The sequence below is a fragment of the Accipiter gentilis genome, chromosome 13 (assembly GCF_929443795.1).
Source record: "Accipiter gentilis chromosome 13, bAccGen1.1, whole genome shotgun sequence".
NCBI lineage: Eukaryota > Metazoa > Chordata > Aves > Accipitriformes > Accipitridae > Astur > Astur gentilis.
Window position 1 is genome coordinate 11,761,875 of NC_064892.1, and position 72,089 is coordinate 11,833,963.

The window sequence follows — 72,089 nt, forward strand, 5'->3', positions numbered from 1 at the left end:
CGGCTGTAATTACCTCTTACACGAACTATCTGTTGTTGAAAGAATTTCACTTCAATCCACTCTATACAGATCCCAACATTTGAGGTGCCCTGTGGTTTTTTGTTGTTTGGTTGGGTTTTTTTTAATTATTTTTTTATTATTATTATTTTTTACTCTTTAGCATTTTCATTTCCCATTGCCTTTAGTTGCTATTAAAGGAAAGATGTTTGGACATGGGGTAATTGCTCAGTACTACAGCCATAATAGATTATATAGCAACAAAATTTTGCCTCTTAAGATAACTTAATATAGAAAATAGAGTGAAGAGCCTTTATGCATTGAAATCTTTCAGTATTCAGAAGCTTTGGTGATTTTTACATTGAATCTTTATGTACTGTTGTCCTTGGAAAGATGGTAATGCACTACATAGACTTTTGTACATAAAGATTACAATGAAATCTTTCTGGATTCAGTAGCTACTTTGTTGACAGCAGTTGTGTCAGATGAGACATTAGTTTCACTCAGGTTTAAGTTAGAAGTCATCCAGTTAGAATTGATAGAATTACTCTAGCATAAAATAGAGAAAGATGAGAGTCCCAGAGATAGTGAGCAAAAGGATCACCTACCAATGCAAGTAAAAATAGAGGACAAAGTGAAGTTTTTGGAGGCAGTTGCCTAAATAGCATAAAGTTTTTCTTGGCCCTTCATTATACCTAACCTAGAAAGGCCCCAAGACTCAGTCAGCAGACTGGAAGACTGGATCCTTGTGATCCTGAAGGACAGTAAGCAAAACATGGTGAGATGTAGGTAAAAACCTGCACATGCTTTCTTTGTTCCTCTGTTACTGAGCAGAGATTGGGAGTGCCACTGATGCCAGATCTGGACATCCATATTTCTCCTAGGTCACTGATGATTCTATGGGCAACCAGAGTCATGTAGACAAGGAAGTCTTTTTTGTTATTAATTTTGTGCCATTCAGCCATTAGACTTAAATTCTATTCCCATTTGGTTTTACGCATTTTCAAAATAAGCATGAGAACTCCTTCATGAATTTGAGAAATTTCTTCTGGGGAACACCTAATTTATTGCAGTTGGTTTTTCTAAACAAGCATGTCAGATTCTCTAGGACCTCTCAGACTATGCAAGACATCTGTTATTTGGCAACTTTATGGAGCACGTGGCATTCATTGCCTTTAATAGTAGCTTATATATCTAGGCAGGTACGCATCTAAACTCATGAGTCTTTCATCTGAAGATGAATCTTATCCTAAGATTTGTCTGAAACTTCTCTCCACTGTTCCTTCAATGTCTTTTGAGTGACACCAACTCCTTTTGCCTAATATAATGATGTGGCATGGTTCTAGGAACAGTTCACTTGATGCATTGGTCCCAAACAGATGTATACACAAGCACCAGACTTTCTTTTCTCTGCCAGCCCAGTTATCTTGCATCTTATCATTGTACTTTGAAATGGCAGCATCCTCACACAGACATATATCACACTTCAAAACATACAACATATGCTCTCCATTTCAAGCAGTAGAACACTACTCTGAATGCTATCACAAAGCCCTCATATTATTTCAGATACCTTTAACTTAGGAAAAAAATCTTTTTAAAAAATAAACATTCACATTAAAAATGTTAATTAAAGCTTGATTCCCCCACTAGATGAGAAACAAGCCCAAGAACCATGTAATGTGGACAGCTAGTTTGTGCCAGGGGGAGATAGCGCTGTGTATTATAGATGTAAACCACCTGGCTTAAAAATCTGTCCCTCTATTATTTAGTGGTATACACAAAGTCAGATGGCTTATTATGTCTTACTGGTTAATAAACAATAACCAATAACAAGTTTCTAAAACTTTAATTCCCTTCACCTATTTTAAAATGTAGATGTTCATTATTAAGTGATACTAGAAAAAATATTTTTACTCTCCCAATCTACAGGCAAGGTATGAGGATACTTAATCTCTACAGTAACCCAAAATACTGATTGATGTTCCTCACAAAAGGTTTTAATTCCATTCTTAACAGATTGGAGTAAGTGTAATTAGCATGATTAATCCTTCATTCTATTACTTGTTGGTTCTTTCACATCTAGTCAATTAAGTCATGGACAACCTTCTTGCAGGGAAAGAGAACCACAATGCCCATTCTAGTCCAAACCTGTGAAACTCCACTCACAACACTTTGGTATACTCTGGTATACAGAGAAAAGTTGATTAACAGTCTTTATTGACTTCTGATGAGAAATGTCAGTGATCCTGGGGGTGCGAGAGGCAAGGGAAGGCAAACAAAGGCAAGGCAAGGCAAAGAAAGGCAAGGTGAGGCAAGGAAAAGAAAAGGAAAGGAGAGGAAAAAGGAAAGGAGAGATTCTGTTGCTCACATTGAGAAAGAAAACAACAGAGTTTAATAATATTTTGCTGACTGGAAGATCTGAATCAAAAGTAAAATATTTTTGTGGTGTGCCGTACTTTGGGATTTATACAATTCATCTGGTATCATAGTATTTCTAGTATTTATACTGTGTGATCAACACTTAAAGAAGAGGAGGTTTTAAAGTTACTTTCAACACTCTTTCAAGTAGATGTCATTGCCAAAGGAATGCATACTTCATGCACTTTGTCTTCGATTTTCTCAAAAATAAGGTTTGATTGTGACTTGATTTAGCTTTTCATACATCTGACTGATTTATTTCCCACTGATAGCTAGTGATCATTATCAAAAACATAAACAAATTTATAAATATATATATATGTATATGGGAGTGTGTTTTCAGGAAAGTTATCCATTTCTCAGCACTGAGTTGGAGCTAGTGATTGATTTGATAAAAACTGACGTAGGGATTCTGTGTTGTTACATTCATGTCATTTCACTACTCACAGAAGTATTTTTTTACAATTACTAACTGCATTTAGCTGTCAAAAACCTTCACAACTTTTTTAAGAGTGGAAGGTATGTTTATTTGTTAGTCCATAAATACGCAAAACCTGAAAGATACTGTGATCTAGTAAACCTAGAAGTATAGAGAGAACTGAAACACTAAATTATTTATTCAAAAGAAACTGTTTTCTTTAGGAAGCCAAATTAAAGAACATTATTTTATAAATCCTTGCTTAGAAGGAAAATGACTACTTAAACCTCTTTTTTTCAAGGTTAACAAGAAAGACAAGAACTAACCAACACAGACCTCCAACTATTCATTGTCCCATTAACTACCAGAGTGAGAATAGATTACTTTTCTTTGGCATAAAGTTGATCAATACAATTTTAGGTAAAAACATGCAGACAAACAAATAGAAAACAAACAAAATGGACTGAAACTAGGTCAAGATGAACATTTTAGAAGCAAAACTAAGCTTTTTCTGAGCTCCATATCTGATCAAATGTTTCTTATAGTCTTATAGTGTCAGCATTTTACAAGAAATTCAGGACAAATCCATACTCAGACAAGCTCATATTAATCACTGTCTAAGCAAAATAGCAAATGCTAGTATTTCATTTCAGAAAATTTTAATGAATTATTCACTGATATATTTTTGTCCTTCTTAAGAGCTATCAGTTTAACTTTCTTCTTTCTTATTCATGCATATAAGTGTATAGACCAGCAGCTTCTGTTATGAGAAAAATACAAAATATTTTCATAATATGGCAGAGGAAAACTATTCTTTCAGTTCACTTATACAACTTCAGCAAAAGTTGTACATCCATGTCTTGGTCTCAGCTGGGATGGATTTAATTGTCTCCCTAGTAGCTGGTACAGTGCTATGTTTTGAGTTCAGTATGCAAAGAATGTTGATAACACTGATGTTTACAGCTGTTGCTAAGTAGTGTTTAGTCTAAAGTCAAGGATTTTTTCAGCTTCTGATGCCCAGCCAGCAAGAAAGCTGGAGGGGAACAAGAAGTTGGGATGGGACACAGCCTGGGCAGCTGACCCAAGCTGGCCAAAGGGGTATTCTATACCCTGTGACATCACATCTAGTATATAAACTGGGGGGAGCAGGGGTGGGACGATCACTGCCTGGGGACTAACAGGGTGTCAATCGACAGGTAGTGAGCAATTGCATTGTGCATCATTTGTATATTCCAATCCTTTTATTATTACTGTTGTCATTTTATTAGTGTTATCTTTATCATTATTAATTTCTTCTTTTCTGTTCTATTAAAACGTTCTTATCTCAACCCATAAGTTTTACTTCTTTTCCCTCATTTTCTCCCCCATCCCACTGGGTGGGTGGGGGGAAGTAAGTGAGTGGCTGTGTGGTGCTTAACTGCTGGCTGGGTTTAAACCACAACAATTCACTAGCAAGACCAATAGATAAATTTTGTAACTAAATCAGTCCCTTGTTCAGCAGTTGGAACTTTTGTTCCAAGTAGGGCCTTCCTCATTCTGGAGAAATGAAGTCATCATCTCTAGACAGAGAGGGAGATAAAGAACACCGCTGCAAAGAGGAACATGACCATTCAAAGAAGTCTTAAGGACATTTAAGAAAAGGTTTAAACAAACAAACAAAAACCTAAACCCCAAACCTAATACTATTGTGATTGCTTTTTAGCTGTTTTACCTACCAAACTGTCTGTGACTTCAAGTGATAGCAAGGCATGGAGATGTAGAATTGGATTATTAGGGGCCTTTGTCAGTGCCTGGAGAAACAGATGGTAGCCTTCTGCTCTCTAGTTACCTACTTTGTGTGTTGATAATGCTGCTGTCATTTCTATTTGCCTATGACAGGTTGCATACACCTGCAGGGTTGCATAAATAATGATTAGGATATTGTAGGTTACCAAGTTTCATGTATTGCTTTTGTCAGAGTGACAGTCATTTTCTGCTTTACTACTTTTGTTGCCATTAGCATCTAATGTCTTTCCAGGCTTCTCCATAGTGAGCTTAATATAAAAGGAGTCTTTGAAACAGTTTAAAATTTGCACATCTCACACAAGAAGGTAGGGGAGGTCATATTTAGAAAACTACTTTGTAGCAGGGCTATGTACTGAAAATGTAGAAGTCAGGCAAATGAAATGCATGAAATCTTAAAATAACAAGCTCTGTAGATATATGGTAACTTCATTCTTAATCCCCTAGAGAGACTTAAGTAATGTTCCAGCTGTAACATTTATTTCCTTTTCTGAAATTCTCCTCTCTTTGTGACACAGTAGAAAGATAAATACATAAATATAAAAAGAAGTCAGATGCCTCCAAGGTAAACTTCTGAAAGCTTACTGCCAAGAAAGTAACACAATGTGGAAGCTAGAAAAGATATCTCTAGATCCTTTTTTTTGTTTTGCCGAAGTGCATTTTTCCATTCCATCTCTTGGAAGAGTTTCTTCATCTTTCATGCTTAGAATTCAAAGATAATTGCCGTAGGAGAAGAAAATATTTATTTATTTATTTAGGGTATTACCTGGTATCCAGTGATAGGACAAGTGGGAATGATTCAAAGTTGCATCAGGGGAGGTTTAGAGTTGATATTAGGAAGCATTTCTTTACTGAGAGGGTGCTCAAACGTTGGAACAGGCTTCCTACAGAGGTGGTTGATGCCCCAAGCCTGTCAGTGTTTAAGAGGCATTGCAACAATGCCCTTAATAACATGCTTTAACTTCTGGTCAGCCCTGAAGTGGTCAGGCAGTTGGGCTAGATGATTGTTATGGGTCACTTCCAACTGAAATATTATTCTATTCTATTCTATTCTATTCTATTCTATTCTATTCTATTCATTTCACTAAATCACTCTTAATATTGTTATTGCTGTTTCCTTAATTGTCAATATCTCCTGGGGTGTGTCGTCATAGTATTTAATTGGGTCTGGCAGTTTGAAATGGTGCATAAAAAAGTACAGTGAATTATGATAAATTGCTCTGTTCAATACACTGGAAGCTATTTGTTTCTCTGCAAGTACCTATTCCCACTCATCTAAGCCACAAACTGTTCTGCTGTAATTTCATAACGCCATTATAATTGCAGAGTGGGAGAAAAATATGCCATATAAGGTAATTTGATGCTAGAGGTTATGGTAGGTTAATGTACCTTGATTAAAGCAATGAAACATCCTAACAGAAGAATAAGGGAGGATCATCCTCCTGAAATTATATATCACAAGATTTGCAAACCATTTATTCTGATTTGCAACATTAGAACAACCAACTTATATTTATGAACAGCTTATTGTGGTCTTCATACTGTTCTTTTTGTATGAAATATTATTTTAAACAGTGAATGCATTTGTGTGACACACATACGTACAGATGAACAAACATGCAAGAATGGAAAACCATTCCTCATATTAGAATAAGAGCACACAACAAAGTCTCCTTTCCTATACCCTGGAACAACATGGTCCGAGTAGAAGCATGCAATTACTGAAGTCTATTGTAAAATCTATATTCATTTCATTGTGGCAAAAATTTCATTCCACTGTATGTATTCTTTATTTTACCATTCCTCCTGATGTACCTTTCTGTAAAATTTCTAGATTTAATTTTGTCCTCACCTACTTTATTCTATTTTAGTTACTTTTCCCTTATGCTTCCATCTGATAATCATTTTTACATGAATCTAGGCACTGAAACTAGGTTATTAAGGGTAGCTTGAAATCTAGTAATAGTATGTCCAATCATTTGTTAAGACATCAGCAGGGACACCAAGAAAAGCTTAGTAAAACCTTGTACTCCAGTGTCGTGTGACAGTCTTGTGCCTGTTAAGATGTCCTCTCCACACAAATCACCCTGTCATGCACAGTGAATTCTCAGTGCAACTGTCCCAGCTACTGATAAGATTCAGGATGTGGATTTTTTTCCACTATGTGCACCTCCAGGAGAAAACTATGAGAGTGCTGTAGCCCGTTTTTTTGGGCTGGTGTTCTGCACTGACCTGAAGGAGACAGCATGGAGGACTGTGACAACACTAAAAGCTAACTCTATACTAGTCACATGAACATGCTTGGGACTGTTCTCCAGCACTGATACCAACTGCCATGGGGTTGCATCCATCTGAAACAGTGTGACCAGTGTAAATTACCTACTGGAATGGTCTTTATCTCATGGTAACTCTGAGCCATACCTGGGAATTGTTTGGAAGAACACCACTTTGTTCAGGACAAAATGATGTTAGGAACCTTGCTAACAGTAAAATAGTGCAAATACTTTCTGTGTACATTAACTGCCAGTGTTTTTCGTATACCAAGCTTAAATTAATTTAAATGAATAAAAGCTGTCACTACAGTAGTGAATCTAAGTAGGACATGCCAATTCTTGGGGGTTTTGATGAGGATTTCAAATGGAACAAGAAAACAGCTTTCAGAATCAGTTATGTTCTTATTGATATATTATTTTGAAATTCACTAAAATCTCTGAAGCAGAAGTTACTGGATACGGGATCTTCACCCAGTAGCCTTTAAATTTTGAGGTTTGTTTTCTTGTCTCTGACATGCTGAAAATAAATGCATTTCTGGTTTTTCTCCATGGTTTTATTATGGTAACAGTACAAATCAAATGTTGAGTTAAAAAAAAAAAGCCATGTATCTCTGAAAACAACTTTATCATTGGTAGTGTGGTAGAATATTATAAAAACACAGGATGCATTTCAGTCTGCAAGTAAGTGAGAATAATCAGACATAGAAAGATTCATGTTTGGTCAATAAGCACTTTTTGCAGTGGACTCACACAGCAGTTGCACATGCCATTACTCCAACAGTCTTTTTCTAATGACAATGTTTCTATGGACAGGGACAGTTTTTTCTATATGGCAAGCATTAGTCAATATATACTTGTGCCGAAAGGAAATGTTTTCTGGTTTCAAAGCAACGTGTTTATTTTTAAGAAAAAAGAATAGATTTAACTCACAGATATCCACCAGAAATGCATTAGAGTCTCCTGAATTTGGTGGGCCAGAGGGTGTTCCTCCTTTCCCAGCCCAGCAGATGTGAGGCTGCTGTGGTTCCCTGTTCTCAGCTCCAGCCAGTGAGCCAGACAATGAGCATCGTGATAGATGCGTGCACACACAATGCACAAATGACCAGCCACAGAGACGAGAACACGACACCTACACAAATGTACAGCACTCACATGAGGTCAGCAGCCCATTCGACCTGATCCTCTTCTTCCCCTCCAACTGATGAACACTGAAGGTGGTTAGTCTTTACCTTCATATAGCATAGACATTCAAGCTGTCCGGGTGTTGGCCCCAGGCCTTGCCCTCTTCCAGTTGTTGGCTTCTGGACCTACAAGCCCCTCAGGATCGCAGTCCCACTTCAGTTGCTGGTACTTGGACCTCTAATCCTGTTTGCTGACTAGTCTGGCTTGAAATTTTCACCACTCAGAACAGGGAGTGCACCCACAGAGAAGATAGAAATAGGATTTAATAAGAATATAGCACAGACTGCAGTGGTCAAGCACAGTGCTCAGTGAGACAAGCTTACGGACCAGCAATCCATTTATACTTAGCTGGCCACTCGTTCCTCCTTGATGCACCTCAATCCCTCCCTTTCCCTGCCTTTGCCCTTCCCCAAAACACCCCAAAATAAGCCTTACATATTTCTACAATCCCCTTAAAACATCCCATAAGAAGATTTACACAGTGCCTAAGTGGTTTTCCCTAGCACCCCAAGGAAGTGGGATGTCGCATACCCCTTTAGGCAATAACCCCGTCAGTCTGGAAGGTGATCTGTGGAGAGAGACTCTCCTGTCAATGGCTCTAGGGGTGAGACCAGGGCCTGACCATCCTCCTGAGGAGGACTGCGTTTATTGGTAAGGCATTTCAATGCTTGTGAATCCAGGTCAGATTGGTTTTTAAATCCTGGATCTGAATTAATCTCACCTAATTTTTTGCACTTTAAGGACACTTATAAATTACAAACATGGATGGTTTTAGGGCCAGCCAAGTTGGAGTGCTCTGTTTGACCTGGAAGATTTTGCTAGGGTTCTTTGGCCCAGCATCGTTCCTCTGATTTTCACAGATCTTTGTGTTTAGTGTGATTAGCTTTCAGTTGTGTAGCCTAAAAAACTGCAGTTCTTCTCATAACTTCACACATCTCTCTCAAAGATTTATATTCTTGTGTGCCACAGGTAGTCCTGAAGATTTTTACTTAAAATGGAACACAAAACCTCTTTTCATACAACAACAAATATAGCGCAGATTATGCCTCAGTATTATGTATTTTATTTCTGGACATTTAGTCACTACTTCGAAAAAAATGTTATATTTAAAGAATAGAAAGAATGACTTGACATAATATGCTTGATTTTCATATTAAACATTCAACATACAATTAATTAGATCATTATATTTCACTCACATAGTCGTACATTATTCATCCCTCTCTTAATAGTGTAACTGAAACATTTCTACTTCTACTTAGACTTTACAGTACCCACTTTTACAACAGGTTTCTCTTATACAGACTTTATATCATCCAGATTTATATAACAATTCTATTTATTTTAATTTACTTCACTGAAAGTCAGTGCCTGCTGAAGTTTTTCTTCAGAAGCTGAACAATTTGCAATATAGGGGAAAAATATATTAAAAAATGTGCATGTATTAGTACATATCTAAATATAACCCAAGTATAGCATTTTATTATATCAAAAATAAGATTGAAAGCATGTATCAGCTCTCATGGTTGTAAAAATAAAAATTATAAGGATACTGTATTTTTCTTGAATCAATATATCGCAAATACAGGAAATTCAGCATTAAGTTTACCCACAAAGGCAGTACAAACAGGTGAGCTTAGCAAAGCAATCAACCTACCCAATTCTACTTCGGTACTGTAGGACTGTGTTTATTGGTAATGCACTTTAATGCATGTCAACCCAGGTCAGATTGAACTGTGTTTTTAAAAACCTGGACCTGACTTCATCTCAGCTAATTTTTGCACTTCAGTGACTCTCTTAAATTAGGAACCAGTTTGTCCATGGCTACCTTCAGGCAGAGAATTCACTAAGAGAAGTTTGTCCTCACTTTTCCTTCCATTTGTGGACACTGTCTGGTGTGTCTTGTCATCTGGTGCCATCTGATACAGATAAAATCTAATGATCTCACAGGTCTCTCCTTCACTTAATGCTGGGGTAGCATCTGCAGTCCTTTCTAGTGAGTGGACACATACTGCCACAGAAAAAATCAGATTTTAAGGGGGCTGAATAATTCCCTCAAGAAACCTCTTTCAGTAAGAGGAGCATATAGTGCTTTTTGTATCCTGTCTCAAACACCTGAACTGTGCATAAATTTAGATAGGATTATCCAAGTGGCATGATATATAACATCTAACAAGGAATAAGGTCATTGATCCTTTTAAAACCCGTGACATTTGAGCCAGATAATGAAATTCTGAGTGCTTTTGACCTTTATCTAATCTCTCTTATATCTTAACCATTATAATAAACTGTTGCGTGCAGGTAAGCTGTAAAAGAATGATGAGTTTCATGAGTTGTCTGGTATAGCAGTGGTTTTCTTTTTATTGTTGGAAGCCTAGCATTAGCCTCTGTAATTATAAACATTAGATGTCATTATCAATACTTACAGCAATGATAATCTTTTCTTCCCCAACTGTGCTTTTTATACAGCATACCAATTAATTTTAACTGTATAGTGCTTTCAGTATTCATAGTGTTCTTCCATGTAGATTGACAAAGAATACACTAAAAATAGTGATAAAATGAAGTATATAAATTAATTTTATAGTTTAAAACCTTTATAATACAGACACTACTGTAATAAAAAGTAATCTAAATGCTTCTTATGGTTATCTTCTTCTCTTCTTTCAACTGTTCCTTCATCATTCTTCTCCTTTCTCCATCTTCTTTCCCCTACAGATAACTATCTGTGGAAATTTAGTGTCACAGAATCTGGTAAACCAGATATTTGACTCTGATAGAGCATCTGCACTACTATATATAAAGAAGACTGGGGGTGTGCACAACTAAGAATGTTCAAGAACTCAATTATTTGAAATACTTTATTCTTAGATCACTTCCCAGTTAGCTCACCTCCTTTTTGGCCTGCTGAACAGTAACTAGATAGCTGGCTTTTTTTGTTGTTTTTTTTTTTTTTTTTTTTTAATGTCAGAACTGTTGCTTAAAGAAAAAAAAAAAAAAAACAAACCAACAATTAATTTATTGTGCTTTTATATATAAGTTATTAAGCATTGTTCCTATCTCTCCTTTTCCTCTGAAATGACCCCATAATGAATGGGATCACTGTTCAAACACCACCGCCTAGAGTGACCAAAGCAAAAGAGTGACCTTGGTTGTTGCTTTTTTTCTAGTGCTGGATTGAGTGGTAGGGTGATTCAGATCTCTGCAGATATTCCCAGGTGAATCTATATTGGGGCCCATCTCTGCTGACCACCCCCCAGCCCCCCCCCCCCCCGAGTATCTGGGGCCATGGCTCTCCCTGCAGAGCTATAGGAATGAGTTTTCCACTGCAGCAGCATGGAATAATTTGCCAGTGAACAGTTGTTAGGGCACTCAGAATTGTTCATACTGTATAGCAATTATTTATCCACTTAAGAGGTAAATAGTTTTGTTCTAGCCCTGGACGTTATTCTTCCCTTACTCTTAGATGGGATTTTCTGATGCAGAGATATATTCCTTGAGATCCTGAGTAGCTTGCTTTCAAAAAAAATCTGAGGTATATGATAATGTCCTTAAACAGACATAATAGTGAAAAAGCACCATCATTATCCAGAAAAGTTATCTCCAGACAGCTCTGGAAGCCGAACTCTATTGTCTTTACTTATAACTGTTCTTACCTCTTTTCAACTCCCATCATTCAGTACTGCTATCATCACTGAGCAGCTAAGCTTTTATAACATTTTATTTTGTCTATCAGCTCAGTATTGAGAGATCAGGACATAGAGACATCTCAAAGAAACTTTAATCATATGGTTGCGTAATGATCATGACCATGCTTTCAGATTATAGAAGACAATATTTCCCTACAAACCCAGAAATAATATATTCTTATACTCCTGAGAAACACAAAAAGTGTAATTAACAATTATTTTCTATTTTGAGGGACAAAGTATTCTAAAGAGGCTGAATGTGAGAGGCATGCAGTCTTTAAATACAGAATAGGACTTCTTGTTTATTTTCACTGTACTAAAATGGGATAACTGCCAATAAAAATTATATTCATACAGAATTAGAGTGTTTTGAAAACATTATTTAAAATAAACTAGCCAAAGACAGTCAATGAAAGACAGAAAGTACAAGGTCAAATTGTTTTCTTTCTGTACTAAGAAAAAATCTTGGTTAACTTTGAACAGATCTAGGCTTATGCAGAAAAAAAAGACGGTGAAGTTTCAGAGAAATGGCAAAAATTTTTTTTCACTTTAGTAAATTTAACATATAATAAAAATTTTTAGATGTCACTGCCAAAAGTATTGTGTCAAATTCTAAAGGACAGCTCTAAGTATTTGCAAAGATATGGGGCAGAAAAATCATGAAAGATGTGATGGTAATTTTCTGATCCTGTTGTCTGCATAGCTGATATTTATGTAACCAGAGATCTTTACACTGTCCAGATAGAGTTCATGATGCCATGTCATTTTTTTACTGAAACAATGCAAAACTATAGGGATTCTGAGAAGACTATCAGTCTATCTTCAGGCAAAAGACAAAAACTTTTCTAACATCCACAAATTGGAAAGATTAGTCAGTCTGGGAGAAAAAATTTGTGGTGAGTTGACCTTGGCTGGTTGTTGGACCTCCACCCAGTTGCTTTCCTGCTCCTCTTCCTCAACAAAGCAAGGGGAGAAAATAAGATGAAAAAAGCTCATGGGTTGAGATAGAAACAGGGAGATCACTTATCATTTATTGTCTTCAGTAGAATAGACTTGACTGAGGGAGAATTAATTTAATTTATTGCCAAATAAAAATAGAGTGGGATGGTGAGAAACAAAGACAAAAAGTAAAGCATCTTCCTCCACTTCAACCCAGGCTCAACTTCACTCCTCCACTCCTGACTCTTCTACCTCCTCCTCACCCCAAGGGATTTAGGTGTTGGGTAATGGGGGTTGTGGCCAGTCCGTAATAGTTTGTCTCTGCCACTCCTTCCTGCTCACACTTTTATCCTGCTCCAGCATGGGTCCTTCTATGGGCTGCAGTCTTTCAGGGTATATCCACCTTCTCCAGCATGGGCGGCAGTGTGGTTATCTGCTCTGATGTGCTTCTCTCCACAGGCTGCAATGTGGATACCTGCTCCACCATCATCATCTTTGTCATCTTCCATGGGTTGCAGGGGAATCTCTGCTCTGACACCTGGAGCACCTCTTCCCCCTCTTTCTTCTCTGACCCTGGTGTTCACAGGGCTTTTTCTCACACTTTTTTTTCTTTACTCTTTGCTGCTCTGCAGCAATTTGCCCTTTCTTAAATGTTTTCTGAGGTGCCACCAGCTTGGCTGATGGGCTCAGCTGTGCCCTGCAGTGGGTCCGTTGGAGCCAGCTGTGTCCAGCATGGGGGAGCCCCAACCCCTTCTCTCAGGGGCCACCCCTTCATCCCCCCCCGGCCCCACTACCAAAACCTCACCACAAAAACCCAACCCATAACACTTTCATGATTAATGTAATAGGCAAGACTATTGGTTGGTGAAATTTTATTCAATGCATAAACAGTCCAGCACTTGCACCCACATTTTTCAACTCTTGTTGCTAACGGGATAGCTTAAAAGAGCCGTTTTCATGAAGGATTTAAGCAGCAAACTATTTTAATTGGGGACTTAATCAGAACTGGGGGTATTTGATTAGATTCTTTAAGAAGAATCCATCTCTTGAGGAAAAACTGTGTTTTGGCTATTTAGAAGATTGAATAATAAGAAATGATGAATGCATACTTCATCCTTTGGAGTGTTTGCAGAATGAGAGAACAAGTGGAAATGAGATCTAATTTACCTAACCTAGCAACCTAATTTACTCATACATTTTATGTGCTTAGATTATACATATATATTCTAGGTAACAGAGGCCAGAGATTTATCCTGAGTCTGAAGCCAGGTATCAGACTGGCTCAAACTCACGGTTCTTATGCCTAGGTCATTCATTACAAATTTTCATGGACACAGCTTGCTAGAGTGGTTAAAAACAGAGTCAGGTAATGAGCTAACAAGAAATGAGATGATTAGGAGTTTACTACTGAGCTCACACCCTGTTCATAATTAATTTACCACCATAGAAATAGCCAGATGTGACTTCTATGTTGAAAGTAAAAAATGATCCTGCACATGATCTCAAGCAGTGGTTTACACTTGCCTATATTGTTTAATTGTTATAACTTTTCTTGTCATGCTTTTTGCTCCTTCTAACTAATATTCTCTTGAAAAATATTTGTTCACAGTTCAAAGGGATAGCATTGGCAATGAGGGAAGGAGGGAGCTTAACCGTAGAAAAATTGTCATTAAATACCAGTTGGCCTCTGAGCCAGAGAACATCCTCTGAGGATCTTTGTTTCATAGTACAAATGAGTTTATAATGGCAAAACTTGCCTAAATTTTCCATGTCAACTACCTTAATGAACTCATGTGATATCACGTGGCTGAAGTTCATTGAAGCCATGTATTGTTTAAGAAAGCTGTCCTTAGACAGTAATAATATCTAGATTCATCAAACTCTCTTTCCTGCTCATCTTTGGCAAATAGGGCAGATAACTGCTTCACTTTGGAATGAGGGATGTTCAAGTTCAGAGTTTCATTGAACAACGATGTGACCACGTAGCAATGTCTGAAGCTCAGTGTACTTCCTAGAGTGTGTCAGTTATGTTACATAGCTGTTGATAATGTCGTCTGAGTTCTATCTCAAATTCTTCAAGAATGAGAATTTCCTGAAAAATGCCAATTTTAAGATGATCTCTTGAGTGACATGTATATGCTGCAGTGGTAAAGTCTATCAAACGTAATAAAACACCTGAAGTCTGCCCTCTATCTTTCCCAGTTCATTAGTAGATGAATTTAGAAATTTTACAATGTCTTTGAATACCACACTCTCCCAAATCAAAATGCATTCACAAATGTCTACAACTGTTAAAATGACTCTTGCAGAAAAGCAACATGAGCATATTGAAGAACTTGTGCTGGTGTAGAAAACAGAAGGCTCCTCCTTTCAGATAAAAAATATGAAATTGTCCTGGTTTCAGCTGGGATGGAGTTAACTGTCTTCCTAGTAGCTGGTACAGTGCTGTGTTTTGAGTTCAGTATGCGAAGAATGTTGATAACACACTGATGTTTTCAGTTGTTGCTCAGTAGAGTTTAGACTAAAGTCAAGGATTTTTCAGCTTCTCCTGCCCAGCCAGGGCACAAGAAGTTGGCACAGGACCCAACCAGGGCACCTGACCCAAACTGGCCAACGGTGCATTCCATACCATGGGACGTCCCATCTAGTTTAGGAACTGGGAAGGGGGGGGGGGGGGGGGGGGGAATTGCCACTCGGGGACTATCTGGGTGTCGGTCGGTGGTGAGCAATTGCCCTGCGTATCATTTGTACATTCCAATCCTTTTATTACTACTGTTGTCATTTTATTAGTGTTATCATTATCATTACTAGTTTCTTCTTTTCTGTTCTATTAAACCGTTCTTATCTCATCCCAGGAGTTTTACTTCTTTTTTTCCCGATTTCCTCCCCCATCCCACTGGATGGGGGGGAGTGAGCGAGCAGCTGCGTGGTGCTTAGTTGCTGGCTGGGGTTAAACCACGACAGAAATCTACTAAGAAAGGAAAGCATAACCATAGACAAGCTTGTCTTTTCTTTTTTTATTTTTATTTTTTTGTCCCTGCCCCTTAATATCTTGCTAATAGTCAATGAAAGGATACAATGATTAATGGTTTAAAGCAATTAACAGGTTATATTAAAGATGTGAGCTACTATATTGTAAATAAAGGTATTACCTATAGAAAGGTAACTATTTTACTTTTTTTCCCTAATAGTGTTATTCCACAGTTGAAGGCTTTTATGTATTCATAGCATTTTAAATTTTTTAAGTTGTTTATGTAATTTCATTTTTTGTACTTCTCTTAAAAATGATTTGTCCTCACTCAGAACTTCCATTTTTCCAGTATTTGAAGCCCGTCATATCCTACAAGATGTATACATAAGGTTTGATCTATGAAATGCTGGAATCAGTGGAAAGATCTCAGTTCATTAAAACAATTAAACCTTAAGGTAAGGGTTTTTTTCATTATTCATTTATAGAGCAGCTTGCCAGGTTTCTAGTCATTAAGGTTTCCATTTTCTGAATTCCTTCCAGTTACCAACATATTTTGTAATGGGGCATCTGTGAATAAGCATATCTGGGTGAGTGGGCTTTACCTCAAGATGAGATGGGAAGGAAGAGCAGGTTTACTACTGGCAACCTGGTTCTCTTCTGTATGCAGCTCAGTCTGGCTATTTTTTTTGTAACTTGACTGGCTACGTAACTTGTGAACTGCTGCTTAAATTGGTATTTATACAACTCTGCCACCTCTGGAATCACTAAAATCAAGCAAAGTACTTGTTCATGTACTTTCAATGAAGAATCAGAGTAATCCTATTATACAAGCACAGTTAAGTACTCACCTAAATTTTATAAGGTTCAAGGCTGAGTTGTAATGTTTTCCTGAATTGTATCTATTGTTGGTGCCATTTTTATTTGGCATTATTATTTGTTTTTCCTAGTTTAACATTGTTTTATTATATTCTGCCTATTATTCTAATTTTCAACCTTCTTTTTCATTTTTTTCTCATTTCTAAATGTAATTGCAGAAACTCCCAGTTGTGTTTCACGTGCAAATTACATCAACATACTGTTTGTCTACTCTTCCAGACTATTAATGAGACACAGTTCAACTAACAAAATCATAGCTGACTCAGTGCAAACAGCAGAAAGAGAAGTTTACATTTAAATATGCAAATATCACATAACTTCAACATACATTTGCAACTGCCTTGTTTAATTCTTGGAGCACATATTAATGTTATATAACACTTGTTAGCTACTTCCTCCTATTAATTTATTCTCTTATATACCTCTATTACTTTGTCCTATGAATTCTAAATTATACAAGAGCTTTGACTTATTTCATAAATATTAAAAATAAGTAAATGAATAAATAGTCTGATAAAATGATTGTAAATATCAAAAGAATCATATATACATCAGGGTGACAGATTTGTTTTTATAAAACAAATTTTTCCTGCTATGTGGAATGATTTTTTAAAATAAATTGAAGATTTCAAAGGACACAAAGTATGTTCTATGTTCCTCAAAAGAGCCCAGGAAACAAAATGTAAAATTTATTTAATTGAAGTGATTCCTGAAGTACTCTTAAGAAGGTTTAGGACTAAGCTAAAGATTAATTATACAGAATTAACCTCCAGTTCAGAGATATGGGTTTATTACTGTGATAGATGCCACGTTGCAGCTTCATCTTAGTGTTAATTCAACAGAATTCACTGTTTTCACTGTCATCCTCCAATTGTCTTGCAAGTGTTATTTTACCAACAGAGGCAACCATACGGAGGCGGTTATTGCTCCATTTGGTGGCACAGAAAACAGAATTTTCTGTATACTGGCTGCAGCTTTAATGAACAAGTTCTATTCCAATTTAAACTAACACAAATAAAATAACCAAATTCACGGTCCCAATATTGAATCAAATTTTTTCTTCTCTTCTTTTCAAAAGTCTACTCAGTATTAATATAAGATTGATTAATAGCCATGATTGTAGATGATTTCCCGACCATTTTTAATACATATTGGTTAGACCAGATTGTCCAGGGCCATGTCCAGTTCAATTTTGAAACTTACTCTAGGGACAGACACTTTACTACCTCCTTGGGGAACCTGTTTCAGTGTTGACGCCCTCACAATACCTAAGTATTTTTTTGTGTTTAAGTTGAATTTTATCTATTTCAGAGTATAACCATTGCCTCTTTTCCTCATTGGGAACCACTGAGAAGAGGTTGGCTCTGCCTTGCTTACATATCCCGCCCCTTTGATAAGATCTCCCTGAGCCTTCTCTTCTCCAAGCTGAACAATGCCAGGTCTCTCAGCCTCTCCTCGTATGACAGATGCTCCAGTTCCTTTACTCTTAACTCTTTGGGACAGACCAACCATCCAAACAAACAAAAAGGACAAAAAGAAGAACGCCTGTAGTTCCCATCATCTAAGCCTCCATTTTCCACAAGCCTATAGTTCACCACAGGCTGTGTACCTTCTGTGACCCTTTCTTACATGTGGCAATCCTTGGTCTGCTGTAAAGAGTTGAGAATTTTCCTTAAACAGCCTCCTCAGTTGCCTGTGCTCCCACTGGACTTCATCAGCAGCACTCCCTCCAGCTGCTGCTCCTGCTTGTGGACCACTCATGTGACAAAGGCAAAGTCAGAGGAGGATCTGCCTGGCCCTCTATTTCTTGTTTTAATTTGAATTGTTATCCTACAGTCCTCAAAGAAGCAAAACTGCTCCTGAAGTCAGTGACTGTGCCTGAAGCAAGGCATATGCACACATTCTCCCAAAGACATGTTTTGTTTCAAGAGAGGAAATATTTTAGCACTGACAGCCGCAGATGGAAGCATTAGGTATTCCTCACATGCCTGAAAACCTTCCCCCTTGAGCTGAACTAATCCTCCTGCTGTCTTTCCTTGGGACAGGTTCTTCTGGGACCTGTCAGGTGACTTTATAAAGTGTTTTCTAAGCTGTGAAAATACTGGAACTGTTTGTAAGTCTATTTACCATACATTGCAGGTGAATTTGGTTTCTTAAAACAGAAAAACTTCTGCCCTTTCTTTCCTAAGCTTGAAACACTAGGCTTCTATTGGGTCATTTGAATTTGCAAGGCACATCTGTGTTAAATTTGATGCCCTGCACAAAACAAAGACTCATAGTAATTATTAAAGCCTGTCAGTAGTGTCTGTTTTTTGAAATATCTTCTTTTGGACTTCTACTGTGAAATAAATTTGCATTATTCAGAATAGCCAAACCAACATTTTAATGCAAATAGTCTCTAAACAAACAAATTATATTCTTTTTCTCCCTGGTGAGACCTAGTTTTCTAAACAACCCTGGTGTTCGCAATATATTTTTCATAACACTGACACTTTGAGGGGGAGATTCAATTCACTCAGGAACAGTAGAACTGTCCAAGTAAACCTATTTCTCTTCATTGATTACAGAGAGTGACTGTATTTTGACACAGATGCCTCAGCTGATTAAAACACATTCAAATCTGAGGCCAAAAATTTGTCCAGTTTTAGCAATTTATTTTGATAGCTCTATAAATTACATCATTACACTGAAAATGATTTTGCTCCTTTCAGAAACTGACTTGCAGCCACTGAGGAAAATCAACAGAGAATCTGACTCAAGTTACATGGTAGTGCCTGTAAAGATACAGGCAAAACTTGAGTGGCACACATTCAGTAAAGGTTTGTTTAAATGAATGAATATGTGCTCAAACCTGTGGCACAGTTTTATATAAATGCATTAAAAATATATTCTTGAAGATATCTAGATCCTAAATAACAACAGAGGAGCATACTCTTCAAAAGGAAACTGCACAGGTTTAGTCCAGCAACTGAGCAATATTCTTATGTGATAATAGAAAAGTCTGTGTTTTCATAACTATTCTTCTTTTTGTTTATATTTTTAGAAAGTGCATCTTTATGCAGCAGCGTTTTGTGAATTTTCTGCCTATCTGTGCATTTACAAATGATTCGTCTCCTCAGAGAAAATTAATAACAGGAAACTGTTGGGGTGTTTTTTCTAATAACTCGGACTTCTAAAGTTTTTCTGTTTTGTTATGAGGACTATTATTTTATGTTTTTTTCATTTATAGTAAATACAGTGGTTAAGATAAAAATATTGATTACACAGTAATTTATGTTAAAATTTAGAGAAAAATTTTTCCAACCACTTTTACCATTTTCAGTAAAATTCTTATGCTGCTTAGAGTTAAATGTTGCCCAGAGGAAAACGGCCAAAAGGAACACTAAGCTTATATATTGTTTAGAATATAGATGCCATAAATAGTGTCACATTCCATTTCCAACATAAGGAAAAGATCCAAAGCTTTCAACCATTTTGCAACATTACTGATTTCAGACTGCTAGATTTGTTCATTTTTGTTTAAACTGCTGAAAATTAATAGCTAAATATTCAACTTTGAAGTGAATCATTGGTATTCATTTGCAGACTGCATTACAAGACATACTGGTAAACATATGTGGAAAAAACTTATAATATATGCTTTTAAAAAGGGCCTTTTTTGATTGTTGACTACTTATAGTGTCCCCTGTATAAAATTAATTAATTGCTACTAAATGTTTCAGGGATATATAGTACTTAATTTATGAGTTAGACTTATCAAAAAGAGTTATCATTTGAATCAATACATTGTGAGATTCCAATGTACATAAAGAGAGAAAGATGAAAAAAAAATCAATACAAATGCACCAATATAATATGTCGTGGTAATATTAAGGTACTTATATACACCAAAATCTTTCATTTCTTAAACTATATATAATTTCCATATGTTTTTCAAGCATGCATGCATTAATAGAAAGAGGAGAAGGAGAGAGGGAGGGATGAAAAAAAAGAAGAGAAAAATAGTGTAAAAAAAACGTAAAATGTCATTGCCACGTGTATTGGTTTTGTTTGGCAAGGTTTTGGTAGCGGAGGGGGGGAGTTACAGGGGTGGCTTCTGTAAGAAGCTGCTGGAAGCTTCCCCTGTGTTCGAGAGAGAGCGAGCCCATACCAGCCGGCTCTAAGACGGACCCGCCGCTGGCCAAGGCCGAGCCAATCAGTGATAGTGGTGACGCCTCTGTGATAACATTTTTAAGAAGGAAAAAAGTTGGGACGGAGAGAAACTGCCGCCGGAGTGAGGAGTGAGAACATGTAAGAGAAACAAGCCTGCGGACACCAAGGTCAGTGAAGAAGGAGGGGGAGGAGATGCTCCAAGGCGCCGGAGCGAAGATTCCCCTGCAGCCCGTGGTGAAGACCCTGGTGAGGCAGGCTGTCCCCCTGCAGTCCAGGGAGGTCCACGGTGGAGCAGATCTCCACTTGTAGCCCGTGGAGGACCCCACGCCGGAGCAGGTGGGTTCCCGAAGGAGGCTGTGACCCCGTGGGAACCCTGCGCTGGAGCAGGCTCCTGGCAGGACCTGCGGATCTGTGGAGAGAGGAGCCCACGGAGCAGGTTTTCTGGCAGGACTTGTGACCCCGTGGGGGACCCGCGCTGGAGCAGTGTGCTCCTGAAGGACTGCACACCGTGGAATGGACCCATGCTGGAGCAGTTCGTGAAGAACTGCAGCCCGTGGGAATGGCCCACGTTGGAGGAGTTCGTGGAGGACTGTCTCCCGTGGGTGGGACCCCACACTGGAGCAGGGGAAGAGTGTGATGAGCCCTCGTCCTGAGGAGGTGAAGCGGCAGAAAATAACGTGTGATGACCATAAACCCCATCCCTGTCCCCCTGTGCCACTGGGGGGGCTTGGTGGTGAAATCCGGGAGTGAAGTTGTGCCCGGAAAGAAGGGAGGGGTGGTGGGAAGGTGTTCTGAGATTTCATTTTATTTCTCATTACCTTGCTCTGGTTGATTGTAATAAATTGAGTTAATTTTGCAAATTGAGTCTGTTTTGCCCGTGACGGTAATAGTGAATGATCTCTCCTGTCCTTATCTCGACCCGCGAGCCTTTTGTTATATTTTCTCTCCCCTGTCCAGCTGAGGATGGGGGAGTGATAGAACGGCTTTGGTGGGCACCTGGTGTTCAGCCAGGGTTAACCCATCACACCATGATGAAAAGCAGCTTGACGAGACATCTTTAATTTTCTTCACAGGCTTCCATGACTCTTTATCAATCAAAAAACATTGTGTCAAAGCATTTTGAGAACCTTAAACCCCACAGCATTGTTCTGACGAAAAGAAAAAGAAAAGGCATTCAAACATCCATTTCCTTGCTATCCAATAATTATCTGTCTCTTTTTGATATCTGCTATGGGTTGGAATACATTTTAAGATCAAATGTTAGTTGTTTAAATGTGAATAAAACTGTTACCTGGTTTAACAGATGCATTCAGTATATAAAAATAAGCTTGTCAAATTTGGCAAATTTAAAATACTTTTCCCAATATATGTATACCATGTGAACATCAGGCAGCAGAAGATTTTGTCTGTTAAGATCCAAAAGGAGATATCATAATGGCTAGTGTTGCTAATTAAATTACATGTTCATTTTTTTTATTTTAAATTAAGATAAATTTCATAAATTTTATCCTATTGTATTTCAATTTTCCTTTGTACAAAAAGGAGGGAATTTTTTATTATTTATTTTTATATCATGAGCAATGTGTGACTAAGTACAAAGTACTTTTATGGTCAGGGAAAGCTATTCATCACTGGCAACTCTAGCCAAAAATTAGGTTTTCAAAAAGAGAAGAAAAGAGTAGGGAAAAAAAGGTCAACATAAACTTGACTTCCAGTTCCTAAGTGGAGACTTTTGCACAACTGCAAAGCTCAAGGAAATGAAGAATGCATAAAAATAATGAATTTAGCTGTTAATTTAAAATCTTTGTTCTATTATTCTTGAAGTGTCTAATCAGTAACAGAAAACTATGAAGATTTAAACTTTAAGTGAGTTCAAAAGTCTTGAAATCTCTTGTTAAATATTGAGATATTAAAAGTACTTATTTATTTCTTTGGAATGATTTTGGTGGTTGTTGAGTGGGGTTTTTTTCCAAGAAATGTAGAAATCCATGTGAATAATATTATGTTCTTTGTTTTTTGTGTAATTACTTAAGCCTCTTGTCCAATGACCTTTAATTTACTTTATATCCATAGCATTTTAAGGTTAGAAAAATAATTTTATGTTTTTAATTTAAAAAGTTATATTCCTTAAATTCTTCAAATACACTATGTATAACTACATTTAAATATTAAGTAGTAAGTTTGTATATATATATATATATATATATATATATATATATATATATGAGAAACTAAAAATTCTGATTTGAAAATAAAAGCTTTTGTTGTGGTTTAACCCCAGCCAGCAACTAAGCACCACGCAGCTGCTCACTCACTCCCCCCCACACCCCGTGGGATGGGGGAGAAAATTGGGAAAAAAGAAGCAAAACCTGCGGGTTGAGATAAGAACGGTTTAATAGAACAGAAAAGAAGAAACTAGTAAGGATAATGATAACACTGATAAAATGACAAAAGTAGTAATAAAAGGATTGCAATGTACCAATGATGCGCAGGGCAATTGCTCACCACCCGCCAATTGATGCCCAGTTAGTCCCCGAGTGATGATCCCCCGCCCCCACTCCCCCCAGTTCCTATACTAGATGTGACATCCCATGGTATGGAATACCCTGTTGTCCAGTTTGGGTCAGCTGTCCTGGCTGTGTCCTGTGCCAACTTCTTGTGCCCCTCCAGCTTTCTCGCTGGCTGGGCATGAGAGGCTGAAAAATCCTTGACTTTAGTCTAAACACTACTGAGCAACAACTGAAAACATCAGTGTGTTATCAACATTCTTGTCGTGGTTTAACCCCAGCCAGCAACTAAGCACCACTCAGCCGCTCACTCACTCCCCCCCATCCAGTGGGATGGGGGAGAAAATCGGGAAAAAAGAAGCAAAACTCCTGGGTTGAGATAAGAATGGTTTAATAGAACAGAAAAGAAGAAACTAATAATGATAATGATAACACTAATAAAATGACAACAGTAGTAATAAAAGGATTGGAATGTACAAATGATGCGCAGGGAAATTGCTCACCACCCGCCAACCGACACCCCTCCAGTCCCTGAGCGGCGATTCCCTGCCCCTCCCTTCCTGGTTCCTATACTAGATGGGACGTCCCACGGTATGGAATGCACCGTTGGACAGTTTGGGTCAGGTGCCCTGGTTGTATCCTGTGCCAACTTCTTGTGCCCCTCCAGCTTTCTCGCTGGCTGGGCATAAGCTGAAAAATCCTTGACTATAGTCTAAACACTACTGGGCAACAACTGAAAACATCAGTGTGTTATCAACATTCTTCGCATACTGAACTCAAAACACAGCACTGTACCGGCTACTAGGAAGACAGTTAACTCCATCCCAGCTGAAACCAGGACAATTCTTCGCATACTGAACTCAAAACATAGCACTGTACCAGCTACTAGGAAGACAACTCTATCCCAGCTGAAACCAGGATACCTTTTTGAGGTGTTCATATGCATCTTAAATAATAAAAAAAAACACATGAATATGTTCTCTCACCTACAAGTCTTGTGAGTAGTTGATACTTTTAAATTATTTGTTTAAAATTGTAGGTTTTTTAAATAAATGTAGACATTCGTCTGATCACCCCGTGGGACTCGGCACAGGGTCCACCATACCCTGGGCCACAGAGCACTGACACCAATATGAGGATGCTGCAAATGGCGTTTATTCAACTGCGTCACGCCCTTATATACTGTCTGTCGGTCATCCCGCCTCCTTTAACCCTTCTCTTTCCGTACATCGCGAGATCTTCCGAGCGCCAATCCCTACAAGTCCCCCCTCACTATGGTGGATGACCAACGGTACAAACTGGCGTTACAGCTATAATCGATCCCACCACCTCATGGTAATTCGTGTACTGGTGGGTACCCGCACTCTGTATAAAGAGTTTCCGCACGCAAACAGTCAGTGCTGGTATCCCACAACAAACCATAATAACCACCACCAAAAGGATTCCAAATAGGGTCAACGTTTTTCAGTCAATCAAAGACAGGAGCCATTGCCAGGTCGACGAGAGGAGATTGTCAAGCCACTGTCACCTGCCTCCTGTAATTGATTGGCTTTGTCTAAAAGCATATCATAGTCCCCTGCTTATGGGGTACACACAGCGGTTGCTGTAAAGTGGATCTGCGGTGTTCAAAACATCGGTCACACCATTTTGATGTTCGGCTGGTGCGTCTCCAGAGTTGTTGTCCACAGCGGTCATACTTGACAAGCACCCAAGGGTCACAACGACCACAGTGCAGGTACTCAGACGATCTTTTGAACGGCATCCTGCAAAATAACTCACAACAAATCGTTATTGACTGAGGTCTGGTTTCAACCACCGTACCGGCACCCAGCGCACACGTGAGTCTGGGTGCTCTGGTGATTGTACTGCAGCATACCCTCTTCCCTGTGTCACCAAGCGCCTCCCACCTTCCCACTTTCCTGTTTCTGGGTCTTTCTTGTTGGGTCTCAACTAGTGCTGCTTGTAATCTGTTTGTCCAAGCTTCTTTCTAAATCAAGAAAAAGGTGTGAGTCAAAATCATACTGCAAAACTGTCGCGAATCCCAGGGAGTCAGTGAACCTGAAAAAACCACATCTAAAAGAGAGCCTGTCATGGGATGTCCTAAGCCGTAATCATCCACGGTCTTCTTCACTTGTTGCAAAAGCTTGCTATCTAACGGAGACCACTCCACCCCTACACCACCTGGACCAGCTCGGACTGGGCAAACTAAAGGGGGTCCTTCAAAGCGTATGCCGTCCATAACACATTCCTTTGCTACAATTTTCCAGTCTGGCAACGTGACCTTCGGTGAATCGGGAACTCCTTTCTGTTCCCCAGCTGCTTGTAGCAGCTGCCGCTGTTGCTTCACCTGCTCCTGCAACTCCTCTACTACTCGCTGCAGCATCTGCAGCGGATCTGTAGCTGGGTCGGGCGCAGGTGTTAAAGGCATAGGCGTTGCCTTTTCACTGGCTGCTGCCGACTGCGCCTTACAGCCGGAGATAGCCTTTTGTTTTATCGCTGCGTGCGGCGGACGACAGCGGTTTCCGCCCACCAGTTGCCACGCCTCCTCTAACCATTGAGCCGACCCCTCGATTGAGTCCGGCCCACTCTCTTCCTCTTCCGCTACGCGCGGAAGAGGGAGTGTCCTGACTTTCCTTCCTCCTTCCTTTGGCCGTGCTCCGCCTCTCCCGACCTCCGGAGAGACATCCGGGGAGAAAGCGGATGTCGGCACCATCTTAGGGTGCGCTTGTGGCGCGGTTCGCAAAACACGTCCCGGCACCCAATCCTCCGGATCATACAGGGGAACCGCTCCCTCCTCTACCTGCTCCTTTTCTGATCCCTTCATCACAGCCCTCTCCGCCTCCTCTAGTCTCTGCCTCTCCTTCTCCCGTCTCCTTTGCTCAGCCACGGGTTCCTCTGCCTCCTGAATTAACTGTCGCTCTTTCTCCCGCTCCTCCTCTCTCGCCCGTTCACGCTCCCGTTCAAACTCCTCCCAAGGGTATCCCGGTGGTTCGGCCGGTGCCGACGGCTGCACTGGGAGCACCAGAGGCGTCTGCTCCGCTACCTCCGTCAGCCCTTCTGTCCGCGCCTCCCCATCCGCCTGCACGCCCCGATCCGCCTGCGCGTGCATCAATCTCTTTGCTTCCTTCCATGTTAAGCCCTCCTCCCGCACTTTCCTGAAAATCGCCCTAATCCGCCCCCACGTCTTTAACTCCGGACCATGCTGCGTCGCCATAGCCCGTTCCGCTAAAGCCGCGGTGCATTTCGGCCAGCACTCAGGAGACAATATGTCCCCCGGGCGCTCTATCGCTTCCTCTTTCAGGAGCCGCTCTAGGCAAGCTTTCGCTTCTTTTTGTCCCATAGGGATTTTTACCTCTCTAGAGCATGAGTCCAACACCTTCAGGACTCCTTCCATGCCTGGCCAGGCCTTCGATTACGCCCCGCGTAATCCGCCGATGTCCAATCACGTCGGGGTCACCACTTGTAGACATTCGTCTGATCACCCCGTGGGACTCGGCACAGGGTCCACCATACCCTGGGCCACAGAGCACTGACACCAATATGAGGATGCTGCAAATGGCGTTTATTCAACTGCGTCACGCCCTTATATACTGTCTGTCGGTCATCCCGCCTCCTTTAACCCTTCTCTTTCCGTACATCGCGAGATCTTCCGAGCGCCAATCCCTACAATACAGAACCTTTTATTCTTTTTTTTTTCTAGCACTGATTAATAGTTCCAGGTACAGATACCATTAATAAATAACTTAGTATTACTTCATTACTGCATACAGACCAAGAATTTAAATAATATAACATTCATATGGAATAGGTTGAAGAGCTTATTTTCAGAAAGACTCTAAAACTAGTTAGAGAAAGTCATCTTTTATTTTTTTTACAACCAAGTTGACTCAACGAAATTACAAAAATCTGGAACTCTTTGGAAGTGCACCTTGCAGATATTTTGCAATTTTTTTCTTCTTTGTTTCTTCTTGCCTACACTTGATATCATTCCTGATCAGTAGTTCAGGGAACAGTATTACTATATTTTGTGTTTTGAGATAGCTAGGCACTGGGGAGATGGGGGGCAAGAGTTTTTTCTGTCCAGTCACTTTGAAACATGCTTCTTTATAACTTGTCATATAAAGAAAGTAAAGAGATTTTAACATCTTCCCTTTCACCAGTTTTGGGACTTTTAGTGTTTTAACTCATGTCAGGACTAAACTCCTGAAAAAAAAAAAATGGTGTTTTAAAATATAATTTTAAAATAAACAATACCATAAATAAATGTACACATAACATTAAACTATATTGCTAGTATTCAATGTTATACAGAGGTCAATCTATCATTCTTCTGTGGATCTCTTAGGAGGGGATTCATATTATCTGACTATAAACATTTAAAAAGTAGGTATCCAGTGTAAGCTCCGCAGGCAGTGTTATTTAATAGGTGGTCAATAGGACACTGCTATTCCGAATAATATCAGAAGGTCATTCAGAAACAAATACAACAGATAAGTAAATACTAAAACCCCAGACAAACCACAGAGGCACATATGCAGCTGGCAGAGAAGTGTAACAATCATGATCTGCCTTCAGACAAACACAGGATTTTGCTTCCAAATGCTGTTAATGCTTGCTTAAATTTTTCAATGAAAATGTTACAATTCTTAATTTCTAATTAAATAAAATTATTTTTATTTAAGTGGTAGTTGTATATTTGTTACCATCTTTCCTATGAAAAATTGTTTCAGGATTGATACAAGCAAGAGTCAGACTTACCATGGAGCATAAAAAAACCCTGAAGAGCATTAGACAGACCTTCTCTAAAATATGAGTCACTCATTCCCTGCTATGGCTGGCCTCCTTCAATAAATAAATAGAATCTAAACTGCCAGTACTCCAGAAATTTTAAATTCTCTCTTGTTACTTAAATAAAACTGATTCTGACATGAAGACAATAACCATTCAATAAAAGGTTAAAGGTCTGTTCAGTTTCCCCCTTATTAACCAAAACTCAGTTATGTAGGTAACATAGTCAGTAATGCTTCACATACAAGCATCAAACACACTGGTCAAAAATTGCAATTTAAGTCTACCTTTGTTACTATGTGCTGGAGCCTGCATGTTAAACAAGTTCATTTTTTCCAGACTTCATGAAAATCATACTACCAAATGAAAGAAGAAGAGTATACTACCAAAATTTACAGTCTATAATCGGCAAGCAAATCTTGAATTTTCTAGAAGGTATCACATAATTAGCTGGATTGTCTTTGGATGTCTTTGAATATCATCTCTTTAAAAACATTTCAGTGTTTCCTGTTTTTTTGAGACCTTTTTGCAATAGCTGGTGGTTATCCATATACCCCTTGGTACCTTTCACATACACTTGAGAATGACTGCTAATAATCTGTAAGTGTATTTTAAATAGACTGAATACTTTTTTGTCATTTTTGAAATCCAGCAGACTTTGTTTTTCTGATTTGTGATGGTTAAGAATTGTATCTCTAAATATGTGTCCTTCAGGGAAACTTTAAGGACTGCAAGATCCTACACTTACAATTAACAATAACAATTAACAATACAATAACAATATTCTAGAATCAGTCGTGTCCCGTCCCGTCCCCAAAAAAAAAGATGACAGCACTTTCATGTATATCCTTGAATGAACAGTCACTTGTCAAGAACTCACTTCGCCCTAGGAGGACAAAGAATATCAGCCTACAACTGGTGGCTTAAAAATATTCCTTATTGTCCCCCTTGCTTTTTTTGGATGTTTCCCTTTTATTTTCCCGTCTCCTGAGACTCTCCTGAAACAGAGTTATATATATATGTATGCAAATGTCTAGTGCAGCAGGTCTCACTAGTTTTCATGTCCAAGAACACATTTACAAGGAGGGAAGCTCTTGTTTACCAGAGGGAAAGGCTAGAATGCAAGACAAGGCAGTACAATTCCCTGGCAGTAAGCTGCCTCTCCAGGGAAGAATATGAATAGTGTCTTGATTGTTGATATTTGGTTTTGTTCCTGTAAATCTACACATCACTTTCTTATTTGCCTATGAGGAAAATGTAATTGCTTTTTAAAAATTATTTTACCAAGTTTCTGTGCTCTTGCTTTGACTGTTACTGTTCTGTTCACAGTGGGTGAATAAAAGCCAGTATGATCTGAACTTAGGAGAAAGATGTGTAAAAGATTTGAGATGGAGAGATACCTTCCTTAGCCACCAAAGCAAGTAAGGTCATGCAGGGGTTGCTCTAAAGATTCCCCTTATAAAAAGGAGCATTTGTAGAAACTAAAAGGTAGTTAAAATTCATTGCTTATTCAATGATTACTGAAGCATATATGTCCAAACCCTTTCCTACTTTATGTATCCTTCAAGGTGCAGGTAACTTTTATAGATAGATTGTGGAGTTTTGAAACTGATGTGAGTAGAAGGCCAGGCATTTGTTTGTGTAACCGCTAGTATGTATCAGACTGAGTATTCTCTGTTTGGCTCCGATTTTATATTATTTTCCTCAGGTAATACCCATCTAATGTATGATGTAAAACCTTGCAACAAGGAAAGAAAAGTTGCAGGTAGATGGAAACGGTTATAAACTACATATCTATATCCCTGCTCTCCCAGGTTTGTTTGGGGTCTGGTTTGGTTTGCTTTGGGTGGGGTGTATGCATGTGTGCATGTATGTGTGTTTAGGACACTGTATTATGCTCATACTGGTTTCCCTGTAGCACATCTGCCAAAAATTTAATGAGGTGAGGAAAGGAAGTCTCAGCAACAGCCTTCAGTCACCTTCAGTGGCTTACTGAGGAGAGGCAATTTTCTTACCAATCCAATAGGAAAGGGAACAGCAACCACTGCTTCAGCTGGTCATCCCTTGTAGTCTAACAAATGAAAAGACCTGAACCATTCACTTACCATTCTTCTGGTTGTGAGGCAGTAGGGGAGTGCACCATGATGGTGCCATTACCATATCATCCATGTGTGGTACTATTACTGCATCATCCATCTATAACTTTTGTTCAATGGCTGAAAGGGGTTTGGTGTGTTCTCATGTTAGGCGATATGCATGAATCACCTGAACAGAATTGAGGTGAAGCTTGGGGCTTTGGGCCTGGGAGCAATACCCCATTTGGTGATGTATGTATGTGGGAGATTTGTCCTGCAGATGTAATAGTGAGAGATGTACTCTCAAAGGTGTAGTGGCTGTCACAGTCAGACCAGTGATACATACTATTTCTTGACAACTTTAAGTCAAATGATGGAATTCCTTGAGAAGGCACCATAACTGCCCTTCCATCTCATTTCAAAAAAAAAAAACAAACCACAGATAAAAAGCTGAACATATATCCAGGCTGTATTCTTGAGCACTGTTTCTCTAGGCTAAAAAGATATCCTTGGTTAGGATAAAAATATGTTCTTGGATGTGCCTTCACAATGATGTTCTGTTGGATCTGGGGATGGGGGGCCTGGAGCATTATCACAGGGCACACACACCTTCAGGATCTTCATGTGGTAAAGGACAGCCTTCATACCTCAGTGCTATGGAGACGAGCTACTAACTTGTGTTCCCACCCAAAATTTTCTCCATTTAACAGGTATAGCTCTGTCACTCTGTACTTATATGTGGTTCTGGACCTTCAGAACTGTCTCTCTGTGTAGCAAAGCTGTGTAGTCCTTTCCAACCCAGCAACAATCATAAGGTTAACAAACTCCTAATACAGCCAGAGGGTTATCCTCCCACATGAGAAATTCTTGGCTTTTTTCACAGCATTGATCTACAAGACGTATCATTTCCTTGGGGCTTCACATTACTTCCCTTTGAATTTCCTGATCATTAGAAAAGGTTGCTCCTGGAATTACAGAAACGGGAGTATGAAGTAGAAAAGAAGTAATAAAATGGCAAGGGTACTAGAATAATAAGGGTTTTAGAGAGGAGAATAGCAATAAAAAGTAAGTCAGGATTTTGCCCAGAATAGTAACTAACCAAACTGAGTTTATATGCAATCAGGTCTTATTGAGGGACTAGAGCACAGAAATTTACAGAATTTGTGAGTAAAACACACACACATGCAGCCATACTGCTATACTCAGTCCAGAAGGGCTGGCATGTCAAAGGGTTTTGGAAAAGTCAGAGGCCTGAACAGGCACAGGCAGAGGAGAGCTTGGACCACAGGGACAGCCCTTGCTCTTGGAGAAGGGAGAACATGCAGCAATTTGTCTCAATCCTGACAATCCCACAGTGAGTCTTGAGCCATGCCCACAGTAACAGTCCCTTCTTCTCTCTCTCTGAGACCTTTGAGTTTTCAGGCAGTCCTTGGCCTTTGCCCTCCACTTCCTGAAGTCCGTACTACACAACGTTGGAGGGTGTTACTTTCCCAGGTTTCAGCCTTATCTCATTGCTCAAGTGTTGTTTTTTTGTTTTTTTTTTTTTTTTTCCTTGTTTAATGGCTTCTTCTTTTCCTTATATTTAAATCAATCTTTTTTCCAGATGTCAAGGCAGTGACGAATACACTGTCATCGACAGTTCTGGAACCTTTCTCTACTTTCAAAGCCTTTACTGTTATCCCACACTCAAACTGCATATCATTTCAAGAGACATGTGGTTTAGAAGTCATGTTCACCCAGTGAGTTATCATAACAAGGTGATTACAAGTCTGATAGGCAAGGAGTGGGGCTTTGTAAGGAAAATGGCTTTGACTTGCGAAAAAAAAAAAAGCAAATGGCCTCTGATTAGCAATGTCAATACTGTTTCTGCTAGGCCACTGTGCAACAATGGAATAAGGAGAAAAGATGTGTGGAAAGAAAAGGAAAGAACAGCAACAAACTGCAACAAACTTATTGTATGCTCTTTATGTAGCACAGGAACCACTTCAGATATTATGGGGGCTCTGAGTAGTTTCAGAATCCTGGAGGCACATGCATGGTAGGAACATGCTGAACTATTTCATAGCGGTGCAGTCCACAAACTGGTTAGAAACATGACGACTCCACTGACTTTGGAGTCCTGGAACAAAGTTGCTGTTTCAACGTGCTTCAAAAGGAATGACTTTATCAAAGCTGCTCAAGAACTGAACAAACACAAGCAAATGTGGGCAATATGGGGATTTGCTTCAGACCTGCACTGCTGCTCCAAAGCAACAGACTACTGCACAGAGAGCCTATGTTGAATGCACTCTGACTCCCATATAATAGGAGCTCAAACACCTGGCTAACCATGTGGATTCTATGTGGATTCTTACACTTAGATGTCAACAGGCTGAAGGTGAATACTGGACAAGTTGATGTGAACATAATAATGTGAATGTAGGCATCAAGTAACACTTGGGATGCCTAGACTATCACAACTTTTCTCCAACTGCTCCACCAGAAGGTCACGAATCTCCCATGAGTCCTTTGTTATGTCTGCCACATTTAGGATTCTTGCATACCTGTATATTTCTCAAGTGGCATCAATTCATAACTTAAGGAGATGGCTCATAATCAATAAAATGAATTTCTGAAAATTCCATCTTCCAAACAGATATTAATGCTTTTTCTAAGTAGGTGAAGATATTAACCTTCTTACTGATATTTAATGTCCTACTGATTTGTGGGAACAGCTCGGAACACCTGGCATTTGAATCAAGTGTGAACGTTAGAACTTGAGCTGCATGTTTGTCAAGCCTTTGAAGAACTAGTTTTACAAGGTCAGGTTGGAGGACAGCCTGGTGTGTGCCTGGGAAGATGTGGCTGAAGACAGTCATGAGTACGAGTGTGGAGTGTGTGTTTATCTTTAAGTGTTCTGAGGACTGGCAAACATCCCAGCTGAGCCAGATATGCATTCCTGTTTTAGTAACATATAAATATGCTGTAAGAGACAATAAAGAGGTCTTTTTACCATTGCTTCAGAACTATCACGCTGTCATCCTGAGTGCCTCTTTCATAGCCACACTGATTAAAGGAGTAAACTTTTATGAAACATGTAGGAATCCTTATTTCAAAGTGACATAAAGGTCAAAGAAGCACCAAAGAGAAATAAGAGAATAATAAGGGAAAAACACTTTTTATATAAAGCTACTACTATAATTATAAGGTGAATATATTTTAAAATGTTTGTATATTTAAGAATAGTAACTGTTACTTGGTTTCCATTATACACTTAACCAGAACTAGAGAATTTTCAACTGCATAGTGCTTTAACTCAAACTTTTTTTATTCAACTAAGAGGAAAAAAATGAATAAATCATCATATTATGTATGAATTTTCAGTTAACTTCTGCAAAAATAACTTGTCCTTAATCACAAAAACAGAGCTTTTCCATATCATATCTTTCAGCCATAATTTTGGACTTAATATATCAATAATACACAGATCTAAAATAATAGTTTTTAAGCGCTTGTGTGATTTGCGCCTGGTGGGGAAAATGTTCAAAACTAAATTATCTTACTTATGGCTTAGCTTTGTACGGAATTGATTTCTCAAAACCTCCTAAAACAGTCTGGGGAATCATCACATGAATTACCAGCACTTGCTCAGTCTTTGCGCAACCCAACTGCAATGCAGAAAATGCAAAATCATGCATGTCATAGCCATTTTCACTGAATGTTAATGAAAACTCAGACATACCTCATTTAAATGTGCTTATAAATTGTGCTAAGAAGAGCTAGACATGAAGTGTAGTCAAATACAAATCAATACAGGCACACATATTTCTTTTAAATACATTACATTTTTCTCTACGCTGACCACAAACAGACACATTAGAAGTGACCTTTGGTTTAGATCACAGAGATCAACAGAAGAGAAAAAAATATAGTGTTTCATGGGAGTTCATGCAATGAGTCTTTCTTCCCTAATGAATGATCATGTCTCCATAGACAGCTGAATCCTCAGAGATTTAATGTGAAGCACAGAGAAAACAGTTGAAAAAAACACACACAAGGATTTTTCCAAGTTAAGGTGTTTCCTGTTACCAAGAGCTTAGCATTTTGTGACTTATCCTTGTTCTTTCTGTCCTGCCAGTGCCATTCAACACCCACCCTTAGCTTACTTCACTTGACAGTAATGCAGTCCTATGAGTGCCGTCCTCACATCTTACAGTCCTCCTCTGAAGTGCAGTCTCCAGCCCCTAAGAAGCATAAAGGAGAACTGGATTCTCAGAGACTCTAGCAGAATAAAAAATAGCTGTATTTTGGAAGACAGTGATAAGCAGATGGAAAATGCTGTTCAAGGGCTTTGTTAGTCTGGAACATTTCACTGCATGCTCCCAACAGTTGTTAATAGGGAATGAGTTAGTTAGCAGAAGTAATCAGCATGCATTCTATTTAGTAATGCAGATCAATGGGTTTTAGGTATAATATGCTCCCATTATGATAGATGCTTTAAAAATGTACCTTCTCTTCCAAGAGTGAGAATTTCAGAAGCATTCAACACTGAACTACATTTATTCTAACTGAAATCATGTGGACCCTACACTTCAGTTCAAAGACAGCAAATGAGCCAATATGTATTTTTTGAGACTATGAATTCAAATGGATTCTTTAACCATTGTTGAATTTATTTCAATAATCTAATATCAAGGGGACAGACAAGGTATATACTTTAAAAAACACCTTTATCCATAAGGAACAGTTTGAGCAGTTTCTTGGCTCAACTTAAATTAAAGGGAATTAAAAACAAACCCCAAAACATTTTCACAAAGGTAGACATTTCTCAAGTTACTCTGGACATTCTGGCACCATCCCATCTGTCTCCTACACAGAAAACCTGTGTTTGGAGCATATTCTTATTTTAATAGTTTGGGATGTAAATAATTTTGGTGATTGCTTTTGCATGGACTTGTGCCTAGCCCCTTTTTAGAAAGGCAGCATATGCACTTGAACTCAAGTAGTCCTCCAAACAGCCCTGCATTTCCTTATGTCTCTTTATACTGCAATGTCACCCCTCAGTTCCTAACTGGCCTCTGTTTGTTTTATACTATTCGCTTAGGTATAGATATATCTGGTTGGCATTTAACATTTCATTCCGATTTCCTCTATTTTCTTCATGCGAGCCGAACAGTGCTGGAGCATGTCTTCTCAACCTATGCCCCTGGAGTGCAATAGGGTTCTGCTTGATACTTCTGTGAATATAATTAAAAACGTAATTTTGAGAAGAAAATGAAGACATCAATACTTTCATCTTAACATTTCTAGAGGGCTGAAGAAGGGGAAGATGAAGATGAAATCACCCACTCCAAAAAGTTTGTCTCAATTCTTGCCATTGCTTGAGGATCCTATGATGTGGGCGGAAGAAAGACTGGGATGAAAAGAAAGGTCTTAGGAATAGATGTGTGTACTAGACATGGCATGGATCAAGCCATCCTGCACTGAAGAAAGTGCCGTGATAGGAGTCTGAGATCAGCTCTGTTGGTAGCAAACCATTGCACTGCAATTCAATGTTCCATTAGTATTTACCCCAAATTCCACTGTCCCCCTTAGGCCAGCCTGGGAACTTTTCATGATAGAGAAATTTAAAATGGCCAGTGAGTTTCTTGTGCAAACTGCCAATGACTTCTCAATAGCTTGTCACTTGTGCCTGATGCTTATTTTTCTGTTCAGGCAGCAAGAGATGAAAAAAACAGTTTTCACGAAAACCAGAAAAATCTACTTTACTTGAGCTATAGTTATATTATTTCTGACATAAACTGAGGCCATTGCTAGAATGCTCAGGCCCACATAGTCCATCTCTAGTTTTCCTGTGTTTCTAGTTGCTCCCACTTCACCTGTTCTGGCGCTAATCAGAGAACAGATCCAGCTGAAAACTAATCTTCAACAAAAATGTCTGTTTATTATTATTATTCAGTTGAGTTTTATCATCCGATTCATTTTGCACTTTGCATTTGTAGGGATGTCAGCACTGGTAGTGAGAACAAACAGCTGGAAATAGAAAGGAAGGAAGGATCATCCCTTTTTAGGACAACACAGATACATACTGGATGAAAGCAGTAAGCTAGGTGGGAACCACTACCTGCAAATATTCTTCCTCACCTTGTAATTAATACATCTGAGACTCCAGAGTAGCAGAATAAGATCACAGAAAGTATAGGTAAAAGATATACTGCCCTTCCAAATCTATGATTCAGAAAATGTTTCCCAAGCTCATAAGCAGAGAGCAAGCACTCAGTCTTCTTAGAAAAGTCTAAGAAAGACATGCCACATCAGTACAAAACTATCTCTCTTTTTTAAAAAAGTTGAAACCATTACTTCCACAAGTCTTTAACAGAGTGCAGTTAACAAAGGCAGCTCACAGATGTAATAGTTTTCACAACAGATTGCATAGGAGGGTGCACAGAAGGCAGCCAACAACTCTGCTGAGGACAGCGTAAAACAGCTCAGCAACAGTGGTGATGTACCACAGGGTCTGGATAGAACAGCAGAAGGTGGGCTTCTTGCTTTCAGGAAGCAAGCGGTGGTCAGTCATTTGCATCACCAAGTGAAGGAGCTGCAGAAGGACTTCGGCAGCCTGCGCAACATAAGAGATCACTAGAAAGAGATCAACTAGATCTGCTCTAAGACCTTACAGCTACAAGCGGAGCCTAAATCCTCACCTCTATTGAAGAAGGTGTGGTAGAGTCTGTACATATGGGGTTGGGAAATGGACACACCTGTGATGGTATAGGCTGGAAGCTCATGACTTAACACCAGAAGCTGCTCCACCTGCAGTTTTGCAACTGCAGAAGAGATTTAGTGCCCTGGTAACAGGTGATGGGTTAGGAGCTGTGTCCAATGAAGCATCTGAACCACCTGAGCCCCACAGCAGCACTAGGAGGAAGTAGCCTCATGTTTGCAGGCCCTGATTTTATTTGGAACTTGAAGCAGCCCAACATCAGTTGGAGGGAAAACACAGCAGGGCACGGGCAATCAAGGAGGTTTCTTGAGTGCATTTCTGATAACTTCCTGATGCAGATGACCAAGGAGCCAATGAGGGGAGGCCACTCTGCTGGGCCTCATACTTACAAACCAGGAAGAATTGGTTGTGGATGTGAAGGTCAGGGACAGGTTTGATTGCAGTGACAATTAGGTGGTTCAGGATCCAGAGGGGAGAGAACAAGACAAAAAGTAGGCTCACAACCCTGTACTTCAGGAGAGCAGATCTGGGACCTTCTCGAAAGAATCCCAGTACAGATGGTCCTGGAGAGAGGGGTCTGTAAGAGCTGGTTGACTTTCAAGGATCACTTCCTCTGAGCTCAAGAACAGTCCATCCCAATAGGCAGAAAATGAAGCAAAGGCAGAACAAGTAGCTCCTGACAAACCTCAAACTTGAAAAAGGAAGAACAAAAAAGGGGAACCAAGGTGAGATCACCCAGGGGAATATAAAGTCACTGTCTCAGCAAGAAGGGATGGGGTTAGGAAATCTGAAGCCCAGTTGGTACTGAATCTGGTGAAGAATGTGAAGGACAACAAGAAGAGTTTATACAGATATATTAGAAGCAGAAGGAAGACTAGAGAAAATGCGGGCTTGCTGCTGAATGGGGCAGGGAATGTGGGGACAAAAGACATGAAATGACCAAGGTTTCAAATACATTCTTCAGCTCAGCCTTTACAGGTAAATTCAGACTTCAGGAATCCCAGGCCCCTAAGACCAGTGGAAAAGTCTGGTATGAGGAAGTCTTCCCCTCAGTAGGATCAGGGTAGGGCATATTCAAACAAATTGGACATGCACAAGACTATGGGACTTGATAGGATGCACTGACAAGTGTGAAGAGCTGGCTGATATCACTGGAAGGCCACTCCCAATTATCTTTGGTAGATATGGGGAGAGTTTCCCACAGACTGGAAGAAAGCAAATGTCATCTCTATCTTCAAGAACAGCAAGGAGAAGCCAGGGGACTACAGGCTGGTCAGCCTTACCTCAGTTTGGAAAGGTGATGGAGCAAATAATCCCGGAAAACATTTCTAAACACATCAAAGACAAGAAGGCAATTTGGAGTGGTCAGCATCCATTTATGAAGGGAATTCTTGCTTTACCAACCTGATAGCCTTCTATGATGAGATTAGTGGCTCCTTTGTGGACAAGGGGAGATCAGTACATATTGTTATTTTTACTTTCACAAGGCTTTTGATATTGTTTCTGACAACATCCTCAAAGACAAACTGATGAAGTACAGACTGGATAAGTGGACAGTGAGATGGATTGAAAACTGCCTGAACTCCTGGGGCTGGAGTGCAGTGATCAGCAGCACAAAGTCCAGCTGGAAGCCACTCACTAGTGGTGTACCCCAGGTGTTAATACTGGGGTCAATACCGAGTAATATCTTCACTAAGGACTTGAATGTTGGGATGGAGTGCACCCTCAGCAAGTTTTTGGATGACATAACGATGGGAAGAATGGCTGATACACCAGATGATTATGCTGCCCTTCAGAGGGACCTCAACAAGTTGGAGAAATTGGCCAACAACAACCTCATTAAGTTCATCAAAGGAAAATGCAAATTCCTGCACCTGGGGAGGAGTAACCCCATGCACTAGTATATGCTGGGGGCTGTCTGGCTAGAAGCAGCTCTACAAAGAAGGACCTGGGGGTCCTGGTGGACAAGATGACCATGAGCCAGCAAGGGGCACCTTTTCTGAAGGGTCACCTTCTGTGTCCTTGCAGAAAGGATGGCCAAAAGCCTCCTGGGCTGTGTTAGGAGTGTTGCCAGCAGGTAAAAAGGCAGGTGTTCCATCCCCTCTACTCAGCACTGGTAAAACACATCTCGCGTGCTGTGTCCATTGCTGGGGTCCCTAGCACAGAAGAGATATGGAGCTACTGTAGCGAGCCCAGCAAAGGGTCAAAAAGATGATTAAGAAACTGGAGCATCTTTCATACAAGGGAAGGCTGAGAGAGCTAGGATTGTTTGGCCTGGAGAAGAGAAGGCTCAGGGGTTGATCTTACTAGTGTGTATAAATACTTGAAGGGAGGGTGTAAAGAAGACGGGGCCAGGTTCTTCTTAGAAATATCCAGTGATGGGACTACGTAAGAAAAATACTTTTTTTACTTTAAGAAGTGGCCAAATGAACTGCTTCTGGAACAAACGGCCCAGAAAAGTTTGGGATCATCATTCTTGGAGGTCTTCAAACTCTGACTGGACATGGCCCTAGGCAATCTGCTCTAGGTGACCTGACGTCAGCAGAGTGCTTGGATTAGATGATCTCCAAAAGTTTCTTCCAACCTCAGCCATTCTGTGATTTGTGGTTATTCCATAAATACAGGTAACTTTAAAAAAAAAAAATTAAAAAATTAAAAAAAAAAAAAAAGAAGAAGAAAAATGATGGTAGAGCTGTGTGCTGTACATCTTAGAACTTAAATTATTCTATGGAAAAATTCATGATAACAGTTTTCATTTTATTGAAAAAATGCACAAGATTCAGTTGCCTAAACATTAATATCATCTTAGACAATGTGGGATATTCTTCTTGAGTGCAATTGTTGCTCCAAAACCTATTAAATTCTGTGTCATACCTGCCATCCCAATACACATGTCTATGATACATTAGTGTATCTCAAGATGGTGCTAGGCACCTATGTTTAGACACGTTAGTTCCTTTAAAAAATATTTATGCTTGGAAACTGAAGTTTTCTATAAATTAGGAACAGACAACCAGAGCTGGTACCCATAAAAGAAGAGAAAAGCCTAATCCAAGTAAAAGGCTAGAGTTAACAATGTCCATGACCGCTATGTTTATATATAGAGGTGCCGATGGGATAAACTGTAGTCCTTTCAAAAACTGTTGACAGTGAAAAGACAAAAGTGATTTGTGAGCCTGAAGCTTTGGAATACTTCTACCAAAGATTAAGAATTTCACTAAAAAAGCAAGATTTTATGTAATTTGTATTTCTTTTGTCGTTCTTGGAGGGCAGGGAATTATGCTTGTTAACTCTTCCAAGACAAGAACTGGGTTCTCAAAATGTCGGTTGTGTCTATCCTTTGAACTAAATACTGATTACTCAAGTGAGAATACCTTTGGTTCAGTTGTGATTGTCTTTCTCTTTTCCAAATCCATCTCAGAAATAGGTATTAATAAATATGATTGCTATGAATGCTGTGAGCAAAGGAACTCCCACCTCTGTATTTTACTTTTATCTCAGTAAACTCTTAAAACATCTTGAAGGATTATAACGGGTCCTATAGGAATTGTAAAGTTCTACATAATTTATAAAGCCTGCAGAAAAGCTAACCTTTTGCCTACTTACATCATTCAGATGCCCAACTCCTTCACACCTTATCAGAGACTTGACAAATTGAATGCATTCCAAATGTGGTTCTGTATTTTATATATAACAGATAAAATGAAGAATAAGGTTTAAAAAAGAAATGTAAAAATAAATGTTAAAGTGGTGACAAAAGCAGACTGATGAGATGAAAATTACTTTGACAAAGATAGAATATTGACCAAAGAATAGATGTGGGAAAGAATAACTAAATGTCAGAAATCTGTTGTAAGAACACCTACCGCACTGATAAGCTTTAGAGGAAGCAGTGCCTTTAAAGTAGCTTTAAGTACTGCTTCAAAAGGTTGGACCAATGAGGCTTGACCAAGGCTTAATAGACTAGAAACTGGATTGACACAAAAGGAATTATTACTAGCTTTGCAATTTTTAAAGTATTTTTTAAAAACTTTAAAAAAGACCATTAAACCTGCAATTATAAACTGTTTTAATATTCTTAATTATGCTTGGTTTGAAGGACCATACTCAGTGTAATGGGTTCTTGATTTAGGTAACTACCATAATGGGATCAGCAATTGTGACTCTTCTTCAGACAAACACAATAATTTTTGGAGCACAGGAGGAAGGAAAAAGCTTCAAGATTCCTCTTGTGAGACAGAGATATTAGTGTCTCAAATGGTTCTTTGCAGAATGATGGGTAAACTGAAATGCCTCTGACATCTTTCTCATGACCTTTTCTAAACCCCATAGAGCATGTTCAGGTGAAACGGAGTATTAGTAACTAGCTAACAAAAGCTGGGATTCATTACCCTTTAGACATGTATGATCTTAGTCTAACGTAGAATACTTTTCTAGCATTACTTTATAATTAATGAAGAGAGAAAAGTTTCACTAAAGAGCAATTTATCCTACTTGCCCTAAAAACCTATGTTAGGATACAATATATTGCATTGTGGAATTCATTAAAAGGAGATGGAAAATCCTCTGTAAGGAATGCATTGAAAAGCAGCCATATTCCACTACTTAGTTTAACCTAAACACCTAGGTTTTAGACCTAATGGTGCACCACAGCGCCAGGCTAACACAGAGACAGACATAAATAATCTACCTTTGGAACCAGAAAGTTCAAAAATGCGGCTGACTGAAATGATACAGAGGTAGCTCAATAAATATGCAAAATTGTTATACAATGTCAACATGCCTTAGGAAATGAGCAAACAAGCATGTTATAAAAGAACCGTAATGCAACTGAGCAACTGGGCAATAGAAATTACTTGTGAAGTTAAATGACCACAAATACAACACAAAGTTTTAGGAGAAATGGTCCTAATTCCCAGCAGAATGAAAACCATAATGGGTTGCCCAAAGCTATGCTAGACTAGACATTAAGGCTTAGGAAAGAGGTCTTGGAATCACAGTGAGGAATTATTTTAAATCCTTAGGTCAGTGCTTGCTGCCGAAAAATAAGACAGAAAATACGCTAGCACAGATTAGGAGAGGAAGTTAAACTAAACCAGAAAATGTTACTATGTGTTTTAAAAAGCATCAGAGGTAAGGAATTGTTTCCATCTGAAGTGATATTAAATAGATTTTCATATTGGAAAAAGGTAATTCATGAGATTTACCGGAAGTCTGTAGAGCAAAGAGTTTGAAGAGAATGTAAATAAGGAATGATTCTTATCTCTTTAATACAAACATAGATGCATACAAAGAAATTATCAAGCTAAAAGTAAAAAGAAGGTAAGAAAACAGTATTTAATGTAGTGCATGATAACATTTCTAAAATCATTATTGTATGATGTGTTGAAAGGCCTTAAAAGGAATTAATTTAACACCAAGTGTTCACTTTTTCTTTTATTTAAAAAAAATATATCTCTTCTCCAAAGCAAGAATTATTAGTTAACCTGAGAGAGTGAGAGAGAATATATTGGAAGAGAAGAAGCTCTAATCAGGTCCAAATACAGTGATACTTATGCTCACAAATGGAAAATTTCCTTACCATTCTCAATATAATTATTTAAAATTTTAGAGGTCTGTTAGGTAGAGAATTCTTTCCTTTTCTCATATAGATATCATTGAATCCCAGGAATAATGTTGATCTGCATAGTTATGCTAATCCATGATTTTCACTTAAACCTGATATTTTAAAGAAGGTATAAAATTAAATAAAAATTTATTCATTATATGAGATTTAATGGAACCCAGCAGACTTCAAGTTTCATATTTTTATCTTTCTTGGAACAGCTGCTGACATCTGTGGCAAAATAATGAAAGAATGGCGAGGAAGATTGTAAACGTGCTTAAGTGACTTGTAGCTGGGGTGTAGAAAAATACATATATCATTCTAATTGTTATCTATCCTTGTGTGTTTAACAAGTAAAACATCTGTGTTCAGATAACATAGGCCTGTGATAGACTCAGAGGCACTCTATTGAACATGCTCAGAGATTCCTTCCCTGCTGTGGGAAAGATCAAAGCTCAGTGGTAAATGAACCTATGCAAATCCCTGAAATACAGGCGAAAACAGCAGGTTTGGTGATCCCCTAGGAAGGACCGAGCTCTGCGGTGCCTGTATCCTATCCCCACTTATGTGCCTCTGCCTGGTGCTGCTTTGGGGCTCCCCTGGTACACAAGGTAATGAAAATAAATTTACTTTTGGCATTTCATCTGCAGTTTTGTGGTTGTTCCTGCGTCCTGCCTGTGCCTGCTCACACAACATCTTTGTTGATATTACTCTTTGACAGAATATAGTTTCTTCAAGACTATAACACTACATCATGAACAAGTGTCAGTGTTGTGTTAACTGGATGAGTTTTGGCAGATGAAAATATAGCTAATTCATTACTTTCTATTTTTAAAAGGAAGCTTTCAATTTTCAGGAAATTACAAAGAGAAAAAGAGGTTGCCCATACAACAATATTATCTTTTATCTGGTTATATCTAATGTCAACTCATTCCACTGAAGTAAATACAAGCTGAATTTTCTCAGCACAGCTCAGGAGGGATGGTGTAAAGGAGCTTGTCATACCCTTACAATTCACATCCAGAACTTTTCATCAAAGTAGATCCCAAAGACATCAATGTTGAATAAAGCTTGGAAGCATAAGTAGCTATTATCTCCTCATCTTTGAAATAGTATTTTTATTAAGCTTTGAGAAAATCCATAGTTATGAATCCTGACATAACTCCTAGTTATTCCAATGTTTATATAAAATATTTCCTATGCCTTCAGTGAAATCGCCTGTCATTTACACGAATGCAAAATGAGATGTTCAGTCCTCTAACTAGCATTTGACCCAAATTCAGATTTTGGAGTATTCTTCAAATATTTTGAACCATTAAGGGAGACAAAATATTACTATGTTAGTCTTAATTTTCTAATTTTCTTAGCTCTCTTTCGTGAGTAACCACTTCATGGAACCATATCTGAAATACATTAAATACGAAAATACCTGTGAAATAACAGTAACCCAATATAATTGTATAATTTTTTAAAACAAGTAAGGTCGATGTGCCACATTGCTTCATCACACATCTTTGCTTATATTAAAATCCAAGCACAACCAAATCATATACCTTAATAAGTAAAGGCTTGAAACAAAAACGTAAACTATTCTTATACAGAGTAGATTTCAAGTAGCAGAAATTTGATGGAATTACAGGACCAACTTCTGTATGAGGATGAATTTGCTTTAAAATACCTGTTTTATTTTTGTGTTTTACAAGTGGTATTGTTGAAGTTAAAAAAAATGGCAGATCAGACTTATGTCACTGATGTCAAAGAAGAATTCTTCCTTAGTTACCTACTTCATAATAGCTGTATCCTGATAAGAAAATTCCGATTTAACCTCCACAATTTCTGTATGTGCACCCTATCTTGTTGTTATGAAAGGCCAGCCTCCACTTCGGGGAAAATATTTAAATTCCATATTTGAAGACATATTACATATGAACTGATCCAGAAATTAAATGTGTGAACTCACAGACTGTTGGGAAAAAAAGAAATAAGAAACTGAAAATACATTAAATTATTGAAAGCAAGAAAAAAGAAAGTATAACAAAACAAAAACAGTAACTAGAGATTCAATAATGACAAAGGATACCAACATAGCTGTCTTGGTTTCATCTGGGATAGAGTTAATTGTCTTCCTAGTAGCTGGTACAGTGCTGTGTTTTGAGTTCAGTACTCGAAGAATGTTGATAACACACTGATGTTTTCAGTTGTTGCTAAGTAGTGTTTAGACTATAGTCAAGGATTTTTCAGCTTCTCATGCCCAGCCAGCGAGAAAGCTGGAGGGGCACAAGAAGTTGGCACAGGACACAATCAGGGCACCTGACCCGAACTGGCCAACGGTGCATTCCATACCATGGGACGTCCCATCTAGTTTAGGAACTGGGAAGTGGGGGCAGGGAATCGCCGCTCAGGGACTGGCGGGGTGTCGGTCGGCGGGTGGTGAGCAATTGCCCTGCGCATCATTTGTACATTCCAATCCTTTCATTATTGCTGTTGTCATTTTATTAGTGTTATCATTATTAGTTTCTTCTTTTCTGTTCTATTAAACCATTCTTATCTCAACCCAGGAGTTTTACTTCTTTTTTCCCGATTTTCTCCCCCATCCAGTGGGATGGGGGGGAGTGAGCGAGCAGCTGTGCGGTGCTTAGTTGCTGGCTGGGGTTAAACCACGACAATAGCCTAAAATACTTTATTTTCTGAAATTTGTGATACAATAACAGCCTGCAATATTTTTACTTTATTTTCATAATTTAAAATTCCAAAGAGAAGTATCAAATTAATAAAGTGCTATGATTATAATCTTCTACTTAAAGAACAAGTACAGCATAGAAAGAGATGAGCCTAATGACTGGTATTCTTTAGATGAAGGGCTGCACTCTTGCTCTAGAGCCCACAAGGATATTTAATGAACATGATTACTTCCTCCACCGTGCTGTAGCCGGTTCAACCTCGGGCAAATCTTTTTGTGTCTCACAGGCTTTTTATATAAATAAGTATCCATCTTTAAATACAGGTATATGACTTAGAGACAAATAGAACTGTTTAATCCTAATTCTACAATTTGGGGTGCATTCACATCTCCCATATTGGTCAGTGGGAATTATAATTAATACTCAGTGATTTGTGAAGCAAGGCACTATAACCCCTGAATGTTGAAACAAATGGTAAAACAAAAGCTGAATTTGTAATTTCATTTTTCATTCTTGGCAATATTTACATGCAGTACAAGTACTTTATTTCATCATTCTTGTTTGAAAATATTATTAACCCTAAAGGCAAATGGAAAGAAATATGTTTTACCTTATGTCACAGCCTGGAGCTGCACTATCTTGAATATAATCAAGGTCAAGTGTGTGAAGGCTAGTTAATGTAAAAACATTTATTTGCATATTACTGTGTTAAACCCTCTTTACATTGCAAGGCAGAGTCTGATAAAAAATTCTGAGACACCATTAAATTTATACAGAAAGTTTTAACTTGACACAAACTTTCTTGCATGTATGAATTAAAGATGATTTAATTATCCCTACTTAATGTACTGAGTTTGTTAATTGTTTGATGCACATTTGCAGATAAATATGACCTGAAGCACACGTAATTGTTCAGGCTCTTATACCAGCTCCTATTCTATTAATATTTACTAGCATTTTGGAAGCAGTAACACCGTAGAAGGCTAATTTATTGTTAATTATTTTTTTATTATTTTGACCAAAAGAAAGGAACAACAACCTAACACCCATTTCTCAGCTTCATCTAAAGTTTCTACAATGAGTTATGTAGCTACTTTTCCTTTAAATCCAATAAGCCCAGCATAACAGGTTCAGTGTTATTTTGAAGTCTGTGTTCAAGCAGTTAGTTTGTGATGATGATATTTGATGAACCAATGGCCTAAGAGAATCAGGAAGGGCTCCAAATCCAGTGCTAACATTACAAATATCACAGTCTGTGGATTTCCCTGGTTTCACTGCCAACTATCTAATGTAACCATCCTGCTTTTAATGAGCATTGGACCTAAATCCTTATATCAATATGCACCATATTTTTCAAGTGTGACATATCACAGTCACAGTTGCATTAATGAGATTGGGAAACTTTGCAGTTCCAGAAAAGAACTTTGACTGAGTTTGTTTTAGAGTGTTATACAAAGCCCGAGGCTTGAAGTCTGTGGTATAATTTTCCTCAGTTAATGTTTGCCTCCAAAACAGTTTAGCATTTAAGCAGAAATAAATTCAGTCTCACAAATTTTGTATGTAAGTATTAGTTTTAGTAGCTTAGTATCTTAAGCTACAATGAACATTATTCCTATACCATTTGCTGTATTGGAATAAACTATTTTTGGACAACAGTGAAATTTTCAGTGTTGGTATATACATTCAATAAATTTCAGTTGGAAATTCTCAAATATCCTTCTGCCTTATAGATACACATCCCCTAAGATGCAGTTAAAAAGCTTGATAACAACAGGAATAAGAAAAAAACTAAATTTCTAAGAAATACTTCCTAATTTCTAATAGAAAAATTGTGAAGTCTATCTTCAGGTAGCACTGCTTCTTATTCTCTCATTACTTCAAATACTAGCATTACTGAATATGTTTAAATAATGGTAGTAGAGAGTATCGCTGCAAAAACTATTTTAAAAACTTTTGTAATTCAATTACTATTGGATGTTTGTTAAAACAATTTTAAGAAGTTCCATTTATAAATAAGTAATCCATTGCTGAATGTAATCTCTGTAATGAAAAAAAATACTACCCTAATGAATTTTTCAGTAATTTCACTTCTGGATTAAAATTTTCTTGGCCGTTTAGATATATTTAATTACTTACATAATAACATGAATGGACTAAGATTATGAAAGAGTCTATTCTATTATTTCTCCTCCCTTCCATTATCTATTTCTCAGTTCCTGAATGAGTAAAGTGAAGACAACAGAAATTTTTTTTTTCATTGTTGTCCCGCCAAAATACTAGATCTACATTTTGTTTTCATTTAAATAAGACTGTGTGGAACCAGTATACAAATGACACTTATTTATTGATTTTTCAATCCAAACTAGGTAGCAATAATGATACCCAGTGGAAAACAACATTCATAGTGGGCATATCAATCATATTTTTTGCAAGGTAGATACATTTGTCATTGTGCTATACATTTTAATATCCTCACCTGTAAGCCAGCTATAACCATTTCAGTGTGATGCAACAGCATCCAAATAAAGTTTATGTCATCTCATGAGAAGACTTGTTTGATGTGGTGTTTTAACTTTTCAGAATTTAACAAACATTAGCTTCCTTGAGCTGTGTCTCTTCACAACTAACAGTTTTTAATCAATTATGTAGATGTAAGCATTGCTGACTGAACCTACTCCCACTTATATATCCTGTTTTGTTTTCACTATAAGTGAAATTCAGTTCTTCTTAATTTAATATTGACATTTCATTTCTCTGCATTGACAGGAATGTTTCAGTTAGACACTTTCACAGCTTTTATATTTAGTAGCTGAAAGGCAGAACAGTAGATGAGCTTCAGCTGTGGAATTCACTTTTTCCATATGGAGCACTCACTGCTCTATTTGCTAAAAGCAAAATTCACTATTGAACTTAGGCACTTGTGAGTTCAGGGCTGTTATACATAGGTTTTAGGTTCCAAAGTACAGATCAGAATTGAAAATTCTGAATAAGGTACCATTGGTTCTTATACATGAGAAAGTCTCCTAAAAATAACTAATGAGAAAATCTATGTGCCTGAAATGTGATGTGTTTCTCAGGTTTAGAATTAGTAGTACTTTTGAGTACTTGAAGTTGAGGTGAAAGAGGTTTCAGTAGATGGAAAATATAGTGAATATTGATCATATCTAGTTTTAACCATTTATATCTGTCATGGTTTAAGCCCAGCTGGTAACAAAGCACCATGAAGCCGCTCACTCACCTCCCCCCACCTGGCCCTGGTGGGATGAAGAGGAGAAAATATAAAGAACTGCTCGTGGGTGAAGACAAGGGCAGGGAGGGATCACTCACCAATTACGGTGACAGGCAAAAGACAGACTCAACTTGGAGAAAAAACAAAATCAATATAATTTACTACAAATCAAATCAAATTAAAATAATGATAACGGGAAGTAAAACCAAACCTTGGAACACCTTCCCCCCACGGGACAGGGAATGGGGGTTGGGGTCAGTCCGTCATACCTTGTCTCTGCCGCTCCTTCCTCAGGGGGAGGAGGACTCCGCACTCCTCCCGTGCTCTGCCGGGGGGTCTCTCCCACAGGAGACAGTCCTCCACGAACTTCTCCAGCGTGAGTCCTTCCTGCGGGCTGCAGTTCCTCACAAACTGCCCCGGCGCGGATCCCTCCCACAGGCCTTCAGTCCTTCAGTCCCAGCCTGCCCCCAGGGAGCAGCGGCCATCTTGTGGGGCCTCCACCCCCTGCTCCGGCGTGGGCTCCTCTCTCCCTGGGCTGCAGGTGGGCATCTGCTCCCCCGCTCCCCTCCGCGGGCTGGGGGGACACAGCCTGCCGCCTGGTCTCCCCACGGGCTGCAGGGGCATCCCCTCCTTCCTCCCTGCCCTCGGGATCTGCACAGGGGTTCCTCTCCCATCCCGATCCCCCGACTCCCGGCAGGTTTCCCCTCTGGAATCTGTTCTCCCAGAGGCGGGTCCGGCTCCCAGCCGGGGAAGCTTCCAGCAGCTTCCAGCAGCAGCCGGCCCTGCGGACCCTACCCTGCTACCAAAACCCCACCACAGGAACCCAAAACAATATCTTAAAATATGAAAGGGTCATTCTCGTTATTCATGCTTCTTGATATTTTTAACTGCAGAATAATTCTTTTCCTTCTTCCAAAAAAGCTTGGTATATTAATGAAAATAACTTTTTGTTCTGCTGTCTTATGAGTCTCTGAACTTTACTTGCCACTCCTTTAAAAAAACCCAACAAACAAAACCAACCTTTTAAACAGATTTATCCTCAGATTCTTCACACTACTAAGTATTCTACACTGTTGCATAAAATAAACTCTCTTACTCTCTATTTTAAGGAAGTTTCTAAGTCAATGGCTTAGCTTTTGCTGGTAATACATAGTCAAGGTGCTAATACAGTTACATTCTGTACCCTGTTTGAACAAACCTTGAAAATCCTTGCTCCCTGTCCTGGTTTCAGCTGGGATGGAGTTAACTGTCTTCCTAGTAGCTGGTACAGTGCTATGTTTTGAGTTCAGTATGCGAAGAATGTTGATAACACACTGATGTTTTCAGTTGTTGCTCAGTAGTGTTTAGACTATAGTCAAGGATTTTTCAGCTTCTGATGCCCAGCCAGCGAGAAAGCTGGAGGGGCACAAGAAGTTGGCACAGGACACAGCCAGGGCAGCTGACCCAAACTGGCCAAAGGGGTATTCCTTACCATGTGACATCATGCCCAGTATATAAACTGGGGGGAGTGGGGGTGTGGGATCACCACTCAGGGACTAGCTGGGTGTCGATCGGTGGGTGGTGAGCAATTGCACTGCGCATCATTTGTACATTCCAATCCTTTTACTGTTGCTGTTGTCATTTTATTAGTGTTATGATTATCGTTAGTAGGTTCTCCTTTTCTGTTCTATTAAACCATTCTTATCTCAACCCGCGGGTTTTGCTTCTTTTTTCCCGATTTTCTCCCCCATCCCACGCGGGGGGAGGGGGGGGGGGGTGGGGGGTAGAGTGAGTGAGCAGCTGCATGGTGCTTAGTTGCTGGCTGGGGTTAAACCATGACACTCCCTGACAACAGAATGCTTTTCAGCCTGCCTGAGAGAGTCAAATCGTCAGTAAACTGACTAGCTAAATGTCTTTCAAAGATTTCATCCCAGGTGTTAAAATGAGGTTTTAGTTCATTCGGGCACTGTGAGAAAACAAGCATTAGCTTAACTGATTTAGCAACCATCATTTGTGCCATCGCATTCAGCGGCCTCAGCACAACAGAAGTATTGAGAATGCAAAAAGAATTACCTTTTTTCTTTCAATTGCAGTGTAACTCATACTGTCAAAAACACATTAAAAATATTACTTTGTGTTGTTTCCATAAGTCATCCATTAAAGCAACATTAATTTTTAAAAAGCCATTATGAACAAAAACATGACAAAAAGCTTCATTTTAAGTTTGTAGTATTTTAAGTAGATAGGCATAGATGAGTAACAGATCTGCATTCAACTGTTAGATAGAAAATTATCAACATTGATGATAATAACCTATTGTGAGAGCTACTGATGCATAGTAATTCCTGAAATCCATTCAGCAAAAGATGTGAAGTGTATTCCAGTTTGATCCTATTCTGATTGCTAGCTAGGGCACCCTTGCAAAAGGCTGAGGTTTTGCCGTTCTCCCATAGAGAAATGCACCACAGCAGGTAACAGAGCTCTACCTAACTCTGAGAGCTGTACTTAAAATTAAACATTGATTACTTCTTTGACTACCTCTGGGAGCTATGCTCTCCATCTGACTCATATATAGTCCTTTTGCAAGCACTGGTTAAAGGGACCTAGACTCTCCCTAATCAGGGGTTAGCTGCAATAAAAGCTCCTGGTACCCTACAAAGGCAACTAGTCAGGCTTCTTAGAAGCTGCTAGAGCCTCCTCCGACCCACAGCCTTGTAGCTCCCCTTACCCTGTCCTTACCTGGCAGCAGCAGGAGCCCTCAAGTGTCTCAGAAGATTTCCAGGTGTTCCCTGATGATCCTGGACCTTGTCCCCAGAAGATACCGAAGTAGAACCCAGAGACTGCTGCACAAACTGTTTTTTCTGTTGGCATATGTATTTTTTGTATATATTTTGTTTCTTGAATTTCTTAAAAAGTATTTCTGGTGGATCAATACCAGAAATGAAGATTAGATCAAATCCAATTTTAAGCCACTTTTATTTACTTTTGGAGAGAAGTGAAGGAAAAAAAAGAAAAAAAAAATTAGGATGGTATAATATAAATAGAAAGGTGGACATTCTCAAGAAAAAAAAACTGGGATAATTTTCCTTTTTAAGACTGCCAGGAAAAACAGCTATTTCCAGAGTGTAGTTCTGCCTGAAGCATAATAGCTCAGAACTACAGTAGTACCTTTCATCAGAAGGAATCCTTTAATTAAAGAAAGAATGACAATATATCCACAGAAGTTAAAAAATAGAACATACATGAAAAATATAGCTACTCTCACCCTAGTTATTTGAAATATTATTTTTTTAAGTGAAATTTTTATTTTCAGGGATTTATTTCAGGTAGGATGGAAAGAGTTAAGGATTTCTTTCACTGAATTGGAGTACAGTTAGGTTTTTGTTCCCTAATGCCTTGCCCTCTTCAGGTAGCTGAAATAAAGAGCCTACCTTTCTGACAACACAACTGACAGCAAAAAAAGAAAGAAGAGAAAAAGCAAAAGAGAAATCACAGAAAACAATAATAATAAAAGAAAAATGTTCTGTCACCAAGGAATACAGTCAGTATTTTTTTTATTTCAGAGTGTGAGACTTTCTTTCCTTTCTTGGATTTAATGCATGCACATTTTTGCTTATTTACTGTTACTCTGCAGTATCGACTGAAAAGAACCAGAAAGACTTCTAACTCCAAACGGCATCTTGTACTTTCTTGAACACTCATTTCTCCACATTAAGACTGACTGCCATCCTGGGAAAAAAAACCTGTTGAATGAAATTGCTGTGAGGTGCTCTGCTTTCTTCTACTTCTGCCACACTCCCTCATAAACTACATCAACTTTTATGACTTTACAGTAGCTGTGGTGATTCTTGAAGGGATGAAGAAGTGTATAATTGAATGCCATCTTATTTTGTCTGAGTCATTTAATTTGGAGCTTTTGGCAGGGACATTAATGATATTTCTTAACCTGAAGGTCTGTAAGTGAAGAGTGAAGTACAAAAACAGAGCTACAGAGAGAAGCTCACAGAGGTCCATCTTTACTATAAAGGCAGATGTGCATACTTTTCCACAGCTTGGTTTTTATATTTTTTAAAGAATTTTAATTAATTCAAATAGATGTATTTCAGAAGCATATGTAACCTTCAAAATATGAAGAAAAATAAAGTAATCTCTTAAAATAAGATGAACAGGGGATGTAATTGTCCCATTCTGTGGCTCAAAAAAAGTTATATACACAAAGTTATATATGCTACCATTCTTATTTATCCATCTGTCTGAGTAGTTGTGCAGTTTGGTTGCACTATACAGGCAAATAAAAAAATTCTGAGTTGTTTTCAATGTGTATTAGATTTGACTGATTAGGAACATAAAGGCAGATGAGCTATGGGAGGGGGCAAAAGTCTCTATAGTGATGCTTTAACTATATCCATTAATTTCCCTTCTAATGAGTTGTTAATATCTTAGCTCTTTCCAATTCAGTGGTTATTACCTTATTTATCTCTAGAGTTTTGTGTACACATTTAAAAAGCAGGGGTGAGAGTGGAAGGACAAGCAAATTCTGATATAAAAGAGTTACATAGTGACTGTATTTTCTCTATTAGTTATGATTTCTGTTTTAAAAAAATACAATTTGTGGAAGCCCAAGTATGTCTTTAAACAACAACTGTTACGAACTGATGATGAAGTCATATTTTTTTTAACTTGTTATTTGATTGAAGCTATTGGAATATAAGATGGATAACCTGAATATCACAAACATGACTCTTGACATGGTAAATCAGGATTCCTTTATTTATGAGAAAATATCTGGTCCTTTTTTAATCTAATCTGAGTCATAGCAGAGTTAAAAGAAAGGGTTTTAAGGCAGCCTTGAAATTCTTTTGTACAAGGGTACACTGCATGAAAGAGGAATACTAACTTTTAGGAGAGCATATTAAAAAGAAACAGAATCAGTTGTGTGACACAAATACATTAAATGTTTCCCCCTTGTTATTTAAGGTACCCACAGAAATATAAAAGTAAAGAAAATATTCATCATTGATGGATACGTTGGAAAAGGATGCAGGACTGCCCATTACAGCTGAAAAAAAATGCTTTTTGTCTCTGCTTTTTCTAAATGAAGACATTTGTCTACAGAAATTATTTTTTTAAGTGGAAACCAATTATGTCACATATTCGATACTACTTTTCAGGGGGAAAAAGGCTTTTAAAATGCTGAAATAAATTTCACAAACTTTTTATTGAAAAGTATTGAACTATTTGGAAGGAGTTAAAAAAAAAAATTGTTTTTAATAAAGAATATAATCTATCTTTAGATCACCTCATAATTGACAAAATGCAATCAAATTTTCTATCATCTTCTTTATACTTACACCCCTGAAAGCTTTTCAAATGGTGTATGCAACTTTGAAAGAAAGTACACTGAAGTTTTAAACACAGAGTTCTTAAAGACGGTCAAAGATAGTTGGCCTCTTTTGTGCATATTCTTGGTAAATTAATATATAAGGTCATGGTGGCACACTAATGATGATATGCCTTATTAGCAATTGTTTCCACTGTTCCATTATGAAGTAGTCTAGCAGCCACATACAAAATCTATTTCAGAATATGTTTCTAAATAATTTTATTTATGACTTGTGCATATCATAATCCTTTAGGTTGTCATCTGATTTATAAAATAAAAGATCATACAAACTGATACTAAATTTATACATGTAGTATTAGTCAGTGTATATTATTAGCTTGAATTGTCACTTGTTCATTAGTCTTTGTTTTTTGTTATTTTAAATTTTAAAGGAGGTGTTTGTGTACCATACAACATAAGACAAAAAACATATGAGTCAGCATTTGGTATAATAGGAACGATATACTACACATATTTTTTCAAAGATTTTTCTACTAGTACCTAACAACACTGTAGGTAAAACAAGTTATTTCTAAAACTGAGCAGGAAAACCACTAAAGCAAGTATTCATGCTGATGTTCTTAGAAGTCAATATGTATTTCAGATTTCCTGTTGATTTTACCAAATTGAAAATGAATCTAGCAAAATAAAAAAAAAAAAAAACTAATTAAAAAAACCAAACCTATGCAATATCATATCATTAGGAAATTCTAAATGCATTTCATTTATCCTATGCAAAATCCATTTATGGAAACACATTTTTAATCTGGTTGAATAAATATTTAATCCACATAGAAGATTATTTTTTCTTGGCATATAAAATAGATGATGATTTCTGCAAGTGTTCAGACTAGCAGATTCCAGTAGTTAGTTCATCCCCTATCTTACATTCTTTCAACCCTATAAATTAGCACTAATGTTCCTAGCTCTTCTGATTAGCTCCCTGACCTCATTGAGTATAAGAGCTTTAAAGATGTGACAAAAAGTCCCAGCAGGCATTATATCACCAGTTTTTTTGTGCAAAAGGTAAGATACTTTAAGAGCAAGCTTAGTGTCCTTCACAAGTTCATGGTCAATATGTATCATGGTTTAGAAACTCTTATTCTGATGTTATCTGATAGTATGGGATTTGTATATGAAATGTCACCATTTTTTTCTGAAATTAAAGGGTTTGGGCTTCTGAAATTTTGGGGCTTTTTTTGGCTGTTTTTTTGTCTGTTCGGGGTTTTTTGTACAAAAGATAATTATTATTTGAGCTGTTATTTCAATATTTTCAAGGAATTTTCCTTCCTGATAGGAAGCAGAAATCTCCTATATAATAACAAAAGATGATACAAATAAATATAGCCTTAAGTGACAATGTTAGATCTTCTAAATTGAGTGGAAATGATAAATCTTCTAGACCTAATGTATTTGAGCCAGCATACAGCAAAAAGCAGAGCAACTCAGTTCTGTACATATCATCAGCTTGCTCAGCTGAAATCTGACAGTTGTATTCCCTTTAGCAAACTAGTAATTTAAATAGTAAACAAATTATAACTTCATGCTAGTATACTTAGATTTTTCTCCTTATCTTTTTGTATAATTAATTTTGAAAGCTACAATATATAACATGTATTCCAAGAAATAAGACATCACAATTAAAATGTATGTGGCATTTCAGTGGCAATCTGTAGTTTGTGATATTTCACTTCAACTGTTTTCCACACTAGAAGGTTTAACAAGCTCTAAAAAAAATCATTATATTTTACATCTCTGTATCAAATGATGCACACAGTTTTCATGCCACAGTTTCCAGTTTGTGACATGCAGTTTTATAAAAGGTAAAATGGCTCGTGGCTGAAGACTGAATAATGATCTAAGTTTTTTTCACAGGCTTGCTGTGACCTTCATTAAATTGCTTATGCCACACTGAGGAAGGAATTTAACCAATGATGAATTTTAAACCAAAGTTCGAAGTTTATTTACTATTCATTATTCTTGGCTTCTTCTATTTGAATTGTTCCATGAATCCAAAAGAGGGTTCACAAACTATTGTGACCTAGGTGATCAATCACATACAATGAATAGTAAAGAGTTACTATTAACAACTCAAGGACAATTGTCAACCGTTAAAGTATTTGACATATCTTTGTTTCTTTTGTGACTGAACTTGCCTCAGGTGTTCTGGCTTTTTGCCTGCATGTGATTAGAGCTTGAATCTCACAATTATTTTGATCTGGTGTCAGGATTTAGCATACCACACTGACCTTTGTCCTTTCAGCAATGAAGTTTGGGTACTACTACTGCTTCATATTGAGAACTGTTTAATAATATGGGGCCATACTAGCTTATGCATTAAACCAGGAACTCTCATAGTTCTGCAGGGTGACACAATCTTCTTTATATCTGAATTCAGCATGGAATTCAGTTCTCAAATTACTCTCCTTAAATTTCCTAAAGAAATAAAATGGGGAGTTAGTTGCTTAGGAATTAGATTTATGGAGGTCATGTTCATCTGAAAATGTTTGGGTTACTTAATAGACAGTGCCAGGAATCATAGAATCATAGAATGGTTTGGGTTGGAAGGTCACCTAGTCCAATCCCCCTGCAATGAGCAGGGACATCTGCAACTAGATCAGGTAGCTCAGAGCCCTGTCTAACCTGACCTTGAATGTTTCCAGGGATGGGGCATCTACCACCTCTCTGGGCAACCTGTGCCAGTGGCTCACCAGCCTCACTGTAAAAAATGTGTTCCTTATATCTAGTCTGAATCTACCCTCTTTTAGTTTAAAACCATTACTCCTTCTCCTATTGCAACAGGCCTACTAAAAAGTCTGTCCCTATCTTTCTCCCTATCTTTCTTATAAGCCCCCTGTAAGTACTGAAAGGCCACAATAAGGTCTTCCTGGAGCCTTCTCTTCTCCAGGCTGAACAACACCAACTCTCAACCTTCCTTTACAGGAGAGGTGTTTCATCCCTCTGCCCATTTTTGTGGTGCTCCTCTGGACCCTCTCTAACAGGTCCATGTCTCTTCTGTACTGAGGACTCCAGAGCTGGATGCAGTACTCCAGGTGGGGTCTCACCAGAGCAGACCAGAGGAGCAGAATCACCTCCCTCAACCTGCTGGCCATGCTTTTGATGCAGCCCAGGATACAGCTGGCTTTCTGGGTTGCAAGAACACTTTGCTATCTCATGTCCATCTTTTCATCCACCAGTACCCCCAAGTCCTTCTCCTCAGGACTGCTCTCAATCCCTTCATCCCCCAGCCTGTATTGATACCGGGGTTGCCCCAACACAGGTGCAGGACCTTGCACTTGGCCTTGTTGAACCTCATGAAGTTCAAGTGTGTAATGAACGGGTTAACTTTGTTCATGAAATCGCACATGGGGGTAGAGACATTCTCCACAATTACCCCTAAAAGTCTTACTGCTAATCTTGACCTTTGGTCCATGTATTTTAGATAAAAGTTGTAGCCCTTGTTCAAAGCAGAATAGAATCAATTCGGCTAATGGTGTTAAAACAACAATATGATAATTTACTTACATACTAATCGGGAAGGGGGAAGACACACATTGTGATTAAACGAATGCTTTGTGTAAAAAAAAAAACAAACAAGAAAAGCAGGGCTTGCTTAAATGTTGCGTAAAAGTCACGAGGGAAAAAAAACCAAATATAACTTACTAGATAAGGAAGAGAAAGACAACAGCTATAATTTACTAGATAAGGGGATTAACTCTACCAGGACTGCACATCTCCACAACAAAAGACATTCTACATCAAAAAGACACTTCCCCTTGAGAAGATGGACCGAATCCGCCCAATAATGAACCTACACGAGCAAAGAAAAAAAAAAAAACGAGAAACAAGACAAGGTGAAGATTGACAAGGGAGGGGTGCATAAACTGTATAAAAGGAATGTAACTATAACAGAAAGTTGCGAGCTTTTGGCGGAGCACTGCCTCCCCGGCCGCCCAGCGCTGTTTTGCTCTCTTATCACTTGCTAATAAATTCAATCCTTTATTTAATACAAATTGGCTCCTCCAATTTGTCACGAGCATCTATAACAAACTTGGTGCCATGACTCGGATCCAGGTTCTTTGGTGCAGACCCTCACAAGCGGGGAGGTGCCCTATCCCTGGATAGCCCCGTCTTGAGGAGGTGCTGTCGCCACACCCTGGACCCACGAACTCCTTTAAATTACGATAACTGAGCAAAAGAACCTGCAGGACCCCTTAAATTTTGTGCACGAAGACCAAACGAAGACCTCAGGAGCAGGTGAGTATATAAATTGTGAGCCGTTTGGTTGGGGTGGTTATCCCGAGGTGCGACTGTGCAAGAGGTCTCTCTGAGATCATGTGAGTGCGGACCCTCCAGTAGTGCAGTTCTCGTAACCCGCGAGGGAGCGAGTCATGACCGAGGGGCAGTGAGTGTGTGTGTGGATAAAGGGCACCTCGGAAGATGGGACAGAGGAAAAGCAAGTCCTCTGGACCCATGGGGATGGGGAGGAAAGATAAGTTACCAGACATACCCCCAGATAGTCCCCTAGGCCTGATGATAAGATATTGGGACAGTTCACCAAAGAGAAAGGAAAAATCTAAGGAGAAGATGATTAATTATTGTATTGAGAATTGGGGTGGGAAACCTCTCAGCAATCCTCATGTACTCTGGCCCATGTTCGGGTCCTCTGAGGATTGGGTGTGTCAACAATTAAACATATGGGTAAACAATAAGAGACCACCAGCCAGCCCAGAGGAGAGTGAATATGCTGCCTTATGGATTCCCCAATCCCGGGGACTGACATGCCTCTTTGCCTTAAAGGAGAACAGACCAGATAAACCTCGAAAAGATGATGAGGACCCCCTTTGCCCCCCTCCCTATACACCTCAGGCCCCTCCGCCTCAGGACCCACCCCAAGGCCAGGAAATAGCCCAGGCCTGGGAAGGGACAGATTCGGAACCTGATTCCCCGACCCCGGCAGCCCCTCCCAGAAGGTCTACACGTAATAGAATAAGGTGAGCAGAGGAAAGATTGTTTCCTCTTCGGGAAATGTTAGTGCCTGGTGGGGAGGGACAGGGGGGACCGGGAACGGGGTATGTGGCAGTTCCCCTTAATACAGGGGATGTAAGGGAATTTAAGAAAGAAATGGGGAGTTTGTTAGATGATCCCCTGGGGGTAGCCGAGAGGCTGGATCAATTCTTGGGACTGAATTTGTACACGTGGGAGGAATTACAGTCTATCCTGGGCATATTATTTACTGTAGAAGAAAGGGACTTGATTAGAGGGGCTGGAATGAGAGTGTGGGACCAGCAACATCAGGCTGGCCCGGTGGCGGATCAAAAATGGCCCTTAGATCGGCCAAACTGGAATAATCAGGATCCGGCTCACAGGAATAATATGTCAGACTTGAGAACAATTATAATTCAGGGGATACAGGATCTGTTCCCCGAGGACAGAATATTAATAAAGCCTTCAATGAACAGCAGAAAAAAGATGAGACCCCGACAGAATGGCTTGAAAGGTTAAGGAAAAGCTTCCAGTTATATTCTGGGGTAGATCCTGCCACTCCTGTGGGACAAGCACTGCTGAAAACTCAGTTCGTGGCCAAATCGTGGGGAGATATTAGGAAGAAGTTGGAGAAAATTGAGGACTGGCAGGAGCGGGGGTTGGATGAATTACTTAGAGAAGCTCAGAAGGTGTATGTGAGGCGAGAAGAGGAAACTGACAAGCGACAGACTAGGCTGTTGGTTGCAGAGGTAAGAGAAGGACAGAAGGGTGTGATAAGGAGACCCAGTAGGCCTGGTGGGGGAGATAAGGAAAGAATCGAGAGGAAAGGAGATAAAGCCGTAGAATGTTTCTATTGCAGGAAAAAAGAACACATGAAGAGAGAATGTAGAAAAAGGATTCAGGATGAAAAAGCGTTCCAGGAGGATTAGCGGGGTCAGGGGCTCTATGTGCTGAGGACCCTTGGTAAGAAAGAGCCCTTGATAACTTTAAAAGTGGGTCCTCAGCACCAGGAGGTGACCTTTCTTGTAGATACTGGAGCCGAAAGGTCTACTGTACAATCATTACCTTCGGGATGTAAAATATCCGGGGATAAAGTTAATGTAATTGGAGCAAAAGGGGAACCTTTTAGGGTCCCCGTTACAAAAGATGTGGCGGTGGAATCAAGTTGCAGATACGGAGTCGGAACACTGTTGCTGGTACCTGAAGCGGAATATAATCTATTGGGTAGGGATTTAATCATAGAAATGGGGATTCGGGTGGACGTGGAAAAGGAAGAGTTAAAAATCAGGCTTTGTCCCCTTACAGAGGTGGACGAGAAACAAATTAACCCTGAAGTGTGGTATACTCCCGAAACAGTTGGAAAACTGGATATTGAACCGTTTGAGGTGGTTATTAAGAACCCCGAGATTCCAGTGAGAATTAAACTATATCCCTTATCCAATGAAGGGAGAAGAGGACTAAAACCTGAGATCGAGAGACTATTGGGAAAGGGGTACTTGAACCCTGCATGTCCCCTTTTAATACCCCGATTTTACCAGTTAAAAAATCCGATGGTAGCTATTGGTTGGTGCATGACCTAAGGGAAATCAATAAACGCACTGTCAGCCGGTTCCCGGTAGTGGCAAACCCACACACCCTGTTGAGTCAGTTGGGGCCCGAGAACCAATGGTATAGTGTAATATATCTTAAGGATACATTCTGGTCATGCCCTCTAAAGGAAGAATGTAGAGACTATTTTGCCTTCGAGTGGGAGGACCCAGACACTCATAGGAGACAGCAGTTAAGGTGGACTGTACTTCCCCAGGGGTTTACGGAATCCCCAAACTTATTTGGACAAGCCCTAGAATGGATTCTACGAGAATACCAGCTGCAAGATGGGGTCGTGCTAGTACAGTATGTGGATGACTTATTATTGGCAGGAGAAAATCAAGAGGCAGTCAGAAAAGAAAGCATACGGTTGTTAAATTTCTTGAGCCTTCAAGGCCTCAAGGTATCACGGTCAAAACTACAGTTTGTGGAAGAGGAGGTAAAATATTTGGGACACTGGATAAGAAAGGGGACTAAGAAGTTAGACCCCGAACGAGTAAATGGCATCTTATCACTGAAAGCCCCGAGGAGTAAACGACAGATTAGACAATTATTGGGGCTATTTGGGTACTGTAGGCAGTGGATTGAGAACTTTAGTGCGAAAGTGCGATTTTTGTATCAAAAGTTAACTATGGATGGATTGCTCAAATGGACCCACGAGGATGAAAAGAGATTGGAGAGTCTCAAGGCCGATCTAGTTAATGCCCCTGTCTTGAGTCTGCCTGATGTGAGGAGACCCTTTTATTTATTTGTGGCCACTGAGGAGGGGACAGCATACGGGGTTTTGACCCAGGAGTGGGCAGGGAAAAAGAAACCCATAGGTCATATTTCCAAGTTATTAGACCCTGTCAGTAGAGGGTGGCCCACCTGTTTACAGGCAGTCGTTGCTGTAGCCCTGATAGTGGAAGAAGCAAATAAGGTAACATTTGGAAGTGAATTAAGGGTGTTCTCCCCCCATAATATTCGCGGAGTTCTCCAACAAAAGGCTGAAAAATGGATCACCGATGCTAGGCTTTTAAAATATGAAGGGATCCTAATCCATTCCCCTAAATTGGAGATTGGAACAACGAGCCTGCAGAACCCGGCACAATTTTTGTATGGGGGTCCTGAAGAAGAGTTAACACATAATTGCCTTCAAACCATTGAAGAACAAACGAAAATTAGGCCAGATCTAGAAGAGGTAGAATTGGGAGAGGGAGAAAAGTTATTTGCTGATGGGTCATCTCGAGTAATAGAGGGGAAAAAGAAGTCAGGATATGCAATCGTGGACGGGGGGAGCCTAGAAGTGAAGGAATCCGGACCCCTCAGTCCTAGTTGGTCGGCACAGGCATGTGAGTTATATGCAGTACTTAGGGCATTGGAACTTTTAAAGGATAAAAAAGGAACCATGTACACCGATTCAAAATATGCTTATGGAGTGGTACAAACTTTCGGAAAAATTTGGGAGGAACGGGGACTTATTAATTCTCAAGGAAAGAGTTTGGTTCATAAGGAACTGATTGTCAAAATTCTACAAGCAATAAGAGGGCCCAAGCGAATAGCTGTGGTACATGTTAAGGGACACCAAAGAGGAACGACCCCTGAAATCCGAGGGAATAATCTTGCTGACCAAGAAGCCAAGGCGGCAGCACTACTTGCTGTGACCATCACCCTGCCGGCAGGTGAAACGCCGGCAAGGATCCTAAGCCCACAGTTTAGTAAACTAGAAATGCATAGATTGAAGGAAATGGGAGTAGTGGAAAAAGAGGGTAATTGGGAACTACCTGATGGGAGACAGGTGTTACCAAAAGCAATAACATGGAAAATAATGAGAGGTATACACTCAAAGTCTCATTGGGGTGTCCAAGCATTGGTTGATCAATTCGCAATAAAGTACATGTGTATTGGGGTTTATAATGTAGCCAAGGGGTGCCTAACGTGTCAGAGGATCAATAAGCAGCATCTTAGGGAAAAAGTACAAGGGGGACGGGAATTGGCACACCAACCATTCGCCAAAATACAGATTGATTTTACTGATCTCCCTAAAGTAGGGCGATATAAACACTTACTTGTACTAGTAGACCACCTCACACATTATGTCGAGGCGTTCCCTACTGCTAGGGCAACTGCCAATACAGTAGTAAAAGTACTTTTAGAGCATATCATACCATGATATGGGAATATTGAAACTATTGATTCAGATAGAGGCCCACATTTCGTTTCCAAAGTAGTAAAAGAAGCTCTAGCCCCCTTTGGAACTAAATGGGAGTTCCATACCACTTGGCATCCACAAAGCTCCGGGAAAGTCGAACGAATGAATGGAGAAATAAAGAAACAATTAACTAAGTTAATGATAGAAACCAAAATGTCATGGGTAAAATACTTGCCAATTGCTTTATTAAATATTTGGACTCAGCCCCGAGCAGATACTGGAATTTCCCCATTTGAAATGTTATATGGCATGCCCTATGATATGGAATGCCCAGCCAATTACCCTACTTTACATGAAGATAGTATTAACCCTTATATTGTTCAGCTGATGAAAAGGAGAGAGCGATTGTGGAAGAAGGCAATGGTGGTACAGAGGGCACCCCTAGATATATCCATACATTCAGTAAAGCCAGGTGATATGTTATTAATCAGAGCCTGGAAAGAATCCTCTCTCACTCCTAGGTGGGAGGGGCCCTTTCTTGTTTTGCTTACCACAGAAACTGCTATCCAGACTGCAGAACGAGGATGGACGCACGCCTCGCGAATTAAAGGACCTTTACCCGGAGATCAGTGGGAAGTAGCAAAGACTTCAGAGGACTTAAAACTAGTGTTAAGGAAGAAAAAGGAGCTGCATGAATGAAGGAATCCTTTTGGAAGAACGGTAAAGCCTAGTTAATACCAGTGGTTCCAGGTATCCCCTGAAGATAATTTGCAAGTGGTGAACTTTGCTCCTTGGCGTACAGAACGGATACCTCATCAAACCGGCGGATATATATATTAACAGGAACTCCTCAGTACTTACCTTTTTGTTGTGGAGACTGAAGTCCCTAGACCACCGGAATATTTTAGCAGGATTCTGTGTTTAAAACATAGTAACTACAACCATTGGAGTTGGGTGTTTTGTAACTGTGTAAGGTACAGTCAGAAATTATATTGTAGTTCTAGAAGGAGATATTATTATTGTATGAAGTGTCAAGAGTACCAATTCCCCCGTGGAGGCCAATTGAATAGAGTGAAAATTAATAGACTAATTTGTGGGTGGGAATTATTAGTACCCGAAACCTGGGAAGTATATGAGAACGATTGGCCTAAAACTATAAGGCGGGGTGCTATCAGATTCGCGTGGAAGCGAGCTAGACATATCACTAGAATGGTTTCTGCTCTTAAATAAAATTTGTGTAAGGAATGCTGGTGGACACACTGTAGCAACAGCCACCCATTCAGGGACGGCTGTACACAGTGTACCCAAAGGAGAAGGGGACTAAACACGTCCGCCTTATAGGGTGGTGGTGGGGGGTAGCTACAGGAAATCCCTAACCAACCCAAAGCTTCTATGACCCTGAGTCCTGCAAGTGTCTTGTCATTTCCAGGTAATATAAAAGATTCTGCACAGTTCCTGAGAAGGAGCTAAATCCTATAAAGGCTTTGCAGGTGGAAAACGCGCCCTTAAGAAATACGACTGCTGCCGAGAAGATGAGAAACCTCGCTGCTCCAGGCACCGGAGTAGGCGAAGTAGGCAGAGGCGTACGGAAAAGGGAATGTGAGTACACTGTGAGATCATTGGCAGGTAATGGCGAGAAACAGACACTTCGAGAGGAGGAATGGACTCTGGGAACCCGACCGGGTATGCCCTGGCAAAGAGATAATCGGGAATTGACATTGACACCTATTGGTATTCCTTGGGGAACTCCACCAACAATCCGTGTTTGGATGATGTTGCTATGGTATTTGCTTGTTGGGCCTACGGTATCTGGCAATATCAGCCATCAACCCTTCAAATGGTCACTAATACAATTAGAACACTCAGTTGTCATACAAAACAGAAATTACCCCAGGTGCTCCCTCTTTTACAGCCCACTTAAGTTCCCTAGTAAGTTCATACCATGGATGGGCCCCCATGGATGAGAGTACTCGAAAATATACAGTTCAGCGTAAAGCCTTTTATATGTGTCCAGCTAACAATCCAGGAAAAGAATATTGCAATCACCCAGCTGAATATTACTGTGCATATTGGGGCTGTGAAACAATAGCATCAGAATGGGCACCGGGGGTGGGGGAAAGACCAATTTTTAACTGTGGGATGGGGACCATCAGGATGTCAAAAACCCACCTATGGGCCTCAAGGTTCGGTTCGGGGAGGCACATGTTGGCATATTTATCTTAACATTTCGAAACCTGAAGATCTAGGATGGACTATAGGGAGAACTTGGGGAATCAGGTTTTGGGAACCAGGCACGGATACAGGGGGAATAATTTTAATAAGAAAAGAGCCGGTACCCAATGAACCCTCCGTTGTGGGACCGAATCCAGTCATAGCAGAGAAAGAAGATAGTAACAGTATTGTACATACTGTCACAATCTTTCCTAACATAAACGTCACTGAAAATAACACCCCGGGCGTATCAACAAAAATCAAACCCTTGACTCTCGCACCCGGAGTCAGCCCATTGTGGGATATGCTTCAAGCCAGTTATCGAGTATTGAATGCCACCTACCCTAATATAACTGAGCATTGTTGGTTATGCTATGACATTCGACCACCCTTTTATGAAGCTATTGGGGTGGACAGTAGATTTAAGAAGGCCAACGGAACAAATCCAGCTCAGTGCTTGTGGAATAAAGAATCTGGATGTAAGCAAGGGATAACAATGTCCCGAGTATCGGGAAAAGGAAAGTGTATAGGAAATGTCCCAAAAGACAAACGGCACCTGTGTAACACAACTCGCAAATCAGGAAAAATAACAGCTGAGTGGTTAATTCCTGCAGATAATACTAAGTGGATTTGTTCCCAAACTGGGGTGACACCTTGTATATCCCTAAAGGTCTTTAATTGGACAACTGAATATTGTATACAAGTAGCTGTGATACCTAGGCTAATTTACCATCCCGAAGATTTTGTTTATGATTTTCAAACTACTCAGGCCCATCACATACAAAAACGTGAGCCCTTTACAGCCCTCACTGTGGCAACCCTCATGGCAGTCGGAGTTGCTGGAGCTGGTACAGGAATAACCTCCCTCGTACAACAAAATCAAAAATTTCAATCCTTAAGGGTAGCAGTCAACGAGGATTTAGCTAAGATAGAAAAGGCCATGACAGCCCTGGAACAGTCTGTCAGGTCTTTATCAGAAGTAGTATTACAAAACAGGCGGGGCTTGGATCTAATGTTCATGCAGCAGGGGGGGTTATGTGCAGCCATACGAGAGGAGTGTTGTGTATATGTTGACCATACTGGAGTAGTTGGAGATACAATGGCCAAGCTACGGGAGGGGTTAGAAAAATGAAAAAAACCTGGGAAGCACAACAGAGCTGGTATGAGTCTGTGTTTAATTATTTACCGTGGTTAACCACCCTATTATCAACTATTACAGGACCTCTTATTTTATTGATCTTATTTTTGACTTTTGGACCATGCATTTTCAATAAGTTGATCGCTATTGTTAAAGGGCGTTTGGAAACTGCACACTTAATGCTACTACGAAAGCAATATGAACACATCGGGGACGGAGGAATTACTCCTATCCTCGAGCGGGCAAAAGAAGCATTGGATCGATTTAATGAACAAAATCAGGATAAAATAGAAAAGGGGGGATTGTAATGAACGGGTTAACTTTGTTCATGAAATCGCACATGGGGGTAGAGACATTCTCCACAATTACCCCTAAAAGTCTTACTGCTAATCTTGACCTTTGGTCCATGTATTTTAGATAAAAGTTGTAGCCCTTGTTCAAAGCAGAATAGAATCAATTCGGCTAATGGTGTTAAAACAACAATATGATAATTTACTTACATACTAATCGGGAAGGGGGAAGACACACATTGTGATTAAACGAATGCTTTGTGTAAAAAAAAAAACAAACAAGAAAAGCAGGGCTTGCTTAAATGTTGCGTAAAAGTCACGAGGGAAAAAAAACCAAATATAACTTACTAGATAAGGAAGAGAAAGACAACAGCTATAATTTACTAGATAAGGGGATTAACTCTACCAGGACTGCACATCTCCACAACAAAAGACATTCTACATCAAAAAGACACTTCCCCTTGAGAAGATGGACCGAATCCGCCCAATAATGAACCTACACGAGCAAAGAAAAAAAAAAAAAAACGAGAAACAAGACAAGGTGAAGATTGACAAGGGAGGGGTGCATAAACTGTATAAAAGGAATGTAACTATAACAGAAAGTTGCGAGCTTTTGGCGGAGCACTGCCTCCCCGGCCGCCCAGCGCTGTTTTGCTCTCTTATCACTTGCTAATAAATTCAGTCCTTTATTTAATACAAATTGGCTCCTCCAATTTGTCACAAGCATCTATAACAAAGTGCACCTACTTCTCAAGCTTGTCCAGGTCCCTCTGGACAGCATCCTGTCCCTCAGATGTGTCAACCGCACCACTCAGCTTGGTATCATCTGCAAACTTGCTGATGGTGCACCCAATCCCACTGTCTATGTCATTGATAAAGATATTAAATAGTACAGTAAGATAAACAGTATACTGTATAAACAGTACAGACCCCTGAGGGACACCACTTGTCACTGATCTCCATCTGGACTTTGAGCCATTGACCTCTACCCTCCAGATGTGACCATCCAACCAATTCCTCATCCACTCAAAAGTCCACCCATCAAATCCATATCTGTCCAATTTAGAGAGAAGGATGTTGTGGGGGACCATGTCAAAGGCCTTACAGAAGTCCAGATAGATGATATCTATAGCTTTTTCCTTGTCCACTGGTGTAGTCACTCCATCACAGAAGGACACTAGGTTGGTCAGGCAGGACATGCCCTTGGTGAACCCATGCTGACTGTCTCAAATCACCTACCTATCCTCCATGTGCCCTTGCATAGCTTCTAGGAGGATCCATTTCATGAGGCACAGAGGTGAGGCTGACAGGTCGGTAGTTCCCAGGGTCCTCCTTTCCACCCTTTTTAAAAAAGGGTGTAAAGTTTCGTGTGGTGGGTTGACCCTGGCTGGACACCAGGTGCCCACCAAAGCCATTCTATCACTCCCCCTGCCTCAGCTGGACAGGGGAGAGAAAATATAACAAAGGGCTCATGGGTCGAGATAAGGACAGGGAGAGATCACTCAACCAATTACCGTCATGGGCAAAACAGGCTCAACTTGGGGAAAATTAACTTAATTTATTGCCAATCAACCAGAGTAGAGTAAAAAGAAATAAAACCAAATCTGAAAACACCTTCCCCCCACCCATCCCTTCTTCCCGGGCACAACTTCACTCCCAGATTCTCTACCTACCCCTCCACCCCCACGGTGCAGGGGGACAGGGAATGGGGGTTACTATCAGTTCATCACACGTTGTCTCTGACGCTTCATTCTCTTTGGGGGCAGGACTCATCACACTCTTCCCCTGCTCAAGCATGGGGTCCCTCCCATGGGAGACAGTCCTCCACAAATGTTTCCACCGTGGGTCCTTCCCATGGTGTACAGTCCTTCAGGCACAGACTGCTCCAGCATGGGTCCCCTGCAGGGTCACAAGTCCTGCCAGAAAACCTGTTCCATGGGCTCCTTTTTCTGCAGGTCCGTAGGTCCTGCCAGGAGCCTGCTCCAGCGTGGGCTTCCCACAGGGTCACAGCCTCCTTCAGGCATCCACCGGCTCCAGCGTGGGATCCTCCCCAGGCTTCAGGTGGAGATCTGCTCCCCCGTGGACCTCCATGGGCCACAGGGAGACAGCCTGCCTCACCATGGTCTTCCCCACGGGCTGCAGGGGAATCTCTGCTCAGGCATCTGGAGCACCTCCTCACCTCCCTCTTCACTGACCTGGGGGTCTGCAGGCCTGTTTCTCTTAACATGTTCTTACTCCTCTCTCTGGCTGCCATTTCTCTGCCTGCTGCAACTTTTTTTCCCCTTCTTAAATACATTCTCCCAGAGGTGCTACCACCGTCACTGATGGGCTCTACCTTGGCCAGTGGTGGGTCTGTCTTAGATATTGGCTCTGTCAGACATAGGGGAAGCTTCCAGCAGCTTCTCACAGAAGAAGTGAGCGAGCAGCTGCATGGTGCTTAGTTGCTGGCTGGGGTTAAACCATGACAGTTCTATAAGCCTTGTTTCCTTAAGCAACTAGGCTAAGTCAAAGTTATACATGCATTTTAATTCAGAATTATTATACTTCTATGCAGCCTTGTAATTGCTTGCTTTATTTGCGTGCACAACCTGATGGGGACCTTCTACTACAAATAGGTTTTCTTTTCAGTAAAAGACATACTTCTGATACTATATAGAATTTGGTCCAGCATATTATTTTCCACAGCCATGAGACAAAGAACAGACATGGTTCCAATTTCACAAGAGAAAATTGTATTTTTCAAAACAGTCATTATTACCAATAATTTTTCACAGAGCTAACTCAAGAGTCTTAGAATCAAGTCTTAGTGATTGTCATGGTTTAACCCCAGCCAGCAACTAAGCACCATGCAGCCACTCACTCCCCCCCACTCAGTGGGATGGGGGAGAAAATTGGGAAAAGAAGTAAAATTCATGGGTTGAGATAAAAATGGTTTAGTAGAACAGAAAAGAATAAACTAATAATGATAATGATAACACTAATAAAATGACAACAGCAATAATAAAAGGATTGGAATATGCAAATGATGTGCAGTGCAATTGCTCACCACCCGCCAATCGACACCCAGTTAGTCTCCGAGCAGCGATTCCCCCCATCCTCCCCAGTTTACACACTAGATGTGACGTCCCAGGGTATGCAATACCCTGTTGGCCAATTTGGGTCAGCTGCCCTGGCTGTGTCCTGTGCCAACTTCTTGTGCCCCTCCAGCTTTCTCACTGGCTGGGCATCAGAAGCTGAAGAATCCTTGACTTAGACTAAACACTACTTAGCAACAACTGAAAACATCAGTGTGTTATCAACATTCTTTGCATACTGAACTCAAAAGATAGCACCGTACCAGCTACTAGGAAGACAGTTAACTCCATCCCAGCTGAAACCAGGACAGTGACAGACACTAAAATGGCTGCTCCATTTGCAGGTTTCAAGTAGTTGCTATTTCCAGTCTGAGAGGAATAGTATTCTCCAAACCTAAAATAAAATTTAAAAATTAAAAAATGAAGTATTTCACAATGTCTTTTTCTGGCTTTTAGTCAACTCTACAGTGACTACACTGATTCTTCATTGCAGTTCTGCAGGAGAGTACTGTAATCACTGAACAGCTGTCATTATATGCTTGCAGGGCAAATAAGCAAGAGAAAAGCTGATGCCTCAGTAATGGCAGAAAATTCAACAGGGAGAAAGAACTAAGTCAGGAAAATAAATTGTTATGGCTAGCTAAAGATTCTTTATCACTCTTGTTATGATATTGCCTTTCTCAACCACTGTGATTACACTTTTTTTTTTAGTGGACGTTACTTTTAAAAAATAAAAAATAATTTCTATAATATTTAAACTAAGATTATTAAAAAGGAGGAAAGGATGAAAGGGGGAAAAAAACCTACATCAAAAACATGGTGCTAATTTTGTAGTGAAAGAAAGTAGAAAAATAAGAAAAGTTTTGATTTCAGTTGTGACTAAAGAAGCAGTCAATAGTTCACCTGATGAACATGTAGTTCAGTCTGATTACCAAATGCTGTTCTGTAAGAGCGAAACACAGAAAACAGTAAGAAAAAAAAATAATTTCTGCAGAATACCTAGATAGTTGTATTGTTATGATGACTTTCTTTTGCTTTTATTTTTCTCTACGTGGGTTTAGTTTTTTGGCTTTGTTTTATTTTGTTGTTGTTTCTTGTTGGTGGTGGGTTTTTTTTTTTGACAAAACAATGGAAACAATGACAACTCTGACAACTAATCAGCCGGAATCGAGATACATCTCCAGGTCACCTGCAGCTGATTACCACAACTGATAATACATGAATATGGCTAGCTGCCCAAGTCATATTCTCCTGCTGTCATTAAATTTGGTGCTTTTTTTTTCAGAAGTAGCTAGATGTTACATGAGTTTTCTAGAGACATAATGGAACATTGTGAACTACTTGAATTATTTTACTTTTAATTATTAATTAAATCATTTAATAATTATTTACATTCCATATTAACATTTTTAATACTATTGCCTTTACTTACTGTCTTCATAGGTTTTTTAATTGTCATTTGAACTAAACCATAGTTGGATGAACATTTGCTGCAAGCAAAATGCAGCAGCATTTAACAATTTAATCTTTTTCTGTAATTTGTTAAAAACAAAGCTATTTTTGATGTGGATATCTAAGAGAAAAAGAAAGTAACATTCCTGAAACAGGTTTCACATTTTACAAATACTTTGATTCTTAAAAGGGACAATTCACTGACTCCAGTAATGCTTGTGATTTCAGCTGATTACTTATGGTTCCCACTACAACAGTTCTGAGATTTATTGCGTATCTGGCCCTTTGTGACCTCTTCAAGGATACACTGTATATGATCCAACGCTTGACCTTTTATTTTCTTGAGAGAGGAGACACACAATCTTTCTTCTTGAGAACAAATTGCTTTGGGGGCTGAAGTCCTCAGAAAATTTACAATGAATTTTCCAGTAGGTCTGAGCTTAGTGTAGTACATACAGCTCTGCAAACTCTCCTTCAGGGAAATAAGACACTTAAGCAGTGACGAGCCAGCTTACAACATACTTAGGTTTTAGTATTTTGGAAAGAATAACACAGAGAAAATATATCATAAAGCAATCAACAGATTACAAGCATGTAAAACATATCCAGGATTACCTCTCTGGGATGTTGGCAAGTTTAATATACAAACGTATAATTATTTTAATTTTTAATTGGCATTTTAGAAGAGATTCTTGTAAGACTCAGGAGATGGACTGGGGATTCACATCTGAGATTTGGCTGGGCACTTCCTGCCCTGTCAATAGTCAACCACAGCTAGTGTACTATCCATCATCCTAGGGTTATGCAAGTCAGAGACCTTCCAGAAAGAATACGTAACAGGTTTGAAAGACTGATTCTGTATTCAGTGTATACACTGAACGAGCACAGCTCCACTCCACCCCCTGCAGACGCCCCATGTGTTATCTACTAGCCTCAACAGGAGCATTGGCATCTTGCAAAATAATGCCTAATATGGGCGAATATATTGCATTACCTTTGCTACAGCTCTGAACAAAGTCACTGCTCTCCCATTTCTGTTTTCCATATCCGGACTGAAAGCCAGACCAGCAAATCCTTACAGCTTTTAACAACATGATATATTTTCTCCTTTTCATCATATTACACTCATTGCATCCATGCTCTGCATGATAGCATATAGGTGTATATGTACATATATATATGCGTAAAGCACTCTGTAATGTATTATATATGTGTGTGTATATATGCATATAATATCTTCTTTAATATACACCATATGTAAAATACTTTGTATGTGTCTGATCTATTTTGAAAGACCAGCCCGAGTCACTAACTGTTTATTGTTGAGACAAAAAGACTGGAAAATAATTGCTTATATGAGAAAATACTTGTCTCTCCATTAGTCTAAAATAGAAAAAAAAGCTATGTTTCAGTTACAAATTTTGCATTTTTGATACCTGTCAAGAAATGTAAACTCCGCTGCCTGAAAAGGCACAGCAATATAGAGACATGCTCTTCATTTGTCTGTTAAAACACATTTTATAACATTTTAATACAAATAGTTCTATGTCCTTTCCATGTTGTTGTTAGC